At 47.9% G+C, this 71,884-nt stretch overlaps 1 protein-coding gene across 1 annotated transcript; it reads right to left on the bottom strand.

Annotated features, from left to right (window-relative positions):
• Positions 1-15,854: 15,854 nt before the first annotated feature.
• STK35 (serine/threonine kinase 35) lies at positions 15,855-54,107 on the bottom strand. Its single transcript, XM_036244669.1, has 4 exons — positions 53,787-54,107; positions 52,605-53,205; positions 38,807-39,556; positions 15,855-15,921 (listed from the first exon to the last, which is right to left on the bottom strand). Exons 1-3 carry the CDS (start codon positions 54,090-54,092, stop codon positions 38,844-38,846), a joined length of 1,620 nt encoding a protein of 539 aa, XP_036100562.1. The 5' UTR covers positions 54,093-54,107; the 3' UTR covers positions 15,855-15,921; positions 38,807-38,843.
• Between the last annotated feature and the right edge of the window lie 17,777 nt (positions 54,108-71,884).

The following is a 71,884-nucleotide window of genomic DNA, read 5'->3' as shown; positions in this document are numbered from 1 at the left end:
ATCTTGTATCCAGCAACATTGCTAAACTCAATTAATTCTAGTAGCTTTTCATTGTAGATTCCATTGGATTTTCTAGATAGATGATCATGTCACCTGCAAATAAAGAGTTTTACTTCTTTCTAATCTCATGTCTTTAATTTCCTTAATTTTATTTTTGCTTGTTTGAGCAGGCTAGAAACTCAGTACAATGCTGAGTGGTAAGGCTAGACATCCTTTCTTGTTCCTGATGTTAGAGGAAAGTCTTTTACTATTAAGTGTGATGTTAGCTGGACTTTTTAAAAAATTTATCTTTGTTGAATGTATTACAGATGTTCCTTATTTTTATTCTATTGACCCCCTCCTCCCCACTCCCGCCTCCCTCCTGCCTTTCCCCACACTGTTGTCTGTGTCCATTGGTTATGCATATAAGTTCTTTGGTTTATCTCTTCCCACCCCCCATCCCCTTCCCTTTGAGGTTTGTCAGTCTAACAATCAATTTGTACTTCTTAATCCCTTCACCTTTTTCACCCATTCCCCCAACCCCCTTCCCATCTGGCAACCAACAAAATGTTCTCTGTATCTATGAGAATGCTCCTGTTCTGCTGGTTCATTTTGTTTGTAGATTCAATTGTCAATAGATATGTATTCATTGCCATTTTGTTTGTTCATATTTTTTATCTTTTTCTTCAAGAAGACCCTTCAACATTTCATATAATAATGGTTTGGCTGTGATGAACTCCTTTAGCTTTTTCTTGTCTGGGAAACTCTATATATGGCCATTGATTCTAAATGACAGCTTTGCAGGATAGAGTAATCTTGGTTGTAGGTTCTTGCTTTTCATCACTCTGAATATTTCTTGCCACTCCCTTCTTCTGGCCTGCAAAGTTTCTGTTGAGAAATCGGCTGATGGTCTTATGGAAACTCCCTTGTAGGTAACTAACTGCTTTTCTCTTGCTGCTTTTAAGATTCTCTCTGTCTTGAAACTTTTGCATTTTGATGATGATGTGTCTTGGTGTGGGCTTCCTGGGGTTCGCCTTGTTTAGGACTCTGTGCTTCCTGGACATGTATGTCTGTTTCCTTCACCAAGTTAGGGAAGTTTTTTGCCATTATTGTTTCAAATAGGTTTTCGATTTCTTGTTCTCTCTCTTCTTCTCTGGCACCCCTACGATGTGAATGTTGGCACGCTTGCATTTGTCCCAGAGGCTCCTTACACTGTCCTCATTTTTTTGGATTCTTTTTTGCTTTTTTGCTGTTCTAACTGGGTGTTTTTTGCTTCCTTATATTCCAAACCGATGGTTTGCTTCTTGGCTTTACTTACTCTACTATTGAATCTGTAAATTATTCTTTATTTCAGTTAGTGCCTCCTTCATTTCTGACTATGCATCCTTCATTTCTAACTGCTCCTTTTTTATGCTCTTGAGGCCCTAAGTTCATTGAGCATCCTTATAAGCAGTGTTTTGAACTCTGCATCTGTTAGGCTGCTTATCTCCATTTCGCTTAGTTCTTTTCCTGGAGTTTTGTTCTATTCTTTCATTTGGAACCCGTTCCTTTGTCTCCTCATTTTGGCTGCCTCCCTGTGTTTGTTTCTATGTATTACTTAACAAGAGGTATGGGGCTAGCTGAGACCACATGCTACTTTTTTGAAAGAATTTAGGAAAACCTGAGGCAGGATCCATGACCGGCCAAATCTTATGGTGAAGCAACTGGCAACAGCTTGGGTGGGCCTGAAAGTTGGGTGGGGCAGGGCTTCAGGGAATCACCAGGGTGGGACAAACAGTGTGAGCCAGGTTGCTGGAGTCTGAAATATGGCAGCTGTCTGCCGCCCCAGGGAAGGGCTCACCAAAGGAACAAAGGCCTTTGATAGCACGTCTGTCCAGGAGAAAGCCCCCTCTCCAGCCCTCGCTCCAATGCCAAACAACTTAGTTCTCCCCTGTATGTCACTGGTGCCTTTCAAGCTGCCTCCCCCACGCTGAGGCCTGGAGGATGCGAGTTTGAATAAGTCCGAGTAAGTCCCTGCGCAGGCCCTTTAAGAGGAGCTGCCTGGGGCTCCAGCCGCCTCAGCTTCCCTGAGCCTCAGTTCCTGCCAGAAGTGATGGGGATTCTCTTCCTGGCACTGGAACCCTGAGTGGGGTGTCTGGTGTGGGACGGGGACCCCTCAGTCCTCAGGAAGGACCTTCCCAGCCGAGGTGTCCTCCTGATTTTTATCCGCCACACGTGGGTGTGGGACCAGCCCCTCCTCCTCCGTCCCTCCTACCAGTCTCGATGTGGCTGCTGCTTTAATTCTGTAGTTGTAGGACTTCCATTCAGTGTGATTTCAGGCAGTTTTGAATGATGGTGGTTCTGTAGTTTAGTTGTAACTCTGATGTGGTTGTGGGAGGACACGATACCCCGTTGACCTGGGCCGCCAGCTTAACCGGAAGTCCTTAGCTGTACTTTTTTTCATAAATGCCCAAGGAAACAAACTTGGAAGGAATCTAAACCCCTGGGAAAAGGTATAGTTCAGCCACTGGATAGCAGAGAAGTTCGATGGTTCAGCCAGGCTGGAGCCGGTCTGGAGTTTCTGGGCCTGCAACAGGCAGCCTTCTGGAATGTACGTACGTGGGGGCTGCAGGCCTCAGCACACAGTGTCATGGGCAGGGGGAAACGGGGCAGGCGGCCCTCAGACTACCAGGGTCACACACGGGCGTGCAGGGGGAGAAGTGCTGCTGCGTGAGACCCTCCAGGACACAGGCAACCACGCGGCTTTGGTTTCAGGAGAGCCGTAGAAGGTAATCGCTGGACTGGGGCTGCAAGGTTGCAATCCGTGGTGTTCCTGGGGTAGAATACTCTGCAAACCCCTCACCCCGAGCTGGAAACTGCAGGAAGCCTCTTTCTCCTGCAGTGTCCTTCAGAGTCCTTCACTGAGAGCTTAAAAGGGTGCTCACTTGAAAGGAGAAATACTTAAAGGAACTCTGTTGCTTATCATAGAGAACATATTGAAGGAGCTGAGGCAGTAAATTAGTAACGGGGTAGAAATCACCATTTTTTAAAAAATACATGTTTTTATTGATTTTTGAGAGAGAGAGAGAGAGAGAGAGAGAGGAAAGGACAGAGAGATAGAAACATCGATCGGCTGCCTCCCACATAACGTCCACTGGGGATCGAGCCCGCAGCCCAGACCTCAGTCCATGGGCTGATGCTCAGGCCACTGAGCCACACCAGCTGGGCAAACTTACCATTTTTAAGCACTCTCCAAAGCTGGCTGGAGAGGGAGTATGAGGGCCTCAAGAATAGGGAGGGGTGGGGGAGGGGTCGAAGCATCAGTCCTGGGAAGCAAGTGTGGGGCCCCGAGAGCAGAGAACTGGCTGGACTCGGGGCGGAGGGCAACTGGCCCGGCTGCACAGACGTCCATGGCTAACCCTCTTTTGTTTCCAGATTACTGTTCATCTGATGACACAGGAAAATAAAAGACTGTTTTTCTGTGCCAGAATTGGGTGGCCTCCTTTCCCAGGCCCTGTCCCCAGGCCTGGCCTGGCTGCCTATCTAGAATCATGTCGCAGATGCCCACAGGCTGCCTCCCCCCGACAGGGCTGAGACCAGACCCCGTGTTTCTTGGCCCCTTAGCTCCATCGTGCCCGAGCCCAAGTTCTCAGGATATGTCTTTTGTGTGTTCCGGCCCTGACTCCACACCTCTGCCTCATCCCCTTCAGGACTGTCAGCTTGTGACACGGAGCTTGGCACACAGCAGGGCTCAGGGATATCCCTGTGATGAGGGAATCCTGTTCAGATGTATTGCGTCTCTGCATCCCCAGTGCCCAGCGTAGCAGGTGCTCAGCGAACGCTCGGACGGGCAGGAGGAAAGCAAAGGAGGGGTCAGGGATCTCCAAGGGTCCACTGAAGAAGAGATCAGGGCTGCTTTTTTCAGTGTTCAAAACACTTCATTTGTATCAATTCATTGAACCCTCAGAATAATTCGCGATGGTGTTTATCAGCTTTTCATCTTAGGGGTGAAGACAACGAAGCTCAAAAAAGTGAAGTGAATTGCCCGGGAGCACATAGCACGTGGCAGCACTGGGATTCCAACCCAGGCACTTACTTCAGACGCACTCAGTCCCCACTAGGCATCTCCCACCATCTCTCCTGCATCTCCAGCCGCAGAAGAGTGACCCACCGATGGCATTCATTATGTATTTACTGGACAAATGACCTGCAGACAGACAGGAACCCGAGTCTACAATCCTCTCAGCGTCAGGTGGCTCTGCTGGTTGTGCCACATCGGTGGCCATTGTCCCAGCTCTGAACAAGGTGCCCTGGATCCCCTCTGGCTAATCTGCATCTTTCTATTTTTTTAAAACTCAGGCCTGCAGCACTGTTATTAATGGCAATGCCTGTTCCTTACTAGAATGAGTCAGAAGCACACTTGTGGGGGCACAGTGGCTACTTGCCTTACCCAACACCAAGTCTCCCCTCAGCCTCAGTAACAGGACCACTGCCTGCTTGCTTCCCAGTCTCCTTGGCGTCAGGTGTGGCCATGTGCTAAGTTCTAGCCACGGAGACATAACTGGAAGGGTGGTGTGGGACTTCAGGGAAGGTTCCTGAAAGGAGGCGGCGGGCTGACTCTTCCTTCCCTTTTTGTGCTGTTGCCCAGGATGAGAACATGCCTAAAGCTCCAGCGGCCATCTTGGACCAGAAGGTGACCTTGAAGATGGAAGCTTCTTGCTCAAGATGCTGGAGCCGGAAGACGGAAGGAGATGGGATCCCTGATGACCTGGTGTAGCCAGCACAACAGGCCCGGATCGCCCCTCACACTCATCTGAGAGAAAAAGCTACTTCTCTCTCACTTCAACTGCTGTGACTTGGGGTCTTCTGTTTAGGCAGCCATACCGAATTGTCACAGACACAGGTGCAGTTATTACCCCCATTTTACATATAACAAAACTGACTGGCTCCCAGGCAGTCCTGCGGTGGGCCTGCGTGCAGACGCACTAAATACAGGTGCTTCTCAGTGGAATGCTAATTGCTCACTGCACCGGGTAAACACTAGCTGGAGGGCGCTGGGCTCTGCCAACGTGGGGACCAGGAATGCGAGGGTTTTGGCAGTGGCCTTGGTCTGCTGGCGGGGGGAGGTCGCTCTCTGTGTTCTCACCACATTGGAGCTGTCTGGGCCAGGGCCCTACAGCATGTTGGCAGGGGCCCCAGACCGCGGTTATTAAATTCTGCATATTCTGATCTGCCCTCAAGGAACTGGTAGACCAAGCAGAGGCAAGTACTGGAGGCCCTGCAAGGGGAGTGATTCCTGCCCCGAGTGAAACAGGGAAAGAGGATCTGAGAACTGCAGAGATGAACTCATTTAGCATCTCCCAAAGTGGGTTCCGTAGCATTTGCCACAGAGCACCGGTATCAGGAGATGTGAACAGGTGTTCAATGGAGAGGCACCGGTGATCCAAGAAGCTTGAGAAACAGGACTTACTACAGGGCTTCTTGGAGCTCTTCATGCGCTGGGACACTCCTGGAGGGTAGTGAAATATACAGCATTCCTTAACAGTATTTGCATTTCGAGTCCTTTTTTTGAGTAATATCTCAAAGGATGTTTTCTCCTTTTCAATAATATCATCAATAGATTCCCTTGATGAACAATCCACTGCACACTGGGCACTGTGCTATGGATTACATATGCACTATCATTAATTCTCAAGAAAATCTATGACGTGGGTGCTGGTATTGTTTCCATTTTAGAGGTTAGAAAGCTGGGGCTCAGAGAGGAACACGCCGAGGTCACTAGACTGAGTGGTGAAGGAGCCATCCACGCCCTCTGTTGGATCCGAGTACACGGTGCCATGTGGCCAAGAGGAGAGAACTGGCCACATCACTCCAGCGGGCAGGAGGCCACGCTGCATCTGGGTTCAAGTGTCTTGACTCCTGTCACAATTGTTTTTCATACTTCGCCGCTTCTAGGTTCATGAACATGTCAGTGGGTGGGTGACGCCCATCGCCTGACACCGTTTCCCGCCCACACACCCAGAGCTGAGACCAGAGACCAGCTGGAGGGGAAGCAGCTTCTGGGCCCGGCTCTCGCCTCGTCAGCACCCTGCCACAATGACCTCTCATTTACCTCTATGGACCTGACGTGTCACAGGGACACACCCTGAACTCCCATCAGGTATGGGCTGTGATGTCCCCACAGGCCCAACTCACAGAAGCAAGCCCTAGACTGCTCTGGGTGTGTGGTTTTTACACTTTTTAAGTTGTCGAAGGAAAGTCATACTTTTTGACACTTCGGTGAACATTCTATGAAATCCAGATGTCCAGTTTGCTGGCACATAGCCACGCTCATTGGTTTACACACTGTCTGTGGCCGTTTATGTGCTGTCAGGACCTGCAAAGCCTGTCGTATTTATGGGCCGTGACAGAAGAAGTTTGCTGATCCCTGTTCCAGGTGAAAGAATTCAAAGCTCACTAGTGTCTTCATCCACATCTGGTGAGAAGCAGCTAGCTTCATTCCTTCCTTGCAGGGGTTGATCAGAATGAGATGGACTATGACTAAGCCTCAGGAATGAAGAGAAGGGACAGGCCAAGCCACCAGGGTGCACCGGCGCTCAGAGCCCTGGGTGCGTGTCTCAGAGCACCCCCCCCCCCCCGGGCTCCTGAGTAAGTCCCCTCTGCTGGGCCTGTACCTGACTGACATAGGTGCTCTCATCCATCTCCTTAATAAATAGGTACTGAATGCCTACTTGAGCCATGCCAGGCACTGTGCAATGACATAGAGATGATTTAACTACAGACAGGTCCCGATTTATGACGGCGCTCAATTTAGGATTTTTCGACTTGACCATGGTCCAAAAGCAATGCCCATATTGCATTCTGTTCTTCACTTTCAGTACAGTATTCAATAAGTTACGAGATAGTCAATACTTTATTATAAAATAGGCTTTGTGTTAGATGATTTCACCAATTGTAGGCTAATGTAAGTGCTCTGAGCATGTTTCAAGTAGGCTAGGCTAAGCAACGATGTTTGGTAGGATAGGTGTATTAAATGCACTTTTAACTTATGGTGGGTTTACCAGGATGTAACCCCATTGTAGGTCAAGAAGCAGCTGTATACATGTATGTATTATATATACGTATGTAATATATACAACTTTCTGTTAGGGATAAGTGCTGTAAAGAAAAATAAGGAATGTTACACTGGCCAATGATACATCTGATAAGGGGTTACTGTATCCCAAATTTATGAAGAACTCATGCTACTCAACACCAAAAAGCCAAAACCACCCAATTAAAAAATGGGCAGAGGAACGCAATAGACTCTTCTCTAAAGATGACATACAGAAGGCCAACAGACATATACAAAGATGCTCAATGTCACTAATTGTTAGAGAAACACAAAGTAACACCACAATGAAATGTCACCTCACACCTGCAGAATGGCTGTTATCAGTAAATTCACAAATGACAAGCGTTGGTGAGGCTGTGGAGAAAAGAGAACCTTTGTGCACTGTTGGTGGGAATGCAGACTGGTGCAACCACTGTGGAAAACAGTATGAAGCTTCCTCAGAAAACTAAAAATGGACCTGCCTTTTGACCTTCCACTTCTGGGGATTTATCTGAAGAAACTCAAAACACTAATTTGAAAGAATATATGCATCCTATGTTCATTGCAGTGTTATTTACAATTGTCCAGCTATGGAAGTAACCCAAGAGCCATCAGTAGATGAGTGGATAAAGAAAGCTATGGTGCATATATACAATGGAATATTAGTTGGCCATACAAAGAATGAAACCGTATCATTTGCAACAGCATAAATGGACCTAGAGGGTATTATGCTCAGTGAAGTAAGTTACTCAGAGGAAGACAAATACCATATGATTTCATTTATATGTGGAATCTAAAGAACAAAACAAAATGGAAACATTCATAGACCAGAGAGTGAACTGGTGGTTGCCACAGGGGGTTGGGGCACTGGGTGAAGAAGTGAAGGGACGAAGAAGCACGAATTGGTAGATATAAAATAGTCATGAGGATGTAAGTAAAGCATGGGGCACATAGTAACATTGCGATAACTATGTATGAGGCCATTGGGGTACTGGATATAAAGAGGGGAACACTATGTAAAGTATATGATTGTCTATTCACTGAGCTATACACCTGAAACCAAAATAAGATTAACAATTAAAGAAAAAATATGTTAAAGAGAGAGGTATGGTAATGAAGTGTTTATAAGGGGGCTGGGTAAGATCTCTCAGGTGTATGAGCAGAGGCCTGTATGAAACAATGAAGTAACGCATTCCAGGCAGAGGGAACAGCCAGTGCAAAGGCCCTGTGATGGAAATGTCATGTGTGTGCATGAAGGACAGCAATAAGGTCAAGATGGCTAGAGTTTTGTTTTGTTCTTTAGATTCCACATGAAATCATGTGGTATTTGTCTTTCTCTGACTGACTTACTTCACTGAGCATAATACCCTCTAGGTCCATTTATGCTGTTGCAAATGATACGATTTCATTCTTTGTATGGCCACAGAGTAAGCAGGAGGAAGGTGAAGGGGGCCTTACAGGCCAAGGGAGGGTTTGGGTAGTATCATAAGGGCGATGGAAATCTATAGGGGCCTTTGCACCATGACCTGTTCTGGTGATTTAAAAGGAAATCTGTTGTGTGTGAGGTTGAATTGGGGAAAGGGGGTTTCAATGCCAAAGGGTCTTCCTTTGGATCCCGGGCTGGGATATGATGAGGCAAAGACCTCCGGGGAGGCAGGGAGATGCTGCCTCTGCAGGTGGGAAGGCCTGCTCGCAGAGGACGAGAATGCCTTGCCTGCTGCAGTCCGTCAGGGCACTGCAGGCTGAGGGCCGCAGCACGTCCTGGCGGAGGCCAGGGGCCCAGGTCAGGCAGCAGGCTGGACTGAGTGCAGTTCTCAAGCCCACTCCTCCAGCAAGTCTCCGTGACGGCCTTGCTCCACAGCCCGTGGAGATTCCCTTTCAGGCCCAGCAGGCCACAACGTATCTGTCTTCTCTGAATCCTTCCCCTCTGGACCTGGCGCTCCTGCCTGCAGGTTCTGTCTGGTTCACCAGCACTGGGAGTGGCTGGGACAGTGGTTTACCAACGGATGAAGCCAGACACTGGAGTCGGATGGGCAGGTGCCAGCAGGTCAGAAGGGAAAGGTCAACGAGGGAGGGCCTGGATGTCTAACTTCGCCTTCCCCGGGAACGAACACGGGCCTGCTTCAGGCCCACCAGAGCCTTCCCTCCAGGGCCTGGGTGACACCTCTCTCACCTGTCTAGTTGGGCACTCAATAGACGCAGTTACAGTGAGGTGTCCCTAGCTCCTCATCACAGAGCTCCCCAAAGCTCTTCCATTTCTGAACCCTGCCCTGGTAAACTCCATGGGGCCTTGGACACAGAGGGAAATGCTCACTGAAGGCGTGCCCATCATGTATTTCACATGAACATTTTTAGTCTTGCCAACCATCCTATGAAGTGCATATTTACTGCTTTGCAGATGAGAAAATGAAGTCAGAAAGGTGATCTACCTCAAGGTCAAAGGGCCAGTAAGGAACAGAGCTGGGCTATGTTCTCTGAGCTCTGCTAGGCACCCAGTACTTGCTGGACCAGTGGCTGCATCAAGTACCTATAGCACCCATTGTATTTCTCCCCTTATCTGCTATTAATATTACAATGGTGTAGACACCTGTAATACCCATCAGGATGGCTATAATATAAAAGACAGTAGTAAGTGTTAGCAAGGATGTGGAAACCCCCCATTCCTGCTGGGAATATAAAATGGTGCAGACTTCTTGGAAAACAACTGAGCAGTTCCTCAAAACGTTGGTTACCATAAGACCCAGCAATTCTACTGCTGGATAAAGATGTGCCCAAGGATATTAAAAACATAGGTCTAACCTGAAAATAATACAAAATGTTATTAAATGTAAACTGCAATGAAAACAAAATAGATCTATGCAAAATAAACCTTGTATAATAATGTCCATAGCAACATTATTATTAGCTAAAAAAAAAAAAAAAAATGGAGAAAACCCCAGATGTCCATCAACTGAGGAATGGATAAACACGTGGTATTTCCATACGACGGAATACTATTCAGCAATAAAAAGGAAGGAAACACCAGTAAGTGCAATGGGTGAGTCTTGAAAACACTGGGCAGCGGGAGAAGCCAGACACAGAGGCCACACACTGCATGATCCCATTTATATGGAACACCCAGCATTGTCAAATCCATAGACAAAAGGTAGATTAGCAGTTGCTAGGGGCTGGGAGGGGATGAGAAGGGACTGCTAATGGGTCTGATTCTTTTTGAAGTGATAAAAATGTTCTGGAAATTGGGTGGTGATGATTGCACAACTGAATAAACTAAAAACCACTAACATGAACACTCCCAAAGGGTAAACTATCTCAACAAAGTTCTTTAAAAAACCCAAACCTGTGGGCTGTCCTTCTCCAAGCTCCAGGCTAAGCACAGAAGTATCCTTTGCAAGAAGTCCATGCCCAGCAGGCGCTGGACACCCAGGCCCGGGCCTGGAATGCAGCTTGCTCATGCTCAGATTAGGCAGGAAGCCTGTCTTATCTCCTCCTCTGACACACATTCCAAAGTCCTGACTCTGTCCTCCTGCAGCTTTGATTCCTGCGTTTACCAGGTCTCCTGAGAAAAGGCCCGAGTGGTGGGTCCCATGTCAAACATCGACCCTTACTGGATTGATGAGCTTTCCCAAGGCTGCGGGATACAGGAGTCAGGGCTCAGCGCGCAGCAGACTGGGAGAATCCCAAACCTGTCTGGGGAAAGGAAACTACAGAATCATTTGTTGAGAGCCTACTAAGTGCTGGGCCCAGTACCAGGTTCTCATTGAAGCTTCAGCTGCTCTGAAGGCGACCATCACCCCTTTCACACAAGGGCATGTGCATGAGACACCTGCCCTGGGGCAGGTGACGGAAGTCCCCGTCCTCCCAGAGCACCAAGCATTCACTCACCCAGGGGCCTGGACTTCTCTTCGGCAAGGGGGCCCACACACCTGCCACACAGGCCAGGGGAGGTATCAGGATGCCTGGCTTTTACTAAGTGCCAGTCCTTGTTCCCGGGGGAATGTGGCCTGTTGGCCAGAGGGAGATGGGCTAGCTGTTCTTTCTTGCACCCCGAGACCCACTTCTGTGGCCTTGATTAGAGCCCTCTGCTCTCCAGGCCTGGGCCTGAGGGCTACTTCTCAGCCCACAGTTCTTCCGCCCTGGCCCTGCTGCTGTGGTCTGGAGGCCCTTCCGATCTCCACGTTAAGCCTCCTGGAAGGCAGAACTTGCGGAAGCAGTGGGAAGACTGGCCATGTGGGCCGAGGGCCGACAGCGTGGTGCGGATCCCTGCTCCCAGGTGCAGGCCCCCCACATTGGACACCTGTTCCCAGGTGTGGGGTGGGACCAGCTGAAGGACAGCAGGTGGTTTTCTTGAGCAGCGAGTGTCCTTTTCTCCCATGCTGCTCCCTCGCTGGGACCCGGGACTGGGGATGGGGACTGGGAAGCTGTTGGGCTGTCTTCTTCTCCCTCCCCAACAGGTGACGACAAAACCACAAACACAACTTCAAATCACATATGGCTTCTTTGACCCCGTCAAATAACTTTATTCACACAAACGTCCCTTAATTTACAAAGCCTCAGTCATTCATACACATCAGGGGCTCCACAGTGCTCGAGGAACTTAAATATCACGTATCAGACCAACCAAGTAAACCAAGTACAAAAAATACTCATAAAGTTGTTCACACGTAGGTCCTAGATTACCAGCTTCTGTGCAAAAAAAGAAAATAAAGGAAGATAGAGTTATTGACTAGTATCTGAAACAGTGTTGAGCCGGGGTTAAACTTCCCTCACACTGAAATGGCCCACGTGACTGTTCAACCATCGCAACACACTCCCCTGCTGATGGAAAGAGGCCCCCGGGGCGCAAAAGATGCCTTAAATGTCCCTTCCTCCTGTGGCTTCCGTCACCCCCTGCAATCTGGGGGCTCTGGGCAGCCAATGACAGTGGATTATCGCTTGATCATGGCTGCGGGTGCTTAGTCAGCCCGCGTGGCACCACTCCCCACACTCGGGGGCAGATCAGAGATGGCCCGTGTGTCCTGAGGGCTGTGCCTCAGCCACAAGCCCCGACCCTGAAAAACCGAATGGCTCGAGCTTGGCTGTTGTCAGGTCACCAGTTCCTAGGAGACTCCAGCAGCTGTCTGTCCGGGGCCACCAGGCAGACCTAGGAAGGGGTTAGGAGTCATGGGGGCAATAACCGAAGAGCCCCACTTAGAGTCAGAGCCGCCAGCGCCCCCGGGTGTGTGCGGGGCACCGGCAGGATCAGGATGGGAGGAGCGTCTGGAGGGTGGGGCTGGGAGCCCAAGGGGCATGGAGCATGGTGGGGGCAGTCAGGGTCCCCTTCTCAGGGGCGTGAGAGCCTGACTCTTGCTTCTCCAAGCTTCCAAAAGATCCCCCCAAGCTGAAACTCAGACGTCCGTCCGTCTGTCTTCTACGAAGGTAAACAGCCAACAGCATAAAGAGGAGAGTCCCATGTTAGCTCTTTTCCTTTTCTTCGAAAAAGACTCAAGCAAAAAAAAAAAAAAAAAAAATCTTATTGCTCCAATCACTGGTTCTCTAGGAGGCAACTGGTATGTGAGGAGCTGAGAATCTTGGAGGAATGAGGCGGATGTCAGGGCCAGGCGGCTGTGAGGAAGGTGGTCAGTGGTCTCAGCACCGCAGGGTCAGGGAGCAGACGGCTGCAGGGAGCGCCCCGGCCCTGGCATCTCTGCCTCCTTCGCTCTGGGGCCACTGCAGCAGTGCCACAGAGGCCAGGCCCTGTCCCGAGTCACTCTCCACCTAGTGTTGGGCACGATTCTCCTCTGGCTGTAAACAGGGTTTTCTCAAGTAAACATATACACTCCCTCCGAAAGGCAGCCACGCGGGGCAAACCACACGCGGGCAGGAGGAAAGGGTTCCCTCCTGTCCCAGAGCCTCAGGGGTGAGCCGAGGCGGAGGCCCGCAACCTTCGCCCCAGTGCCCAGAAGGGGTCAGATGGCGCAGGCTCCAATGAGCAGACTGAGCATCCTCCCGGCTAGAGGTAAGCGGCAGGGATGTGCTGGGTAGAAGAGCAGAGTGCACCTGTCTATGACGGTTCGCCCGTCCTCGGCTAATGCTGCTGGACGGCGCCTGGCCGGGTGGGCGGATGTGTGCCTGGCTGCGGCCCTCAGGGAGGGGAGGGGAGGGAGTTCCCACCGGGCTGTCTGTGAATGGGAGTGTAAGACAGATGGACACAATGAGGGAGGAGCACACGCTCCTGAGGGCGGGGTCTGGTCAGGGGAAGGCAATGGAATAAGGCACTATGATCTGTCCTGCTGACTCCTCACACTGAGGGAACCATGCTCCTGCCCTCAGGGCTATGGCCCAGACCCTCCCTCCAACAGGCTCTCCTTTTCATAGATTAAAGAAGAGAATGACAGACGCTATCTTAAGGTGTGGAAACTTCTGGAACTGGGACAAGCTTAACAAACTTGGTGATGAGGCAGTGCAGAGCTGCCGCCAGGCCTGAGACCTGGGTGGAGAGGGTGAAAAGGCAGAAGAGGTGAGACAGGTGGCAAGTGGCTGCGAAAGGCGACAGGAGCCACCTGGGCCTCACCCCAGGCTAGTCCACTGACTGGGCAGGGCCAGCATGCACTGAAGATGGACCCCACCTGGCTGCCTGGTGCCTCAGGTGGACAAGGGAGAGAGCGAGGAGGGAGCAGAGGGAGAGACAGGCACTTGGGGCTCAGGAGCTGGCCCTCGGGGCTCCGGAGGAGGTCCTGCCACCAAGCCAGAGCAGGCGGGGAGTCCTACAAGGCAAGGGTGCCTGGACGCTGGCTACCCAGGCTGCCCCCTCCCCCAACAGGCATGGACACCCTGTCACTACGGGGGATAGCAGGAAAAGTCACAAAGGGAGAGCAGTGCGGCGCCAGGACCTTAGACAGAGCTGCGCTGGGAGGGCAGGAGAAAACTATAAGCAGGCTGCGGAACCTGTTAGGCTCGAGCCCCCACTAGGGGCTTCGGCGCTGCAGCCAGGGAGAGCTGGGGTGCCGCGTCTGGGGACTGCTTTCCCCATGTGCTCGCAGAGACAGCTGGCGAGGGAAGGCAGGGTTGTGGGGCAGAGGTGTGCGCACTGCAGCGAGGGACGCCGTGCCCCCAACCGCCCAGCTGCAGCTCAGAGGACACACAGGAGGTCACCAGAGGAGTCAGAAGAGACCAGAGACAGGAGAGTACAAAGGATTTCAGCCAAGGAATGGAAGGGCCTGGTTACCACCTGCAGCCCCTGGGAGCCTGCTAATCACAGCCTACTATCTGCCCTGGAGGAAGCATCGGTGGTATCTGAGGGCTTGAGAAAAGGCTGAAGGAATGTGAGTTTCGGCTGACACTGTGCTGGCCTCCCCCAGCCTCCCAGAGCCGCAGGACCAGGACTGCAGCTGTGGGGAAAGCCCTCCAGCCATCTCCCCTACTGATCCTGTGCTGGTTTAGAGAAAACAAAACCAAAAATAAATACAAAAGAACTCCTTCCCCTTTCCCAACGATCCTTTCCTGCTGCTGTCACAGGGTGAACAGCTTCTGAGACAGCAGAGGAGGGGTTCCATCCTGCGTGGCAGAGAATGCGGTTCAGAAGCCTGTGAAGAGGGAGAGTGAAGATCAGCTACACTGACAGACTCGGCTGGGGAAGCTCGGCTGCCAAACCCACAATCAGGAACCTAAAGGCTGCAGGCGTCTGCCCGGGCACCTCCCTGCTCTCGGCGGTTCCATCCTTTCCCCATCAGACACATTTACACCAAAACAGGGCACCGAACAGCACAGCCCTGGGGTGAGGGAGACGGTGCGACAGTCAGACCCAGCACGTACGGCACACCCTCCACCGCAGTGACAGCCAGGCCAGGGCACCTGTTCTTACGGCACTGTCGCCACTGGATCGCGAGGACCCAGGCAGTCTCTGTGACAGCCTGCGTGTGTGGTGGGCACGTCGGAGGAGGACGATACAGGAGCCAGTCGGTGATGGTGCTGAGCGCATAGGAGTGACGGCAGATGCCTGCTGAAGGCCCCACAGTGTCCGGGCAGAGGTTTGGCACAACAGTTTTTTCCTGGGGATCTTCAGAAAGAAAGATCACTAACAGAAAAGTAGGTCTGTAGTTGGAGTGGACTGACCGCTCACTGCCAGGAAGTGGGAGATGGTCACTTCTGTCCAGTCCCCCTCCCCCCAGGGATCCCAGTTATAAAGGGCAGCGGAGGGAATGGATTCCCACCACTGTAAGTCCTGCTGTGGCCTGGGGCTTCCGACAGCCTGAAGAGCACACACCCACAGTTGAGAGCTTCTTTCTTGAGTTCTGGCCAAACCCTGGTCTTCCTGCAGGTGGTTCTTCATCCAAGGCAAAGGGCTGGCCAGGAGCGCTCAGCAGTCTGGCAGTTCCTGCGTCTGGTGGAAAGATGGCCCAGAGGCCTCCTCCCGTCTCCACGCCCCTGTTCCCGGGGAAATGCCCACATTCTCCATGGAGAGGCGGGTCTTCTCTGGGGGAAGTGAGGGGTTATAAGCAGAACTGAGAAATGAGTAAAAGAAAGACAGGGAAAATAAAAGACAAAATCAAAATAGCTCCCTAACCCCTTGTAAAAATTAAAAATGAAATTTATACATATGCTTTGTCCGTATTAAATTTCTTTAAAGAAATTGGTGCCTGTCCACAGCAGAGCTTCTGCTCTTTTGAAGTCTTAAATTGTTTAAATTAAAAAAGAAATAAAAAGAAAAAAAGTGAAAGACAAAATAATAATAATAATAAAAAAAAATTTAAGCAAAACTAAAGAAGGGGAAAACCCAAACAAAGCTTCACATTGCTGGAGCTCCAGCTGTTGGGACCGCCAGCCGGCCGAGCCACCGCCTGGACCTCTGCTGTCCTGTGAGACTGATGAGACTGTGGGTCCCGAGGATCAACCTGGAAGACAGAAGGCAGGGCACGAGTGGACACTGGTCAGTGGGCTTGGGGTGGCTCCGGCTCCAGACCCCCCGCTAGGCGCCAGCACCCAAGCCGACGAACGCGCGAGCTGAGATGTGCTGGGGGCCGGGAGAGAAGGGTTCTGACTTCATCTGAAGCACATGTAGCTTCACCCTCACTCCCTGCCGCAAACACACATTCTTACTATTCGGGTAAGGAAACCGAGGCCCGAGGTCCCGTGGACTGAGGGGCAGACCTGGGCGGGGCACCCGGGCATACGAATCTGACTGGATCCTGTGTTCTCTCATGGACTCCTGCTGTTTAAATGCCACTGGGCCCTCGCTGTCCGTCCCCACAGGCCTTGGCAGCCTGGTCCCCTCACATTTCCTTCCCCATCCCCTCTAATCATGCTGCCCTGAAACTTCAAAGCAACTCCCTCGAGTTCACGGACCTCATTTTAAGAGACAAGAAGAGGGAGGCACTGGCCTCTGAAACTGGTACTACTAGGTCGCCCAGGCTCTTCCGTCTTAGGGGAGGCCTGGAGCCGGGGCCCTTGCTGGCGTGGTCAGGCTTAAAGTTCTGGAGCCAGAGCCGGGGCGGAGTCAAAAGGTTCTGCCGCTGGGCTGCGGACAAATTTAAGTCCTCTGTCCCCGCTCTATTATTACTAGCTACGGTTTGGGAGTCAATCACCTTGGTGCTGGGCCTCAGGAACAAGACAAGCTGCCTGCCTTCAAGGACCTGTTTTCCTAGGGGCCTGGAATACAAGCACCTACAGGTCATCCCTGGGCCAGCCCTCACCCCAGCCCAGCTCTCCAAGTCTGAGCCTGGCCCGGGCAGAGTACAGCCCCCTATCCTAGGCAGGGCGGCACCCAGCGCAGCAACACCATCTGAGCGGCAGTAAGTCTTTTAGGAGCTTCAAAGTGCGGCTCTCCCCAAACGACTGATCAGACAAGCCTTTCACTCTGTCCTTGAAACCCCGACATGGGCTTGGCTACTTGGTGAGCTCTCTGCAGTGTGAGAGGGGTGCCCTCCCAGCCCAGCGCCTTCCCCAGTACCTGCTGCCTGTGTGGTCTGACAACACTGGCCGTCGTCCTCAGGTCCTGGGGAGATGCCTGGCTAGTCCTCACGAGAGGCAGCGGGGTACAGAGATATCGAACAGTTTACTTCCTGTCAGCCCCCGTTTCCTCCTCTGAGAAATGGGGAGAGCTCTATTTTGAGGTTTGAGGGGAATAACTAAAAAGTACCTGGCCCACAGCAGGAACTGACACACTCGATGAGCCCACCCTCTCCCAGCCATTTGTCCCCCCCAAAAATGATGAACGCATGAGATTTAAACAGGCCACGGTCCTCAGCCATTTGACCGCCGACCCTGCTTGTAGCAGGTGAGGGTACCAGGAAAGGGACAGGCCCGGGAGGAGGGAAGAACCTGGCAGTGTGTTCGGAGCTGCCGACGTGTTCAGACCTGCAGACCCCAGTTCCACTGCTGGAAATGTATCTTAACTGATCGTCCCAAAATGAAAAGGGCTTCATAAATACACATGTTCACTGAAGTATATTTAAACTACCAGGCAACAATCCACAAAATAAGAGGTTTAGGCAAATGACCCGTCCACTCAGTGATACAGAGGAAATGAGAAGGTGCGTGGCCATCTGAACAGCATCATGGCAGAAGCGCTTCCCTGCGGTAAGTGGGGAAAGCAGGCTACAAGCTCTGGCCAGAGTGTGACCATAACTAGGTAAAACTCGGAGCCTCCAAGTACAGGACAATCTGGCAAAAAACACACCACAGTGATGTACTTGTCATGGGTGTGCCTTCTCCCCCCTTTCCCTCTGTATTTTTAGTGCTGAGTACACTCACGCTGCCATGCTCTGTAATGGAAAAACAGTACACTCGAATCAACAAGAAAGGCCATGGAGCAGCGAGCAGTCCAGACACCCAGACCCGGGCCTTTTCTGGACTCTCCCACAGACAGTGGACATGGAGGATTCCCCACCCCTGTCAGGCCTCTGGGAGGTGAGACCGTGATCCCGCCCTCGGCTGCACAGGTGCTGCGACAGCATCTGCGTGTGGGTGAAGCAGGGACAGATGACCAAGGCGCCGGAAAGCTATCTGATCAGGAAAGAAAATACTGGATTTCTCAGGCCCAACCTTTTCCTCTGCTGCTTCTGTTTCCCTGCCCATTGAGTCCTTTCCGCAAAACCTGGTGGTGGGCCTTGCATCTCAGTGTTTGGCTTGCAAAGATAAAACCATCATGCGCATGTCCTTCGATGACGCGGCAGGCACCTCGCATCCGCTTCACGCAGCATGCCTACTGCTTTCGGTAGACAAAGCAGAGCAACCAGGAGCTGGGGGAGGGAGAGCTTGGGGAGGACCTCACCATCCAAGACACTCCAGGTCCTCGTGAAACAGGGTAAGAAAAGCCAGGTAAATTGTGTGGTCATATGTGATCTGCTAATCTCGGGGACCAGTTATGACCCTTCAACACTGCTTTCCTCCCTCCCCTGGTAGGACCCAAGCTAAGACAACCTCCTCAAAAGGATGATCACCAGCAGGATGGTGGGCCATGGAGGCTGAAAGGCAGTGTGGTCAAGGAGGCAGAGATTCAGTAGCCAGAGTCCCTTTTTACATAATAAGACAGTGGAACAGAGTGTGACTGTGGAAGGTCAAACCGACAGCCCGGTACCCTGCAAGAGCTCCTGAGACACCAGCACGCAATGACGCTGAGATCCCCGGGTCCCTTGCCAGGAATCAAGGCTGACATTTCCCACAGGCTCCTCCACCCTCCCTCCACCTTTGGCACTGGCGCTGGCCCTCCTGGTATGGTTGGTCTGTGGGCTTTACCCCATGGGCAGGGACGGGAAAACGAGGGGTACTGTCTTCCATGGAGAGGACCTGGACTCTGAGTCTCTCTCCTGTCTCCCATTAGAGGTACAGCTTTCCAGCAAGCTAATGGCAGAAATCTCACTGCAAGACAGGAGTGGTCCTTCCTACACCAAGAACAGGACTGCCAGGGTTGAAGCCCAGGCCACACAGTCCTGGGCAGAAGCAGCAGCAGACCCTCCCAGGCACTCAGGGGACAGTAAACGACGGAGGCCCCAGCCCTTCATCCTAGAGAGGCCACGCCTCAGCTCCCCGACAGCACAGGCTGGGCTTGCTCTCAGTTACCAGCTTCAATCAGGGCTGGCCTTGTCCCTTTCAGTGGCCCTACCTCTGACCACAGTCCTCCCGAGAGAGCCAAGCCACACCCACTGAGCAAAGTGGTGGTGTGATAACCCTACAGGTGACACCTGTACACACCCCATCTCCACTTTCCCGGTCACTGCACCTTGCGGAGATGGGTCTGCCCATCTGAAGAAGGGAGTAGGCCCAGAGAGACGGAGCAAGCCGGCCCTCATCATAGACTGTGGAGTAGCAGAGCCAGCACTCAATCCAAGAGTGTGCAGCCCCTTTGCTGCCCAGCCTGTCCACGGCGATAGTCACTGGTGCTTTCAAAGCCGCTCAGCTTGTGGTTCTAACAGCCTGCATCTGAGGGGAAGGTGTCGGTGACCCGGGAGGTGTGCTGGCCCATTCTGCCCTTCCTTCTTTCAGCTCTCAGATCAGGTTCCCTCAACACATCCGACCTCCTGATTTCTCTATAATGATCACGACAGCATCACTCGCCATGCACTTCACACATGCCAGGCCTGTTCTATCCAGACAGAGCGCGTCGTGTGCGTCGACAACTCAGTCAGGCAACTGTCAACCCAACGCGCTGCCCCCCACCACTGTGTCCCAAAGTGGACCAAGTGTTTTCCATCTTCCGCCTCACGTCATTCAACGATCTGGAGGTAGGAGCTGTGGCCGCCCCAAGTTGGGACGAGGAAACAGAAGCTCGGAGAGATGTGCTCCTGCTGTTGGCATGCAACATCCCCTCTCTACAGAGATGAGAAGAGGTTAAACACGTTTCAGACTCATTTAAGCCTTTCGTTTATAAACAGATTCACTGAGTCCGGTGTCGCTCAGTGGACTGAGCACTGAGAAGTCCTGGTTCGATTCCCGGTCAGGGCACATGCCAGGGTTTGAGGCTCGATCCTCAGTAGGGAGTGTGCAGGAGGCAGCCGATCAATGTTTCTCACATTGATGTTTCTCTTTCTCCCTTCCTTTATCTCTATTAAAAATAAATAAATAAATAAGAAAAATAAATACTAAACAGATTCACTAAAAAAAAAAAAAAAAAAAAAAAAGCTCATGAAGGCTTGACTTAGGTGCCTCTGACAGGTCTGGGGTCCAGAGCACAAATGGGGATGTGGTGCCGACCAGGCAGCGAGGAGCCTCTGGCAAGTGCCTCCACCAGCCAAGCACCTGTCTGGTCTGTGCAAGGAAAGTGGGGAACAAAACTGTCCCTATAAGGCCACTATGTGGAGACCAGAAGCTGGGGAGAGCTACGGTGGGCGTAAGCAATGATGGGGCTGGGGACCAAATGAGCTCACACACCAAAAAGAAAGCCATCTGGCTGACGTGCTCGTAGACCAAAGCACAGTGTAAACTCTGATTGCGGGACCGCTGCATGGGTGGCCGAACTCACCCTGTCTTAAATTCTCCCTGCAGTTCTGTGTGGTGGTATTTCACTGTAGCTAATGATACATTGGATATGCTAGACACCATGCAAGATTAATATGCAATGCCTCCTTTGTCCAAAGAACCATGTAGCAATTCTCTCCATTTTACAGGTGAGCAAACTGAGGCTCAGGTACTGATTTTCAGCACGTCATGCTGTGCAGACACAGAGGCAAGGTAATCTCCGGGTCCCAGAGGGCAGGCCTCTATTTCTAAGTAATATTGGCTTCACTTGTTTAATACACGAAACAAAGCAGCTGGCTTTCCATACTCAGTTATCAGCATGCCTGCCCTCGGGGGCTCAGTGGCCCCAACGCTCCTGTCGATTCTAACCTGTCAGAAGGACGACCGCCAAGCTTTCTGACGCATCACTCCTCTAAGGCTCGGCTAGCAAGAGCAATGCCCAGAGTAGGGCAAGCACATGGGCACTGTGCCAGGAGCAGCCCCAGCCCAGTATGTGGGGGTCCTTTTGTCAGAATAAAATAAATGGGGGTAGAGACAACAAATGGGGGAACAGTGTTTTCCAATTCCAGGTCTAAAGAAGGGGCATGGTGTTAATAAGCAAAAGCCTAGGGATTATCAGAGCGTACCCACCAGGAGTTTCATGGTCTCTGCGCCCTGAACAGGAGACCAAAACCAGGTAGAAACCCAGAGGCAGGTCCCAAATTGGGGGCGAGGGGGAGCATCTTTCAGAGCGTGTGTTACGGAGCAGTGAAGAGTTGGCACTCTGTCAAGGACAGGAACTCTGGAGTGGAAGACCTAAAGTCCACAGCCCCGCTCTACCAATCACTAGCTTCGACCTTTACCAAGTCAAGTCCCTCCAAGCCTGTTTGCTCAGCTTCAACTATGGAAATGTCCACTGCGCAGGATGTGGAGCCCAGTGACAGTGGGTGGAATAGGGAATACGAGGCACACAGGAGGTACTTAATGGCTGCAATGGCAGCTTTAAATCACACCCCAAAACACCAAAGCCAAACCTCACGATCGTCAGTGGCTCAAGCAAAAATTCCAGACAAGATGACTCAGCCGCAAGTCAGTCTTCTTGAGGTGACAGCCTTTCTGCTCTGGGCTCAGCACTGCCGGACTGGCTGAGCACCCTGCCCGTCCCAGGCCCAAACCTGTCCTTCACTGTCCACTCAGCTAGCACTCACCCTTCAAGAGGCCCTCACACACCTCCTCCCAGGGAGCAGGCCCAGGATGACCACAGACCTCCCCCACTAAGCATGCTGTGGGTGCCGCTCTCACCGCCCCCCAATTACACGCTTGCTGAAGGACAGGGACAGCCTCCTGATTCTCTCACAGCGTTTTGGTTGCTAAGCACAGGAGCTCAAATACTGGGTGATAAATAGAAACTGGGTGCTAGTACATGGCAATAGGAAACTAATTTACGAACTACACAGAATCATTCATTCAGAATGACATGATTGTAATACAAAAATATGGTGATAAAAACTCCCAGTTTTGCTTGCGCTCCCACTGAACAGCCCAACCAGCCAGGGGCAGAGGGCCAGGCGCTTCTGCAGGCTCCAGCAGCCGGCAGGGGAGGAACTGGGACCTCTGCTGCCCCGAGCCACACCCTCCGACACCTTCCGAGCGGGGTGGGAGAAATGAGGCTCAGCGGGCGAAGGGCTTTCCAGCCAGGGCACAGCCCAGCAGCTAGAGAACCAGGATGCTCCTGTCTCCACCCCAGCTCTCTCACTCCAGCAGGAGGCCGCCCTCAAAGGGGAAAGCTGTCTGCTTAATTGGAGGGAGCGTGAAATACTGGTGTGGCTAGGCGCCTGGCTTCAGAGTACATCCCAGGCTAAGTCAGTCAGAGCAAGAGGTTAAGGTTCATGAGAAAGGCAGTTAGGACTGGAAGACATAGGTTTGGCTTCAACACTCTGGACTTGCCCAGATCTTAAAGAACCTCTATGGCGGCCTCCTGCCAGTCCCAACCACCTATAAAATGGTAGAATGCCCAACAATTCTTCTTAGCTGACAAGGGGCTCAAGAGGTGGGGGTGGAGACCTGGCTGGGGTGCTGTCAGGTACGGCAGACTCCCTCCTCCAAGTTCATAATGCATGGACTGTTGAGGACTGCAGCGGGGGCAGGGCAGCCCTAAGAGAGACTGAGCTCCAGCCCTCGGCAGCCAGAGGTCCATGCTTTGCTCAGAAGCCTCCCCTCCCTTCTTCCACACCCTCCTCACTTACTTGGCCATGTCCGGAGGAAGTAGCCCGTGAGTTCTCAGAAAGGCGGCCTGTCGCCTAGGTTGACATAGCACAGATACAAGGGCAGAAGTGTTCTCCCAGGCGGCAACCTACTAGGGGACACTGAAGACAATGCTAAGGACCTTGCCTGGTGGTGCAGCAGGGATGGGAGCCCTGGCTTCCAGTCTCATTTGTGCTCTACGCTCTCTGGAGACATTTCTTCAGGTGCCGATGAGAGGCTTAGGACCAGGGCAGGGCTTCTCAACCTGGGGTCCGTCTAACTCTAAGGATGCACAGGTCTGCAACCTCCCCATCCCGAAGGCACACGAAGGACCAGAGTGTAAGTCACGTGCATTTTTCTGAGAGAATATCCCCAACACTAAGATCCTGAGAAGGGTCCACGACACAAGGAAACTGAGAACTAATAAGGCTCTTTGTGGCTCTTTATCTTTTAAGGCAGAAGCTCCAGCCAGAAGCAGCACGGGAGGGCAGTGTGGGGCTTCCCGTGACAAAGGTGGTGGTATCACCTGTGAGGCCAAGGTCAGGGTGTGAGGGGAGTGCTGTGGGGAGGCCCACGCCCGTCCATGGTACAGAGACCTTCCTAACAGTGGGAGGGTGACAGTCCTCTCCCTGAGACTCCCTGAAAGTAGACGAATGCCACCGAGAGAAGGGCTCCACGCGTGTCTGCTGGGCCTGATCCACTTACAATGAGGACACACACTCCTGTGGAAACAAATGCCAGGCCCAATGGACAGCAGTGACTGCCGCACGAGGGGAGGGGGCGAGCGGGGCTCCTAGCCACGCAACAGAAGTCAGCATTATCTCAAGCGTGCCGGAACGTTCGGTCAGGGCAGGGAATGGTGGCAAGCAGTTACTGTGAAGCTCAGACATGGAGACCTGGTCATATTACGGCAGTGATCATGTTGTCACCATTGCTGACTTGCTTAATATTGTTTTCAACCTTCGACTCCTTGGAGTGTGCTGCCAAAATGCTAGTATTTAAAAGTTTGTTGAATGTACAAAAATAAGAATCACTGGGCAAGACCTAAGACTGCAATCTGGAGGTCTCTCTGCAATCTGACCAGCAGTCAGCAGGAAGGCACCCCCCCCACACCTCTTTAAACCTGGGAAGTCACATATAGAAGCCCTTAGGGCACTGGGGTTGATTTCCCCTAGCACCTAGGCTGGTAAACAGGTCCTGGGTGGAAATCACTAAAAACAAACAAAAGGGGAACTTTACTTTCTGTCTCCAGAAACAGCCCTAGTAATTAGCAGCAGGCTAACTAATTCCTTTCCTCAACTTATTAAGTATGAGGATGAAATGAAAGCTGCCAACTACCTCAACTGTCCCCAAAGAGACCGAGGTTCAGCTGTGGCTGCTGTGATTAGCAAAGAGGGGGCCCCAGGGAGAAAGCCTGGGCCTCTGAGAGCTCTCCTTGGGGGCCCTTTGCCAGGAGGAAAATGTCTCAGGTGCAGTAATAGCTAAAGGGGAGAGGTCACTCTTCCATATGGGGACAGGACAATTTGTGATTATAAAAGGAAAAACTCAAACAAGATCATGCCCAGAGAGGTCTGGGCAAAATGAGACCATATGGACTTCTGGTTACAGCACCCGGCCCAAAGCCCCTGTGCGACAGGAACTCACCGGGGGCACCCACTAAGGGTTTGGAGCTCTCTTAGAGAAACGAAGGGCACAGCAAATTGTTCACGAGAACTGAAGTGAAGATGGATGATTAGCCTATGAGGATTTGGCAAAAACAAACAGGATGAGGGCGACGCACAGAGCACCATGACTGAGCTCTCACTGCATGCTAGGACTGCAGCGGAGCCTCTGTTTCCTGTACATCCGTCTTTACAACAGTGTGCAGCGAGCATCGGCGTTCAATGAGTATCATCTAATGGACAAGGAAACGAGACCCCAGAAGTCAGGTGACCTGGCCAAAGTCACGCAGCTAGTGAGTGGTAGAGCTGTGACTGACACTGAGATTTATCAGTATATCAGGTTCAAACGCAAGTCTCCTTGTCCTGGCACCAAGAATTGTTTATGCCCCATCCCACCCATCCACCCAGCTTTTTGGGATGAAGTTCACCCGCTTTAGGCTGACATTCAAGGCTCTTGGCAACTTTTCGGGCTATTTTGCTCTCCCGCTTTAGCCCCTGTGGGAACCAACCCAAAGATCCGCTCTGTCCGCCTCTGCTCCCGCTGTGTCCCCTGCTTAGACCCTCCTCACCTACCCTCCCTTCTTCAGGGCCATCTAAACCACATGTCCCACATGCTGCCACCACTTACATCTTCAACAAAAAGCCAGTCCTGTGCCACCAGACTTCTATGTGACCTGTCCTCCGGAGCTCATGAGAAGGACCATGGCACCAGAGCGCTCCAGCCATGTCCCCGCGGGGTAGATCACTTCCTGTCTGGAGCGGGAATGGGAAGGACACCATACCCAGGACACACGTGAGACTTTCACAAGACAATAAATGGGAGAGTGTGAAGTCTGGCAAGCGGCACAAGCTCAGTAACTTCTGGTGGGTGAGAGTATCCATCTCTCATCTCTCCCTACCCCACAAGCCTTATGACGGTAAGGACTCCACACTGCACAGGGTTATTCCTACCCTGAAATAAACAGAGTGAATACACTACCGGCAAGCTGCAGAAGCTCTCAGTAAGCACTTGCTAAACCAGTGCAAGGAAGACCTCGACTCTCCTTGGTGCCAGGGATGAGACGTGGTGGACAGGCAGGTGGGGCAGCCTCTGCCCTGTGCCCTACATATGTGAAAGGACAGCTGAAGGGCTGGTTTTGAAGCCCCTACTCCATTAGCTGATGTCAAGTGAAGGCCGTACGGCCAACCCCTGGGACTCGCACTTAGAAATCTGAAGGCAACTGACACGAGGTCTGCTACCCCACCTCCTCCCCCTAATCCAAAATAGAAAGTGCTTCCCCATTTACAAATTAAAGTGGCTCTCAAAATAAATTTTATACTGGCAATTATAGTCCCGATGTTATATAACTATTAAAAAACAAAACCAAACAAAGAGCGAGATGCTGGCGCTAGAAAGCTGCTCTTTGGCAGAACCGCCAGCCTGTCCCCGTGACAGGACTCTGCACAGCCTTTCAGCTCTAAAAAGCAAAAGTAAATACCAAAACAACAAAATGCTATGTTCTTGAGACATAATTATAGCATATGCAAATGAAGACACAGAAGAGCTAGACACATCAGTCACCTAATGAGAAGCTGATTACTAGGGGGAGAACAAAACACAAAGACTCAGCCATCCAATGAAGGCTGTGAATACAGCCGCGGGTCTCAGGAGGTCACTCCGTGCCCGTGAAGCTACCTACCCTCTGTTCAGCCCCAAATTTGGGACTCAACAGCCCTCCAAGAAGACCCAGACAACGACTCACAACTCACCACGTACCCACTGGAGGAGAGTAGATGAGTTTATATCCATATACCCAAGGATACATTTGTGTATTCCTTACCCCCTTCAAGACCCTGTCCTCCTGCAGCGTTCACTATCTCTTAAATGGCTCTGCCCCAGAGACTCAGACAGCGGGGTTACCCCCGAGTCACGTCTTCCTTACCCTCCCTCATCCAGTCCACTTGAGAGCCCTTTAGAGATCGCCCACACACACCCTGACTTCGCCTCACCCTTCTCCATCTGCTGCACCATCTACCCAGCCTGGAAAACGGCAGCTTCCTAACTGGGTTCCATGCTCGCCTCTCTGCAACCTGCTGGCCCCAGAGCTGGGTGGACTTGTAAACATGTACACTGGATGGAGAAATGATTTCCCACGATCTACCAGGCTCGGCGTCGGCGGGCCCTGTCCACCTTGCTCCTGCCCGTCCCAGGCCCCCCTGCTTGGCAGAGGCCTCATCCTTCAGCTCTTAGTTTCAGTGTCACTTCCTCAGAAAGACTTTCTCTGACTGAAAATAGGCAGGTCCCTATTTTCTACTTCCTTTACCCACATACACCTGTAGTTTCCCTGCATGACATGTGAGCAGAGGTACAAATGCCTCAAGAATAGGGACTGTGTCTAGCATTTCACTGATGTACTGCTAGCACCTACCACAGTGCCTACACACAGTCAATCAATAAAGAATTAATAGGCCACTCCAGGGTGTGTGTTTATGAGCGGGGGGCACAGGTGGAGACATGGAAAGCACATGAACCCACACCCATTCTGGGATAGGACTTCTAGCTCTGCTAACAGCGTGGCCAGGAACTGGTATGGAAGGACAGCAGGACACAGCGGCTGTGAGTGCCTACGGCATGCCTCGACTAGGTGTACAACCCGCTCCACTGACTCTTCGTGAAAATCTACTGGTGAGTGCTAGCAACCCATTTGATAAATGAGGACTCCAAGGCTCAGAGAGATGCCTAAGGTTTAAATGGAGTGAGGTCAGGGGTTATCTTTTTTTAAAATCCTCTCCTGAGATACTTTTTTTCCATTTATCTTCAGAAAGGGTGGGAGAGAGAGAGAAACATCAGTGAGAGAGACACATCAACTGGCTGCCTCCTGCACGACCCTGACCAGGACCAGGGACTGAAACGTAACCAAGGTACATGTCCTTGACCGGAATTGAACCTGTGACTCTCTGGTCTGCGGGCTGGCGCTCTGCCACTCAGCCAAAGCAGGCCAGGGCAGGGGTTATCTTCATCTCCTGGCCCCCACATCAGGTGCTCAATACATGCCTGGGGAGCCAACAGGTGAAGTTCTTTAGTCTGGTTCAGAGCCATGACTAAAACGCCATGTGAAGACCTAAGCCCTCCCCCTGTGCATCTGTTGCTTCTCCATTCCCCATGCCTTGCTGCCTCACAAACTTCTCTTTCTCTAAGGGTGATACTGTCCTACCATAAAGACCTCCCAGTGACGCATTACCCCCAATGGTACTTGCCCGAGAGCAACCCAAGATGCTCTCTGTTACTAGGGCTCCAAGCCCACTGCCCCAGGGCCAGGGAAGCCCATGAGAAGTTCAATGGTTTTCCTCCTCCTCCTCCTCCTCTTTTTCAGGAGCTGGCGGCTGCAGGGCCTCATCTTATCCTGAGGGATAAACTAGGCAAGAGTCAGCAGAACCCAGTCCTGGAGCCCCATCCTCTGCAGACCTGTGCCAGGGCTAGGGGAGGAGGGAAGAGGGGCCAAGAGTGGTCCCTTGGGTACTCTGGTCTTCTGGACGAGGAAACCACGGCCTCAAGCAGTGACTTACCCCAAGTTCCAGTGCTAGGTAATCATGGAAGGCAGAGCCAGGGTTAGAACCGGCTGGCCCTCCCAGCGCTCAGGCCTAGGTCCGAGCTTGGCGTGGGCGAAGGGGTAAGAGGCGAGGCAGTCGGCTGTGTGTCTAGTGGATGTAAGGTGGTGGATGGTGTGGTTACCCTCTGCCACTTTCAGACCAGGATGTGCAGCAGCATCACTGGGGGCCTGCTGAGCCCCGCCCCCCAGTTTACAGCTCTGTAGGTCTGAGGTAAGGCCGGAAGTAGGCCTTTCTAACAAGTTCCATGGGGATGCTGCAGTCGGGGGACCACACTCTGAGAATCACTGTCCTCAGATTTGTCACTGGCGCTATGTGTATGTGTGGAGGGGTGCACTAGTGAGGAGGAGCAGGGAAGAGTGTGGCAGTAGCGTGTTCCAGTTCACAGGACAGAATCTCAATCTGTTAAGTAGAACACTCCTTGTGACATCCCCGGTCCCTACCACTGATAAAGGGTAGCAGTCTTCCTAACCATGGTTAAACATGACCCAGGCCATGTAACCAGGCTGCACACCCCGAGGACTGACATCTGGGTCTGCCTATGGCACCACTATGCTGTGCCCAACTCAATAAAATCCTGAGTGGGTGGGAAACAGCAGTTCCAGGGACCGCTGTCCCCCCGCCACAACTCTTCCAACACACTGGGCTGGAGCGACTGCTCTCCAGAGGCTCTCCCGGGCTACACCTGGTTGGTACCATGTCCTGAGATGCTCAGGGCAGGCGAGGGAGGCGGATCTCTGGATAGTGTCAGTGGTGACATCTGGATTTCAGTTTAGGCAATTGGCTTAAACTCCCAAGTAACTTTTTTAAAGGTAAAAGTCATCCTGTTGTTTGTCTGGGGTATAGCATATCCACACCCATTTCTGCTGCCCCATGCAAACCAAAGGTTTCTTCCAAACATTCAACAAACCCAAGCAGGCAATCTGGTTACTAACAACAAATGAGACTTCACTGCAACTCCCAGCTCTCCTATGTCTGGTTCAAGGCTGGGTGGTGCTGGAAAGGCCCAGCTTCTGCCAAGATCTGACACCACCACTTCCAGTCCATGCCTCGGATGGAGCTTTCTGGAAGGACATGCCTTAGACATGTCTAAAAAAGCAGAAAGGAAAAAACAAAAGGGTGTTGTACACGATATTTCAGGGGTTCCTCTTTCCAGAAGGATGGAAGTAAATGCACAATGAGTAAACTGGCTCCCATCATCGGTGACTTTCCCACCAGAACAAACTGTCAATACCACAATCCCACACGATATACCCAAGCCAACCTGCCTTCCACTCCCGCTACAGTACCATGCCTCGGAATTATCAAATATCAAGGTCACCATTCATAAGATCCCCCAGCTCCGCTGTGCAGCCAGGGGAACAGGGGCGTTCTCATCTTCCTCACCGTGCCCTGGGGTGTATCTGGGTGGCTCTAACCCCCCCCTCCCGAGTCCCTAGGCATCACTTCCTTTTACGAAGAAACAGAACACAGAATTCTGACCTGTGTACGATGCAGGCTGAGTTACAGCTTTCCCCTGGCACCTCTAACAGAAAGTGAAATTCCTTTACGTTGGGAAATTCATTGCAGTACTTTGTGGTATTGATTTATTTTAAACTTGGCTGGCAGTTTTAAGGCCTGCCATGCCTCTGAATCCTAGAAATGCTGCAGGTCTCCATTTCCTCTGATTTTGTAATATCACTGAGGACTCACTAGTGGAAATGAAACGAGGGGCTGGGAGCTTACCTACTGCTTCCCTCGTTTATCAAGACAGAACCTAAGGGAGTCTCCCCAGCTTCTGGGCCTGGCATGCCTCTCTGGTTAGATTTTCAACAGTACCTTTTCCCCACCAGCCGAGTCCTGGACCCAACACAGCCTCAGTATGCCAAGGAGAGCCTCTGACAAACCCGGAGACGTGACCTCTTCACTTACCCTCTGGCTGACAAGGTGCCCCTACACCTGCCTTCTAGAACCACCAGCCCAAGGCACCACCTCCTCCAGAAAGCTTCTCCTCCACTCTCTCCAGGGCCACGTCTCCCAAGTCACACCTACCATTGCTAACTGAGCTCCGAGAGGGCAACGCTGGGGTCTACGCTGCCAACACCTCCACTGGCAAGCGCATGCCACAGCCAGGGGGGCTCTTCCTCACCAAGCCTGTCTCGGCCAGGACCTTTCAACACGGGCCTGCAGACAGCAACACCAATGACAGGCACACGTCATGAAATCCCTTGCTTTAGTCAAGATTCAATAAATGAGCTGAGTGTGTCGGGAGAAACCCAGCAACCCTGCCATTCTGCTTTGAGTCCTCATTAACCTCAAATACCCACACCGTTCACTTGGAAAGGACTTCTACTAGGGTACTGGGGATGAGACAAGTGCCTTTGGGTCACATCGGCGCCCTTTCCTTGTATAATGCCATGGGCTGTCCTGTCAGCGCCCCCCCAGGGCTAGTGCTCCTGGCTGTCATCACGTGGGGTGTGCTTTGTCTCCCACTTCCCTTTCTCGGACTAATTTTGATGTCTGCTTGCTTATGTGGCTTCTGCCTGACCCTTGGTTACCTCAGCCATGCCTCACCTGCCCATGTTTGGGGCTGTACCAGTGTGACACAAGAGGAATCCACACACAGGTGACCTCACCTGAAGGTGGCCCTGCTGCACATGCTCAGATGAGCTGTCAGACTCTGAAGGATGCCCATGGGCAGCACTACCCACTAACACCTAAGGGGCCACCTATGTGATGCTATTTGGAGAAGGAAATCACAATCTGCCTCAAAATAAAAACCCATCGAAAGCTGCTTTTAAAGAGGCTGTAAGAGGCAGAATGGAACAGTGGAATTTCCAGTCAGGTACACCTTGTTTCAAATCCTGACTCTCCAAACCTTTGGAAAGTGCTTCTCAGCGTGCCCATCAGCAGGATGATGGCAGATGACCACACACTTCTGCAGAAGCTGTACGACAGTGAAACATGTAAAAGTACTTAACTCGGGGTTGGAGATAACAGGGCAGGGCTTTTGTTCTGCACAAGTCAGGAGACCCCTCCAAGCAGGTTTTTCTAACCAGGAGCTGTTATTGTTGGTGGGAGTTTCTGTGTGTCCCTGGGGTAAGAGGAAATGGGAGTTGGAAGGACCCCAACCGTCAGGCAGCTTTGCTCACAGATGGATGATTACAAGAGCTATTTTGATTTGCCCAGAGGGACACTGTCTGGGCTAGGAGGAGCCAAGGATGCTGGGGAGGAGGAGAATGTGAGCAGCAACATCCCTGGGGCAGGCCTGTCCCCTCACAGATGCTTTGATGTCCTGCTGAGCTTCAAGGGACAGATGATCCCTGGGGGCCACCAGCCACATTACATAAGCAGCAGCTCAGCTTCCTTCTGTTGACTGGGCAGAGCAGACAAGGGATGGCAACAGCAGGGACAGAAGCTGCTCAGGGGAGCTGAGTGACCTTGCACACACCAACCTTCCCCAGCTGGGGGGATGCCCAGAAAACACCAGTAGACAGACCAGGCCCCAGGAGACGCTAGATCCTAGGGACACGAGGTCTCCACAGTGAAGGCTGAGCTTTTAAACCCTCTGGATCTTCGCTCACAGCCCCTCCACTCATGCACAGCTCGGCGAGTCCAGCGAGAAAGCTAAGGCCAGGCTCGACCTCCACTACACACACAGGGGCTACAGGGGCTCAAGAGGCTCCGAGGTTCCAGGTCTGCTTGGATCAAAGAATTTACAATCACTGCTAAATACACCCACTCCCAATGATCTCTCTACTTCAACTAAAACCTAATTGTTTACAGATCTAACCGTCCACTTCGAGGTAAGGGTGGTGTTTCCCTCCTCCTACCCTCCCTTTGTTGAATGCTCCTCCAGAGACTAAGTGGGACGAGCCTCTGGAGTACAAGAATCAAACTTCTAGCTTTGGTCCCTTTGGCAATTTCACCTCTTCCGTGAAACTTTCCTTGCTAACACTTCCCTTTGGGCTACCTACCTAGTTGTTCACCAGCACACTCTGAGCTCTTTGCAGAGAACAGACGCCCTCCCAACTGGAAACCTACTCAGTGCTAGCCACCTCCCACCCACCTTACTCATCTCAGAATGAGCGGGTGCTAGGAGAACAGGAAAGTCAATGTACTTGGTGCTCAGTTGTTTGTTGAAGTCAGGTATTACAAACATTTGAGTTTTAAAGATGATTCAATGAGGTAATATACCATATTGGGTTAAGCAACCCATGGCTTTACTCCTTATTGGTTCTGTGACCTTCAGGAAGTTACTCAAGAAGTTAATGAAATAATGGTCCTAAAGCACTGAGCCCAGGGATAACCAGTAATTGTCATCATCTTTGGTCACCTTCATTCAGCACTGCCGCCTTCCTTCGGAGCCTGATTCCTCAGACCGCCACACTCACCAGGCAAGGTGCAGCTGGGGTCCTGGAGCCCCAGAAGCTATGTTCCACCTGCCACCTCTCCCGGGGGGGGCAGTTCTTGAGGGAAGGGGGACATGTCTTACTTAGGAGCTCCTGGGTTAGCTCATGGCCTTTCTGATGGCTGGGCCAGGAAGTCCCACTCAACAGAGAAGGGACCTGGAGACCTATCTAGCCCTAGGTTCCCAATTTCTCACCTAAAACCCCTCTTTTAGTTTCTTCCCCAGTCATTCTGTTTGGAGGACTTTGCTGTTTAAAAAAAACACATCAGTTGTTATAGAATAGTCCTGGGGATATAAAGCACAGCACAGGGAATACAGTCAACACTATTCTAATTTATGTATGGCGTCAGATGGGTACAAGATTTATCAGGATGATCACTTAGTAAGTTATGTAATGTCTAATCACTGGGTCATATGCCTGAAACTAATAAAATATTGTATGTCAATTATAACTGAAAAATAAAAAATGATTGAAAACACTTTAAAAATAAAACAAACCATTATCAGTTAAGCATTTTCTTTCCATTTTTAGTTTTTAGTGTCACTTCTGATGAACTCGATACCTATAACATGACATTTTGGGGTAGACTTCCAGCCAAAAGGAAGCAAATGATCGGACTGGTTTCTGTAGCTTCAATATGAGCAAACATGCTCTGCCTGTGAGATGAACTGAAAAGTTTCTGAACCAATTAGAGGTTTGGGGACCCCCTGTGTTAAAAACACCCCAACTCTTGTAAGGGCCAACCCAGGTCACCCATCTTGTTAGCCCAGAACCACATCTTTGGGCCTCAGGCCACAGACCACTTACCACTTTAACAAGAAATCAGGCCTGATTTCTTTCTGATGTTAAGCAGCTACCCAACTCACATGGAGCAAAGACTATTTTCTATGACCCCTCAGGTCACGCCAACATCTGATTTCCTTCAGCAAACTTGGGCTGCATGCTCTAGATAAACGTCATTCAAAGGCCCTGGCTTCAAAGGCCCTAGTAACCAAGATTTGTATATTAGACAGCAAACTTGGCCATGAATGCAGATTCCCTCATCCCGTAACACCCTCCCTGGTAATATGTGGGCGGTGGCACCTGGAACATGAGTTTGGCTAGCCTCCACTCTGGGTAAGGCTTGTGGCTGGTTGGTAGGAACCATTAGAAATTATTAAGCATCTTCAAAAAATGACAAATAGAGAAAAATAGATTCCGTCATTGAGCAATCTGTTGCCTTTAGCACAGCTTTGTTTGGGGGGGGGGGGGGGAGCCTTTGGTAATCATCAGAAGCAAGCCACTGCTAAAGGCCACAGCCTTCAGAAAGAAACAGAAGACCATACTCTACACTTCAAGTCAAAGTGTGTATCTAAAATTCTACCATTTAACATTTCACTTAGACAGTTTTTATAGGGCACTTTCATAACCTCTTGTGATTCCCAACAACCTCAATAAGATAAATATGATCCACTCTATTTTATGGACAATAAAACCCAGAGAGGTAAGGTAACTTGCCTGAGGTCACCTCGCCAGTAAAGCACAGGCATGGAGACATGGGACTCAAGCCTAGATAATCCCCTCGGCAATATTCCTTTTAGAGGAATCCCACGTTTCCAGCCCCAAGTGCATCTCCATGCATTGCTGCAGAACACTAAACCCTGCGGCCCAGACTTCAACACTACTCTGAAACCCACAGTCCTCGATTACTGAGGCGTTTCCTCATGGTGCGGACTGGGGTTTAAGTGTTTCCTACATGCAGCTGGGGTCGGAGTCCCCAGAGCAGGTCTAGTAGAAAAGCTGGCGAGGAACCAGGACATACAAGCTCCGTCCCTTCATGGGCCCCCAGCTGCCCCCACTTCTCAGCTCCCTTTCCCAGCAGAATTCCTCAGGGACAGTCCTCTGTCCCAGCACCGGCTCCCCCAGTATGGTGTGGAGTTCGGGAGTCCACAGAGCTAAACCTCTTTATGACACAGGGACATTACTTGTCGTTTTCACTTTCATTCTCTCCTAAGTGTACAGTGGAGTTTTCCAGAAGTTCCATGATGAGGGACACGGTACCAGGTTATAATGCAGAAGCAAATATGAGAATCCAGCTGACTTAAGGCAGATATTGAAGAGATTTGCAAAACTATAAAACAGGGCCATTCTGCTCACTAAATGTTTTTGAAAATAATTTTTCATAAATTAGGATACTTAAAGTTAACATACTATTTTTGTTTTGTTAATCCTAACCCGAGGATATTTTTCCATTGATTTTTTTTAGACAGAGTGAAAGGGAGGAAGGGTGAGGGAGAAAGAGAGAGAGAAACATTGATGTGGGAGAAACCTGTCGATTGGCTGCCTCCCACATGACCCTGACTGGGGCCAGAGAACTGAACCTAAAACCCAGGTATGTGCCCCTGACTGGGAACTGAACCTGTGACCTTTGGTCCGAGGGCCGACACTCCAACTGCTGAGCCAAGCTGGCCAGGGCATCTATTATTATTTATATTCACATGAAAGGAACACTTAAAATATTTTTCAGTTCTAATATTGCAAATATCCATAGGTAAAACATAAAACAAAAGCTCTCTAGAGGCCTTGGTTTCAAGAACAAAAAGTAGGAATCACTGGTCTATTTTCTCACTGTCTTCTTCCATTCCCCCTCAAACCTACTCTAATGGGTTTCCCCATTATGTGCCACCAAAACAGGAGCACTAAGGACTTCCCAGATGTTATATCAAACGGTCCGCCCTCAGTCCTCATCTCACTCAATCGGCTGGCATATGTGCCACGGCCGATTACTTCTTTCCCCTGAGGTCTTTCCTTCACCTGACTTCCGGGAGACCATATCCAGGCCTCCAATCTCTGACTTCTTTTCTTCTCCCCAAACGCAATGTTGGATGGCCCAGAGTCCAGTCGATCTTTGGAACCTTCTCTATACTCACTGCATACCTTGGTCATCTCTACATTTGTATCTCTAGGCCAGATCTCTTCCCTAACTCCAGACTCACCCAACTGCCCACTCTACCTCTGTACCTGGATTCTAAACAGGCATTCCAAACTTTCAGATAACTAAAACCTAACTTTCTCCCATCAAACCTGTTCCTCCTAATGCCTTCTCCATCTCATTTGATGGCAACTTTACCCTTCCAATGGCTTCCAAGGCCAAAACCTTGACGTCATCCTTAACTCCATTCTTACATTCAATCCAGCAGGAAAATCTGTTGGCTGACTTCAAAATTCACCCCAAATCCAATCATGACCTCCCTTGCTCCACTGTTCAAAGCCACGTTACCTCACTTGGGTTATGTAGCTTCCCATCTTACCCCCTTGCTTGCTCCCCGATAGTTTACTTTTAGCACAGAAGTCCTAGTGACTCTTTTAAAAGATTAGGTATCACATAACTGAACACACACCAATGTCTTTCCACCTTACCCAAGCATAAAAGCCCAAACCCTTACAATGGCCTATAAGGCCTATGCTAGTTGACTCCTAGTTACCTCTGTTGGCTTTCTCCCTACACCCTCCTCTCTGCTCACTATACAGCCATCAAGCCTTCATGCTGGCTGTTCCCTCTGTCTGGAAAGCTCTTTTGCCAGAAATCCTCATGACTCACTCTCTCAATTCCTAACCTCTGCTCAAATGTCACTGTCTCAAAGAGACCCACCCTGATTTCTTCTACTTAACACACCTCTTCCCCTGACCTCCCAGCGTTTTGATGTCCCGTATCCCGCTCTACTTGGCCCCCAGCACTTAGCACTTTCTAACACATCACCTATGTTTGTCTGTCTCCCTACTAGAATGTCTCCACAACAGCAAGATTTTTTTTGTCCGTTTTGTTTAATAATGTATTTTCTGTGCCTAAAATTATCTCTGCTGAACAGCTTCCCAATAAATCAATGCATGGAATCAGCTTCTCCATCTATAAAGCTTGGCGGGAGAAAAAGGTGTTTGGACTCAATAGATCTTCCCAATTTTAGCCAGGCAGACAGCTCACTTAGATCAGAACTGCTATGAAACTTCTGACACAAGGCTCAGCTCCTGGTCACACAGACCTGGGCCCCGGCCTATAATTCTAAGTGCCCAACTAGGACAGGGCAGGATAGGCTACAAACAGGCACCCAAACACCAAGTACTGTATTGTCTTTGTGAGCTGTCAAGAGCCTGGGACACACTGTTCTAATTTTTCTCTCCTCTCAAGGTCACCTATTTCTCCTACTTGCAGGAATCACTATTTAACTAAAACTTTTGCCCTGCAAAACAGCACAAATCCCAACTGTGGATGTCCAAATGGAAGCCGTGATCTCAATTAGTTGTGACAGCCCCATAATCCTAACCCAAATTCAGGTCCCTCTTCCAATGACAACCTTCTTCCTACTCCAGGGCAAACTTGAATTCTAAGGGTTTTTTAAAAAGTGGAAAAGATGAGACAGAAATGGGAAGTGACAGCATGAAATACAATTAAAACACTCTCTAGCCAACACTTTTGGGGGCTTTAATGTGGTATTAGCCCAAACCCAGATTTAGGGAGTACCGGGCAGTGGTACTGGCCTGGCATTTGGAAGGTATTCACTCAATAAATGTTTGTGGAATAGAAGAATTAAACCAAGCGACTCATTCTAGAAATAAATTTACTGAGAACACTACAGATGTAATCATCTCAACTCAGTATTAACCAAGTCCAACTAGAAATCTGCGTGTGATGGAAGGAAAGGAGGGGACTAAGAACCCATCCAGACGATGGAAGGCTCTGTGTCTGATGTGCTAAAGCCCCTTCCTTGTGACCAACCATTGGGCTCAGCCCATCCCCTTCACCTCATCTCACGGCTTCAGCAGAACATAAGAGCAGCTTACCACCAGCCTGCCATATTGATATTAAGAAAAAAAGGGGCAAAGGGGGGGAGGTATGAGTAAGATAAACCTGCCTTTAATTTAGTAGGATACTGGGTAAATGACTTAACCCATTATAAGGTTGCAAAGGAGAAAAAATGTGTACATATGAAACTGCCTAGCAAACATGGTGGTCAATGCTCTTTTATTTTCCTTCCCACAGAACAAGGTTGGGGATTTGTGTTAAGGAAAATAACTCAAATCTGACCAGAACAGGCCAGCATTTGTGTGCACTGCCATTAATTTCCCACATCTATTTCTTTCTTTCTTCTACTTCCACATCTGGCCAGTTGTCTTACCAGTCCTCTCCCAGAAGGTCAAGGCACCTCTCAATCCTCAGTGCTACTCATTTCAGGTTCAACAACATCCCTTAGTAGTGTGAATAAAATAACTGATCTAACTTGTCTCCAAGTCTCCAATCTTGTTCAATTCAACATACACATGCTTAAGTCCTCAATGCTGCATTGTTCTACTCTGGTCCACAGATGGCTCCCAAGTCTGCTAAGCCAAGGGCAAAGTCCAGGGTCCCAGGTTTCACCTACTTCTGATCTTGCTCACACTCAGGCTCTGGCACAGTTGAACTTGCTATCATTCCTGGTACACACTGTTGGATTTTCCACCTGATCTCTGTCCACTTTCTCCTGGTAGGCCACTATTGTCCCTGCTTACCACATACCTACACTCTTCACTCACCCAAACTGGTGGAGTCTCTCAAACGTGCGAGGGTCCCTCTGGCTTCAGGTCCTTTGCAGAGGCTAGATCTTCTTCTCCCTGGAATGCCCCTCTTTGCCCCTAATTTCCTACTCTTGCCTCTGGGCACCCTGCCCTGGAAGGTCAGTTCTCCTTTGTTGCAAAGCAACTATGATAAATATTGAGTAATGTTTCTCTCCCCAATTGAGCTTCAGAATGCATGAGAATGGGGCAGGTTTCTGATGTCACTTACTTACCATTGTTACCCCAGAGCCTAGCACAATACTTGGCAAGTGAAAGCCCACAATAAACCTGGGCAATAATATACATAAGCAGAGCCTTCCAGATAAGAATATTCACTCATTCACTGTTTATAGTGTCTAAAGTATGGAGAAATCACCTGATCTAGAGTAGGAGAATGGTTACATTATGATAAACATAATAAAATGTTAATTATGAAACCCACACTTTCAAAGTATGACATGGGAAAATACTCAGATTAGTGTTGCCTGAAGGAGCAGAAAACAGAAATGTACTTAACTACCGCGTGATCTGAACTAGAGAACTGGATGTCCAAGCAGGGGGGATAGATACAATTAGGGATGCTTATCCTCTGGAAAAAAAATTGCCCATACCTGTTTTGCACATTTTCCACAGTAAACATTTATTAATTGATGAGAAAACGTGTTTCTAGGAAACTTAAAAGAGACTCAGCTCAAATGCAACTCCACTCAGAAAACTTCTCTAGTCATTCCAACTCACACTCAAATAATCTCATCAAGACTTGGGGGATCTTTAATAACAAGCACTTAGTTCTCTTCAATCCTACATTTCCCAACTCCATAGGGTCCACCCCAGGGCTCAGTGAAAAAGCCAGTCCAGGAAGACTGCATGCACAACAAAAAGAGTACACTCACCTAGTTTAAAAACACCCAAGATGCTTTGCCCTGAATTTTAAGCAGCACATGTGACCTGGTCCATTCTGGTTTCAAGTTCAAAGGCATCAGGCCGGTCCTGTGGGTTAGCAGCTAACATATCTTTCAGGAGCTGCTTGATCCCCTCAGACATGGAAGTCCTGCGTTTCTGGGGGATGTGCAACTCCATCTTTGGGTTTTCTAGCAGCGCCTCACCAACAGGGACGATCTCAGTCCCTTGTTTGATATAGGTCCCCAGGAGCTCCTTCTTGGTCTCAGAGTCAATGAAAGTGATTCTTTCTATCATTGCCCAGATGATAATGCCCAGGGCAAAGATGTCAGCCTTGGCTGTGTAGTGTCCCTCCCAGACTTCAGGGGCCATGTAGAAGTCTGAGCCGCAGGCTGAGGACAGCCAGTATTTATTCACATTCACATTTTTGTTGTCTTGATTGCCCTCTTTGCCTCGGGGGGCCAGCCCAGCACAGACCTTGCTTAGTCCAAAGTCTGCCACCTTGAGGATGGGGGTGCCAGACCTCTCCGTGATAAGGATGTTGTCTGGCTTTAGGTCCCTGTGCACGATGTGGTTTTTGTGCAGGAAGGCAATGGCGCTTGTGAGCTGTAGCATGAAGCTTTTGTTGGTGGCTGGGTCCGGCCTCCGGGACAGGACGTACTGATTCAGGTCTCCACCTTCACAGAACTCCATGACAAACCAGAGATAACAGGGCTCCTCAGCATAACCCAGGATCCTTTCTCCTAAATCAAAGGAAGACCGGAAAGAGCTTGAGTGAGATGGGCACATTCACACCACCTTTAGGCTACAGGAATGCAGTGGATTCAAGTTAAGTGTGACAGTGGTGATAATCGCTCCAATCCAAGAGGACCAGTACAATCAGCACGAGCCAACTCTACAAGCCAGCCCATCTCTACTCACAGAGGATGAGTCAAGGGACAAGACATGGTACAACACAGGCTGCAGAGACTGGCACCCAGCACCTGGGTTTGGGGTTAAGGGTGCCTGGGTTGTAACTCTGGTTTACTGCTGCCTAGGCGAACAGCCAGGAGGCAACTTAGTTCACCTTTCCAAGTTTCTACTTCTGCTTCTTCACCCATAAAGGGCCACGTGTAACCACTTACAGAGCGCCTGCACTGGCACTTGACATTCAACTTAATATTTACCACTACCTAAGAAGGCAGAAGGAAATAGCCCCATCTTTTAAAATGAAGAACCCAAGGCTCAGAGACTTAATATTTATCACCACCTAAGGAGGCAGGAGGAAAGAGCCCCATCTTTTAAAATGAAGAACCCGAGGCTCAGAGATTTAATATTTATCACCACCTAAGGAGGAAAGAGGAAACAGCCCCATCTTCTAAAATGAAGAACCTGAGGCCCAGAGACTTAAGAGTTAAAAGGCTCAAGTCCATTTGACTGCAAAACCATTGTATTCCATTATACTGTCTCCAGACAGCGTGCTGATGAGACAAGGCAAAGCATGCAAGATTGTCAAATGTCTGCTATTCCATGCCAAGCAAATGGCCCTTACTGACTTGTATACTGATTCTTGTCAATGCATCTAGAACTGCACTACAAGTCTGTTTATTCCAGAGGCACACTCCAATTCATCAGTGTTTTCTGCTAGCCCACCATATGCCTAGCAAAGTATGTACACAACACCCCCGTCTCTAATGAAGCTTGACCTAAAGGAGATATAACCAGTTTCTAAAATAGCGACCATTGTAAGCTGTGTGTCTGCACCAAGGTCATTTTATGAGCAGTGGCAGGGAGGAGGTGGGGGAGGGAGGCTACGAGCTGCCAGATCTGGAGAAATGAGAAGGGATGGGACTTAAGTTGCCCCTAAAGGACAGGCAGTAGATGAGCTGGGAGAAGCAAGAAGGGAATTCTATAGGCTGAGAGATGGAATGGATTAACAGAACCGAGGAACAAATGACTAGAGATGTAAATAGGAAGTCTGGTGGGAACTATAGGATCTGAAGTAGATGTAAAGGTGGAATCAAATTGTGCTGGCTTGAAACTCCAGCTCTATCTTTCCAAGTCTTTCCTTTTAAACTACAGAAGCTCCAGGAAAGCTGGTGACTGGCATTTCCACACAAATTCCAATATTCCTTTATTTTATTTTACTTTTTCCATCACCATTTATCCCCTCTATGCCCTTTTCTGCCTCCACCCACCCCACCCTGCAATCACCACACCCAATATTCCTTATAAAGCAATTCACGGTCCACTGTACCTTTACGTGAAGTTATTTGATGACTGCCAGTGCCCCAGATGTCTTACCGAGCAGATGAGGCTGGGCCTGCCCGAGGTGGTCACATGGATCATCCTCGACTAAGCCAGGGCCTACAGTCAAGTGTGGCGTCTCCATTCTACCAAAAACGAGGGCTGCACCTCTCACATAGCCGCTCCAGAGGGTTCCTGTTACCAGCCATTTACTTACTGTACCTTATTATAAAGAGAAGCAGTGACCCAGGGCCCCCAAATTACCACAGTCTACCAAAGCCAGTGGTTTGGGAGTTCTAGGTTAAGGCAATAAGATGGACAAAGTAAAACCCTTAGGTTTCTGACCACATCTGGCAGGCCTTATTTCCCCTGTAATTACATAATTTGTTTGCTTATATTACTCACAATCAAAGTAATACAGGCAGAACCAGTTTAGGGCAGACCTTTTTTTTTTTTTTTAAATCAGTTGTTTCCCATCTCATCCTCTTTCTAGGTCATTGGCTCTAGGAGGCTGAGGTTCTTCATCTAAAAACACTACAAAATGAAGCGGCGATCTGAATCCCAAATCAATCTAGACTCCAGAATAAAGAGTCATAAACAGGAGAGCAAGAAATGTCTGCTGGTGGTAGAGCCAGAAAGGAAACGATTAAAAAGCCATCAAATCCCTTCTGCAAAGGCCACTTCAGAAAATAGTGCAACCTTTTCACTGAAACAGTGGGGAAATAGAGGGTGGGGAGTGATGATTATTTTATATACAAAGTTGGGAACTATGGCAACTGAAGTAACAAGACAACAAATCTGCAAAACAGACTACAATGTACGTCCCGGTCATGAGAGTCCGGGGACAGAAACGGGGTAAAACGGGCCCTGAGTGAGGGAGCGGGTGGGGCAGATGAGACCCAGGACTGAAAAGCTGGCTCTGGGGAAGTGGCCCAGCTCAGGGGATGGATGCCACGGGAGGGGGCTGTTTATTGAGGGGAAAGCCCCGGAGAGGAAGGGCTCAGACGCAGACACAGCATCCGTGAGCACCCCAGACGGGAACACAGGGGAACACAGCTGCTTGTCCTGGAGAGGGAAGAACTTCGGGGCGGAGCTCATGAGGAGCTGCGGTGCTTCCACCCAGCAGCCCCCTAGGACGGAGGAGGCCTGGCAGAGCTGCAGTCCCTTCCCTCAGGCACCTCGCAGCCACACACAGGGAGGGGTGTGGCACGCACGCTGCTCTCCAGAAGCAGGCCAAGCGCAGTTACAGGAAGAGGACGGACCAGAGGGCCAGGGTCCCGTGGGTCTCCTGAGTGGTTTCTTAGTTCAAAGGAAAACACAGGGAGACTGAGGCATGATGGCTAGAACTCTGGGCAAGTCCTTGAACCTCTCTGAGCCTCAGTCTTATAATCTACCTAATGAGAATGACGGCCACCCCACATTCCTGCGATTACGTCACAGGCGTGGAATACATTTTGCCGAGTGTAAGGTCCTCTGGGCACCACATCCTGACTATCACTAACACTGGTATTCCCACCGGACCTCAGCCTTAGTCCTAGGAGGTCACTGATTTCAACAACCCCAGTGCTGTAGGCCATGTGTGAGGCACAAGATGAAACAGATCGGAAAATGAAAGTGGATGACTGCATGCCACACTTCTCAGGCTGTTACAGCCAAACCAGCATTCTGGCCAGGCCAGGCCACTCTTTCCTTTGAGATGATCTCTATCGAAAAAGCACCGCCCCCTCAAATCTAAATGCGCACCTTAGGAAACCAACCTACTAACACTTGTCTGGTCTCCCAGGTAATTTCCTTCTTCTGAGCAGCCAAGGCCCTAGGTCGTATAATTAACCAAGGCGACTGTGAATTGGAGAAGAGAAAATGGTCAAATGTTTATAGATTACTGCACACTGGTTCTGAAATGACACCAATTCCTGGAGACTCAAAATGTCACTGGGGGTTCGCCAGTCAGAGCAGGGGCTTAGCGGTCAGGTGATCCACGTGTTTTAGCACAGGGCCACCGGACAGTGGGCCCTCTGGGTGCCCGAGCCAGCCTGGGGTGATTTCCCCAGTTTCAGAATGTATAACTGGAACAGACATATGCAGCAACTAGCAGAATGCCCAAATGAAATTTGTAGTTCTTTGAACGGATAGAAAAAAAGAAACTTTAAAGTTTTATAATTCCCTTGTTTGGTATAATCTGACAGTTCTATAAGATTCATGAGAGTTAAAAATGTAGCTTTCCAGAGAGGGAGAAACCATTGAGTGTTATTTGCAGGTGGTAAAGATTCAAGGTAAATTAACCTTTGAGAGCCCACTGGGTTCCAGGCACTATATTAAAGACTCATTATGTGAGCTGTCTCATCTCACTGGACACTGTTTTAGAGGTGGGGAAACTAAGAGAGGGATTAAGCAACTTGCCCAAGACCGCTACCATGAGTGGCACTGTAGGATATGAGCCTCCACTGCCAACCCTTCCACCAGACAGTGCTAATCCAAGCTCACAGGGGGCTAAGAAATGCACTTTGATTACAGAGAGGCAGACCCACCTTTCAAGATGGTTTTATTACCTTTCCCCCAAGTCCAATAGCCAGGAGACCACAAAATTAACTCTGCATTTCAAAACATATCCCATGTCAAACTTCATGGGAAGACAGAAAAATGGGGGTGGGGGGAATCAAGCAGGTGTCTCACAGTAATGAGATCTCATTAATCACAGGAATAAGAAGTGCTGAAGTCTCCCAAAAATGTGGCCTCCTCTATCCAGAATCTTGAGGCCAGCACACTCAGCATTTTTTAAGAGTAAATCAGTATGAGCTGTAGAAAGGCAGGCACATCATGGGAAGGGATACAAAATACCCAGGGTTTTATAAGTCTATTCCCAAGCTTCCTCCAGAAATTAGATTTCCATGTTCTAGTAAATTGAACTGAAACATTTCCTAAGAACACAGTGCTTGTCAGACGCCAGAGATGTGATGAGTTAAGAAGTGGTCTCTGCCTTATGAAGGTGTCTGGCTATTAAAGCAGACTGACTACAGCTTTGAGAACAAGCAACAGGGTGCCATTCTGCCTGAGGAACAGGGAATGATAGGGAGGATGAGAGAAAGGCAGGCTGAAATCATTACAAGCATGCCCCTTGAGCTGTGTCTCCCAGGATGAAGACAGTGAGCACAGAGCACAGTGGGGTGTGAGCCTGCAGCAAAGGACCCAAGTAATCTGGGGCAATCACAGGAGAGCTGCAACAGGAGATAGGCACAAATGAGGCGGAAGATAAAGAAGCTGGGGTCAATGAGAAATTGACAGACAAAAGGATTTGAAGTTCAACTGGAAGAAATAGGAAGTAACTAAAAGTTCTTGATCTATATACTGCTTAATGAATCTAAGAAGTCATTGATTTTAAGACATATCATTTAAATAAGATCTACAGGCTGTTGTCAACACCATGGTATGTCATTGACTAAGCTGCTGAGTTCTGACTTCAGAGATGTTAACCTGTGAAAGAGCATGTGAAACAAGTTCTCTCTGGAAGCATTAAGAAGCTGAAGATGGAAGTCTGACTGATGGCCAAGAGACTCATCAGAGATTTTGAAAGCCAAAGATGTGCAGGTTGGCACGGGAGGGGATGAGGAGATGGGAGAAAGAGGTCTTGGAGGTTTAGAACGCAGTAACTTATCACGTTATGTGAGATGGACAGGAAGAATTCATAGTGCTCTAGCCAATCCTCTCTTCTTACTTCAAACCCCTGTATACTTAGATGATAATTATATCATATCCCCTTTTGCAGGTGAGGAAATTGAGCCTCAAAAGATTAAATAACTTGCCTATGCCCTCGGAGCCAGTCAGCCTGGACTCCCAACTGTGATGCTCCACTGCTGCCTCTTGGTGCCAGAAGCAGAATTTAACACCTAGATGTTTTATTTCCACTTTGACCCAAGTGCCTTGTTAAGCACACTCTTATGTATAGGGTGTCCCCAAGGAGTTTAATGTTCATCCAGTCCCTGATGCTGATGATTCAACCATACTAGACATTCAGGTTCATTTTTCAGTAGAGGACTAATTATGAGTTTAACTTAGATATGCTGAGATGCTAGTTCAGCAACATATATCACACATCTTAATAATTCTCAATCCATGTGACAAAAATCCTACTCAAGCAATTTATTCTAAGTGGAGAATATAAAAAAGACAAAAGAACAAAATTCCCTACCACCAACAGCAACAAGAAAGGCACACCAGGCACCCAAACCAACCAGAACTGGTACCCACACAGCCCGGTAGAAGTGGAGAGTTGAAAACCACTGTCCAAGGGCAGTCGACAGTTAATTTTATGATTACCCATTGGTTGAATGCTTTAAAAGGCCGTGCTACACTTCAACAAAATCTACTTAAATAAAAAACCATGTCACACGCCAAGTTTAATGTGAAGTAAAACAAAGAAAACAAAGAATATAAAATTATAATGTTGAAGAAAAAGGATTAGAAAGGAAAGTTGAAAAATGAAGTTTGAATCTGCTGATGACAAGCCATCCCCGTTTTGGTCACTAGTTAAGAGTTGTATATATTAATATACTTTAAAGAAGTGGCTCAGCAAAGATCAGTCTGAGAAGCTGCCGAAGACAAGGGCTATTTCAGCTTGTCTTTCCAAGGAAAAGGTGAGCACCTAGACCAAGCTCTGGTCTCAGTCTCAATGACCTTGGGCTGTCACTGTAAGAGGCTGGGAGTGGGGGGCACAGTTCAGTGTCAACACAGCAGGGTGTGTTCAAAGTACTTCCTAAGATTAGTCAAATGTCATTGTGCACTAGAGAATGGACCCTTGGGGTGGCTGCCAGGGCATCATAAGAGTGTTCTATAGAAGCCAAAAGACCAATTATGAACCCATAGGCCTAGCAGAAAGGACAAGGAGACAGGTCAACATCATCCCCACTCTTCACCTCCATGGCTATGTGACCCGGGCCAATGTCTTAAGACCCTATGAACCTACTTCATTTTCCATAACTGGGAAGGGACACCTACTCACTGGGCTGCTGTAGGATTAATTGTGACATACGAGCACTCACAGTACCTGAGTGTTCATTATAGCAGCGTGTCTGGGCACCACTGGCAGCGTCTGATACGGTCCTAAGACAGCACGGGAAGAACAGGCAAACTAGAAAGCCCATCTGGGTGTAAATCTAGAACCTGACCCTTCACCAGTGTGGTACTGAACAAGTTACTTGATCTTGATGGATCTTTACTTTCTTATGTATAAGACTAAGTTACAAAAACACCAACTTAGAGTAGAGAGGATAAATATGAAAATACTATGAAAGGCTAGCTATTAATACTTGAACATTCCAGGGATCTTGTCAAAATGTAGCTTCCACCAGCCAGGCAGAATGCGGAGTTACCCATGGCAGTCCGGACTCATTTCTCTCTCCGTTAGCAACGGGCCTTGCCACACACCTAAGCCTTCCTTACCTCTCGCCAGGATCGCTTCTGATTTACCTTCTTACCCTTCACCCTTCCCTCACCTAAACGTAGTCCACACTCCCTGCAGCTGTCCCCCCAGAGCACCTCTCACAGGCTGCAGTGAAGTGACATCTCGTGCCGTGTCCATCGCCTCCAGCAGACTGGGTGGCCCAGAGCGGAATGAAAGCAAGTCTCCGGGCTTCCCACAGTGTACCTCATACACAGCACTCAATAATTTGGTGGAATGAATCAAGATGAGAATTGTGCGATGGAGACTTAAAAAAGAGAAAGAACAGGAAAAGTTCTAGAATAGGGCATGCAGACTATGTAAATTATAGACAGCCAAAATTTGAGAGTCACTATGCAGGGCTCCTGGACATACGGACCCCAAAGGTCAAATGAGAGTTGAAAATAAACTATGTTCTATTAGGAAGCTAAGCTCTCCTTCAGAGTTTATGGACATACGGACCCCAAAGGTCAAATGAGAGTTGAAAATAAACTATGTTCTATTAGGAAGCTAAGCTCTCCTTCAGAGTTTACACATTATAAAAAGCCCTATCCAATGCAATCCCAATTAACCAAAGCTCTCAAGTAAGTAACAGTTATTTCTATCTCCTGGGGCTAGTATATAAAATCCCCAGTGCACACACAAGGAAGGCAGTTGATTGGTAGCAGGAGAGAAGTCTGCGTAGTTGTCCCAAGACATTCAAGAATAGACCAGAAAGGAGGTAAAGGGTCCCTGGCAGCTGAGACATTTAGAGAAGGCACCAACAGAAATCAGCAGGGCCAAAAAAACTGATTAATATATAATTAAAAATTAGTAGTAGCCATTAGTTTCCGTATGAAATGTGATTATGCCCATTTAATGACCCAGAAAAACAGAACCGCTCAGAACTTAAGCCACCTGTCTGAAGAGCACAGCACAGCTGTTAAGGAACTCAAACTGCCCAGCCGGTGTGGCTCAGTGAACTGAGGGTCTTCCCATGGTCTGAGAGGTCCGGGCCAGGTCAGGGCATGTGCCAGGGTTTCAGGCTCGATCCCCACTAGGGGGCATGCAAGAGGCAGCCAATTGATGCTTCTCTCTCACATCCATATTTCTATCTCTTTCTCCCTTCCTCTCTCCAAAAAAATCAATGTAAAACCTCTAAAAAAATAATAAATTAAAAAAAAAAAAGGAATTCAGACTCAATCTAGAATGCCTGGGCTTGGGTCCTGGCTAAATTAGCTTTTTACCCTGGGCAATTTCATTAACCTCAGAGCCTACTGTCCACCTGTAAAATAGGGACAATTATAGTACTGACTCCCAAAGGGGCATCTGAGGACTGAATCAGTTAACAGGTATAAACCCTTTAGAACAGACCTGCACATCATAACCAGTAAGTTTTAACTCTTACTAACAGGGTGAAACTGGGACTAACACCTCTTGACTCCAAGTCAAGACCAGTGTTCTATTGTATCCCATTAATTTCCAAGTCCCCTAATGCCCCCTTTTATCTACGTCACTGCCATGACAGCCAAAGATCACAGTTCAGCTCTCTGCCTTTACCTGAGGGATCTCTAAATTCTGAGGCCCAAGCACAGTAGAGAATTCAAAGCTGCTTTCTAGAGGCCTGGGCAGGGGTGGCCTAGTGCCGAGCCTAAGGTTCCCCTAGGCACTCAACACGCTGAGGGGAGTTTGCAAGCTGACAGCCAATCCACTGCTAAGACTCTCCCCTCACTACTTCCTTCTCAGCTTACTAGATGCCTCTATACTCCCAGAGGGAACCCTATTGTTTTCTAGGATACCCATCACTCGTGACCTTGCACTGTGGTCATTTGGGCATATGTCTTCTGCCCAAATGAGGAAACTTTGTGTAGCCTCTTGTAATACAGTGCCGGGCCCACAGTCTTCACTAGGCATGGGTGCACAGGTGACACTATCCCCCACCAGGGCCAAGATTCCCACCCATGTCAAGCCACCTAAAGGTCTCTTGAGACCAGCAAACATCAAATAATAGGTAAAGCAGAGCTACTGTTTACCAAGTATGGATAAACTAGGTTCCCAGCTTTCTAATTCAGTGTTATGAGCCTTGAGAGTTTGTTCTGTAATTTTTTTTTATCCTTAGGATCAGTGTGCTCTTTAGAGAGAACACCAGAATTTCTGACCTCAGGCCTGCCTGCTGTCTCATTTCTTTCTCTCTCCTTTTTTGTCTGCTATCTTTTAAGTGGCAATAATCTGGAATTTAGTTTTAGCTGCTTTCAAGACAGCGTCTTTTAGCAATGGAAACAAGGAGGTAAACTATTGATGATTTAACTGTTTTGTGATAAGTATTTAAAAGTTAAATAAAGACACCAAGTCATCAACCAAGTAATTTCCAGGATTGCTGACCTGGTGTTTAAAAGCCTGGGAGGCTGGTTTAAATGCTACCACTAACTCCTTTGGGGAAAGTCCTGTGCCTTTTATGGGCTTCAGTTTCCTTCCCTGGGAAACAAGGTCAGATCGACACCTAAGACCGCTATTGACTCTGAAGTGTCTGTTGTCCACATAATGGTCTGGGTGGGACTTGTGTATGTTTAACAGAAGTCTATTAAACGAAGTTGGAGAAGACCAAGAACTGCATTAAGTTTCCCTTTTCTTTTGGATATTGGATTATTTATATGTCAGATAATTTAAGACTACAGAAATGCCTCTGAGTATTCCCTACTGTTGACACTAATGGGGGAAAAACACTCTTCTCTATTTGGCCCAACTGGAAATCAATTATTTCACCTTCTCCACCTGTCCTCATGGTCCTAGGCTCCCTTCTTTCAAGCCCACCTTCTCTGCCAACTTCTGATTCTCATTCTTGTTAATTCTATACAACATTCCGTACAAAGCCCTTGTTAATGAGCCAACCTGCTTTTTCCTCCGGTGACCTTGATTAGCATTTAATTCTACAGGTCCTCAAACTTTTCAAATTAAGTTCCTCTGGTGCAAGTCCAGACCATTCATTAACCATAGTGAAGGAGGAGGCAGTCCGAGAATGAAATAAAGAGCTTGTAAAATAAAGTTAAGATAAATAACACTACAGTGTCAGTAAAGGTACAGGCATATCTCGTTTATTGCGCTTCTTTTTTTAAAAAAAACCTGAAGATCTTCCACCAGCAAAAAGATTATGACCAGCTCTACTGTGGTGGTCTGGAACCATACCTCTTGGAGGAGGTATGCCCGTATGTGGATTTGGTTCAATTGAGACTTAGAGGCAGATTAAGACTTTTTGGTCTGTTTCAAAATTATCCTAAATTACTGAAGACTGGGAAAAGGTAGCTGCAAATTATTTTCTATTTAATGACAGTGCTGAACCAGATTATTTCTAAGATTCCTTCCGGCTCTAATATTTCTAAATGATGTCAGTATGTTGTGAAGTCAGTACCCCAGAGCAGATTGCTAAATCTGCTAAATTAAGACTGCTAAACTTGGAAACTGAAGCCAGAAAAATGGAGTAATTTGGGTCTTTGTTCTCCACTTTAAAATTATTAGCCAAAAAGCCAAACAAACCAAAAACATAAAAAACCTATTAACAAACAAACAAAACCCAAACCTGAACATCTATTTATTGCTTTCTAAATGGACATTTGACATGTAAATTTCAATGGTAGTTTCAAAAGGGGAGGCAATGGCTTTACTCTTCAGCACCATTTCCTAGCCCAGAACATTACCTGACCCACAATAGAGGCTCAAATATTTAACACTCCAAACTACTGAAAGCATGTGACCTAAAGCAACATACTTCATGTCTGTAGGCCCGTTTTAGTTCACAAAGAAAGAAAATACCAGTGTTTCTGTCAACTTGGTTCCTGACAACACAGGAAATAGGATGTTTTCCGTGGTCAAACAAATTTGGGAAACCTGAACAAGAACAATGTGAATCTCATTGGGGGTAATGGCAGAAGATGCAAAATACAGCCTGAACCTAATGAGGCAAAATTGCTCCTTATCTGGGGCACTTACTGGCACTCCTAGGCTGCACAGCAACCCCATGACACAGGTACCCTTATCTTAGGGATAAAGGAATGCTCCCCACAGGTTCGAAACAACTTGTCCCAAGTCTCATGCAGTCAGTTCAGACAAGCCATGACTAAAAGTGAGTCTAACAAAGCCCATGGTATCAACCACCGTTTACTGTGGAGTTGTGACAAATTCTACAGGTGGGGAAAGTTTTAACAGTCTAGTTGACTCCTGAACAAGGGCTTGAACTGTGCAGGTCCACTTATATGCTGATTTTTTTCGATAAATACTGTAAATGTATTTTTTTTCTTCCTTATGATTTTATTAATAACATTTCTTTTTTTCTAGCTTAATTTATTGCAAGCATACAGTATATAATATATATATGTAACATACAAAATACAAATTAATTCACTGTTACTGCTAAGGCTTCCAGTCAATAGCAGGCTATTAGTAGTTGTCTGCGGAAAGTCGAAATTTATACACAGATTTTCGGCTGTGTGTGTGGGGAGGGTGAGGTCAGGGTCCCTAACTCCTGTGTTTTTCAAGGGTCAAATGTATTTTTGGTAGGGAAAGACTTCAAACCCAGGTTGCAATTTCAAGACTGGCATCAATGAACTGAGGGTAAAAGGGGATCTTCTGGCAAAGCAAATCCCCACATCCCAAGGCAGGTGGGTAACGCTGAAGTCCAGATGGTCTGAGACGGAAGTAAAGAGCTTGTAAAATACAGATGAGCTAAAAGAACTCTACTGGAAAGTCTTTCCAAAACAAATCTATTCACACAGGGGGAAGGGTGGGCTTTTCAGGATGGATGGGGCAGGGGTGGGCATATAAAGCGGAAGCCTAGTTTGAAAAGGAACCCCAGGTGATACTCATCATGTCCCTCAACCCACTGTCAAATACTGACTTGAAATGGGACAGGAAGTTCTCTTAGGATGAGTTTGTAGGACCTTAAAGTCAGGCAAAAGCTCCAAACAAAATGCCCTATGCAAACCCACCCAAATCTTACCCATTCTTAAAGGTCAGCTCTAGTTCATCCTGAGGTAAGGAGGGCACCATTACCCATTTGAAAGGATCTAGGTCTTGAATCAAGACAAATCTGGGTTTACATCACTTGAGCTATAAAAAAAAAGTGTAAAGAAACCAGCAGTACAAGTGGCTTCCCCTTACAAGCTGATTAACCTTCATCATTGTTCACATCTAATCCTTAATTTCTCCGCTTTTAGAATTATTACCTAAAGTCACTTCTGGAAGACATCTAGGACCTAGTTGGGACTCAGATTAGTAACCTCTCCTCTGAAGAAGTCTCCTCAGACCCTTCTAGCCCACTGGCCCTCTCCTCTCTGAACCCTTAGCATGAACAAGGTATGTGAGTTCTGAGGACTCAGGATTAACTCATTCCCCAACGCAAAGAAAACTCAGAAACTAGGGTTAGCCTTCCCAAGGATGGCAAAGCCCCCCACCCTCACTGAGCCATATTTCCTATAAATAAAACCACTTCCATGCCAGTCTCAGAGGATTAAGAAAAAGATGAAGAATGTAAAGAGGGCGAGAAAGCTGTTGGATATTGTTATGTGACAGCTCGGGGCCCACCTGCGGGGTGGTTATTCCGCAGGCCCCAGAGGACACAGACAGAAAACCGACAGTTGGCTTGACTGCCCTGGGACAAGCGCTGGTAGTCTCGGAGGAAAAGGAAGACTAGGAAGCAAGTTTGCAGCTGGAGTTGGGGCAGGGGGCTGTGAAGATGTTTAGCACCAGACTAGGAGGGGGTGCTGATAGGTCCAGTCAAGTTTTTTCTTTTTTGTTTTGAGAGGCAAAGAGAAGAGGATCCGGGGGCTTATGCAGTTCTTCCAACTCTGAACCCACCCCCCTCCAATCCCCCACCGATCTTACGTTTCATAATAATGGCTCACACGTATGGAGCACTTATTAAGACAATGGTTAGAACTTAGCGAGCGCTTGTTATGAAAATACCAGCTAATGTTTGCGCCAGGGACTATCCTAGGGACTAAGCTGAGACGTGAGCCCCAAAGCCTGGGCCCAGAGAGGAGGGTGTGTCTGGGCCCTGGGTGACAGGACCAGGCCCTACTGGTCCCGAGGTCCCTCTGGACCGAGCGGTCCCCAGCAGTAGGTCCAGGCCCCGCGCGGCGGGACGGCCCGCAGTGCCCTACCTTTGAGCGAGGTCTCCACCAGGCGCAGGTAAAGCTGCGAGCTCTTGTTGCCGTGGCTCATACGCTGGGCTAGCCCGTTGCGCTGCAGAACACACTCCTCAAACTGCACCACGTTCTGGTGGCGCCGCTTGAGGCTGGTCAGGGCCCAGAATTCCGCCAGCGCCAGCTCCACGTTTTCCGGAGCGTCGCAGCGGATCTTCTTGACCGCCACCCGGGCCCCACTGCGCCCGGCCACTGCCTCGTAAACCACGCCGTAGCTGCCGCGCCCGATCTCCGCCAACAGGCTGTAGCGCGGCCGCGCGGACCCGCCGCCACCTTCCGGCCGCCGCCGCGCCAGGTAGGCCTCGCCGGGGGCCTCAGCCGCCACCGGATCCATGGCCTGGGCCGCAGCCGCCGGCCTCAGCTTCGCGCTGGGCGCCCGCGGCACTGGGCTTCGCCTTTTCCGCTCGGGGCTTTGTGTACCTCTGCGGGCGCCGTCCTCCTTCCCCGTTTCCATGGCTGCGGGCGGCGGGGGGAGCAGCAACGGCGCTGCCCGGGGCCCCCCTGCCTCATCCCTCCGTCCGGCCCCGGGACGCGGAGGAGCGGGAGCCTGGATTGTGACCTGCTGGGGACAGGATCGGTTAAACGACCAGGCCGAGTCGGGGGGGCAGGGAACGCAGGCCAGAGCGTCCAGCTCCTCCTCCTCCGGCCGCCGCGGCCCCTTTAAGACGGAAGCCACCGTAGAATCACGGAGGGGAGGGGAAAGCGGGAAAGACGAAACCACAGGCAGTGGCTCAGAGGGGAACCGGGAAGAAGAGCACCCCCTCCCCACTTTCTCAGTTAACTTCTCAGGTAGGAGTTGGAAAAACAAGTCCTAAAAGACTTCACGATTTATTAAAATCGCCTTACAAAGCAATTAGGACTGTGGAAATCTCTTTTCCTACCTGCCCCGCTGGGGGAGTCCCCCTCCCTGTGTCCCACCTTGTGTTCTCCAGCATGTAAACCGTTCATTGAATTAAGCCCGAGCGGAGCCGAGCGGACCGACCCAAGTCTCCGAGAGCAGCGGGTGGAGAGGGTTGGTTTAAAAGTTCGGTGTCCCTGAGCGCGCCAAATCCGGGCCCATTTGCTCTTCCCAAGGGCCCAAGGCGGTGGGGGTAGCTCTAGCTTCTACAATTACTTTTACCCCGCAGACCGCGTCCTTACCTGGCCTGAGCCCCTCCACTTCCGGGCGGCAGGTTTCCCCCCTGGAGCCTCGGGCTGGGGATGGTCAGATCCCGGCCAGGGCCGCCTTCGGTACCGAGCAGCGCGAGAGGCAATGGCCCGCGCCGGGCGTGCGCCGGAACCCGGTGCAGCCCTGGATGTAGCAACGGCGTGCGCATGGGAGAAGCCGGCGTCCAGGCTCCCGCGGCTCTTCACGTGTTGGCGCCAGCTGACCCCTTTACATAACCTCTTTACATAAGCCGCACCTCCCGCGGGCACGCCCGCCAGCGGGGGCTCTTGGTGGCCCATTCCCCGGCGGCCGGTCGAGTACCGTGCGGCCCGCGTTCTGCCAAGGTGGACGGAGCAGCCGCAGACGGGGCCCAATCACAGGCGAGAATACCCAACCTACAAAAGTAGGCGCCAAATTCCGGTGAAACGCTTGGGCCTCCGGGTCTCCGCAGCGGCCCGCGCACCGCCACCTCTCTCCTTGCCAGTGCTGCGTGTGGATAACCTACAGTCAGTAGGCGCTTAATAAATACTGATTGCTTGACAGGATTGGTCGGTTTGATTGATTTATAATAGCTCCTTCCTGGGAACCGCCCGGACTAGGTGGGAATCGACATCCTGCCTCCAATTAGCCCCTTGATCTTGGGTAAATACGAGCCTTATTTTTCTCTTCTGCAAAATCCCAGGGTTGCATGGATTTTTTAAATATTTTATTCACTGCTTTGTACCCCAGTGCCTACTAAGTGCGAATATTTGTTAACCGAATCTATAGATAATTAGTAAATTCCTCTTATGTGCTTGGCACCCTTCTAAGTTGCTGGGGAAAGAGCAGCGAACAACAGTTACTACTTTAGGTGAGGTTTTGTGCCATGGGAGACAAATCATGTAGGTCACCTTGGGCAAGTTAATCAACTTTCTTGTGTCTCCATTCCTCATCTGTAAGATGGGAGAAACAGTAGTTGTAGGATTCACTGGGATTATACAATTAAAGCACTTAAAACAGGACAGGGCGTTGCACACAATAAATCGGTATTATTAAAGACACAGAATAACTTTTGGCAATAAGTGTGATGGAGGAAAAGAATGAGCTAAAGAGTACCTGAGGGATGGGGACAGGCCACTTCTGATAGTTACTTAAAGACAGTAACTTTTTTTATATGTAAAATTTCAAAAGTATGTATAAATTGCAAAAATAGTAAAGCGTTCTCATATAACAACCAGAATGACGAGTTATATTTTGCTGTATTTTCATTATCATGTTCTCTCATGTATGTGTGTATATAATAGGAATTTTGTTTTTTCCTAAATCATTTTAGAGTAAGTTTCAGACATCATGTCCCTTTATCACCATATACTCTGTGTGTATTTCCTGGGAACAAGGACATTCTAGTGCATAATCTCAGAACAGTTATCAAAATCAGATTTTAATAATGATAGGATTCTTTTATGTAATATACTTCCCATGTTTAAATTTTGCTAAGTGTCCCAATAATATTCTTTAAGGTATGTGTATTCCCAAGGGTCCAATTCAAGATCACTTGTAGCATTTGTTGGCATATCTCTTTAATCTCCTTTAACCTGGAAAGGCAGTTAGTTACTTAACCCTCTTTTGTTTTTCATGACTTTGAGATTTTTGAAGAGTACTGGAAAGTTATTTTGTAGATGCCCCTAAATTTGGATTTGTCTGATACTTTCTCATGATTAGATTTGGGTTATGCATTTTGTCAGGAATACTACCAAAAGTTGTGTTCTCAATATATCACAATGGGAGGCGCATGACATTGGTTTGTCCCAATATTTGGTGATATTAACTTGAATCATTTGATTAAGGTGGTGTCCACCAAGGTACTCCACAGAAAAGTTAACTATTTTTCCCTTTGTAACTATTAAGCATCTTATAGAAAGAAATTTTGGGACTATCCTATTCTTTTTTTTTTTTATCCTCACCCGAGGATATTTTTCCATTTTTTGTACAGATAGAGTGGGAGGGAGAGAGAGGAAGGGAGAGAGGGAGAGAAACATCGACGTGAAGGGACACATCGAGTGGCTGCCACCCGCACGACCAACCAGGGCCAGGGACAAACTGCAACGGAAGTACGTGCCCTTAGCGGGAACCGAACCCGGGTCTCTCCGGACCGCAGGCCGACGCTCTAACTGCTGAGCCAAACTGGCCTGGGCGGGACTATCCTATTCTTTACCAAACTCTTACCATTGGTTTTAGCATTCATTGATGATTCTTACCTGAATCTATTATTATTATTAATTTTGTTGTTGTTGTTGTTGCAAAATGGTGATTGAAAGGCCCCTGTATTAGTTTGTTGGACTGCCCATAACAAAATACCACAGACTGGTAGTTTAACAGAAATTTGTTTTCTCACAGGTCTTGGGGCTGGAAGTTCAAGATGAAAGTATTGGTAGGTTTGGTTTCTCCTGAGACCTTTCTCCTTGGTTTACAGATGGCCTGCCTTCTGACTGTGTCCTCACAGAACCTTTCCTAGGATCTTTTCCTCTCGAAGGACACAGTCATATTGGATTAGGGTCCCACCCTAATAGGCTCATTTTAACTTAATCTCCTCTTTAATGATCTTATCTCCGAATATGTTACATTTTGAAGTACTGGGGGCTCTGTGAATTCAACCTGCAAATTTAGGTAGGAATGAGGTTGTAGGGGAGACACAATTCAATCTGTAACAGTCTCTGGAATCTGACATTCGAGCTGAGACCTGAAACCAGCCATGCTAAAACTAGTGGAAAGGCATTTAAGGAAGAGGGAACAAGTACAGAAGCCAGGAGCCAGGAGCAAGACTGATGTTAAACTTCAGCCAGTTGGTGAGAGTGTAAAATTGTACAACCACTTGGGGGAAAAGAGTGGCACTTTTTTATACATCTACCCTGTGGCCCAGCAATTCCATGAGAAATGAAAACAAATGTTCACAAATATATTTGCATAAGAATGTTTATAGTGGCTTTTCCCCTAAGAGTCCCAAACTGGAAGCACTCCAGTGTTTATCAAGAAATGAGTGGATAACCAGGTTGTGGTATATTATACCATGGAATGCTGCTTAAGGGGCAAAAGGAATGAAGTATTGACACAACAACAGGAATGCATCAAAATAATTATGCTGAGTGAAAGAAGCCAGGTATAAAAGCGAACGTACTGGATGACTCTCTAAACAATTCTTGAAAATGCAAACTAGCTTGTAGTGATATAAAGCACATCAGTAGTTAGGGTGGGAAGGGAGGGATGGAATACAAGGGTACAGGAGGAAACTTCAGGGTAATGGATATGTTCATTATCTTGAAACTATCTTGTGCTAATAGCTTCAGGGGGGCATATGCTAAAACACTTCAAATTGTATACTTTAGGTGAAGTTTATGCACATTAATTTTACTGCTTCATTTCACTAAAGCTGTCAAAAAAAAATGGAGGAAAAAGAGTACATATGATTCCATTACAAAGTCAAGCAACACTGATCCATGTGGCAAAAATCATACCAGTGGTTATCTTTGGGGTGAGAATTGACCACTAAGGGACACAAGGAAATTTTCTGGGTGATGGCATTTCATTGTATGGAATTTATACTGCAGTGAAGTTGATTGAAAAGGTGAAAAAACAAAACCCTGCCGCCAGGGACACCCGTATCTTTACTTCGAGTTTGGAGGACCGAAGGCTGCGTGTGCACGGGCAGGGCTGGCCCATTCCTGCAGTCACTGGCCCTATAGGTTGAGCAAGGCCAGCGGAGTCTCTTCTGCTTTGTTTCCTGACCTGCATTTTAAGAGCGATTGGGTCTGAAGTTCTAGGAGAACCATAAGACATGTAAATCCTTTTGTATGCTGTGAGAAGGACCAGCTTCTTGCAAAATTGTTCATGGCTTGACCAATTTTTTCCTTTATTTTGCTTTCTCTTAAGTTCCAGCAGTAACCTGTTCTTATGGCTAATCGCTAACTTTTACCGAGGTGTTCTACGTCAGGCACAGAAATGAACAAGGAACTCTCATGCCAGTCCTGCAGGTAGTTACATTAATTCCATGTTACCGATGAAGAGACCGAGGCAGGAGGTCACAGCCGGGATTTGAACTGAGACCCCAGGCTTTTCACATCACCTGACCTTGCTCAGCCCTCCCCAAGGTAAGCATTTTCAACAAACATGTCTCCCTCCATATCGCTGAAGCCTCAGACATGCGGGGCACATGGCTGGAGCAGAACATTTCGTGACTGAAGAAATGGAGGAAAACGGAGGGCAGCAGAGAGGTTTTAGGCCCTTTCAGTAGGCCCCTGCCTTTGAGGGCCTGACAGAGAACATGAGACATAGTGGAATAATGTCGTTCCAAATCACATCCGTTCTACAAAGGCCAATAAAGCAGGTCAAGGAGAGCAAGGGGCAGGGTAGGTGCTATTTTAGAATGGATGGTTGGGAAACCTCTCTAAGGAGGTGACCTTTGAGCAGAGAGACCTGACGGAAGTGAGGGATGCAGACTTTCTGGAGGAGCATCAGAGCCGGGCCCTGAGCTGTAGCTGCGAGGTGGCCGGTGCAGCTGCAGCGCAGGGAATGGGGAGGAGTGATGGAAAATGAGGGAGAGAGACGGGCTGTCAGGAGGCAGGGACTTGTGGGCCATGGTGAGGACTTTGGATTTGTCAGATATTTGCAATATTTTCAAGCACCATGGTCAGCGGTGTAGTTGGAGAGAGTTGACCCTCAGGTAGGATGTTATCCTAAGGACTGTTGCGGAGTGAGAAGGCAGAATGGTGACGCTCCCTTCCCATCCGCATACTTCTGGCGGTGAGGACCTGCCTTGGGGGTGGTTCCATGGGAAAGCAGGCCTGGGAGGGAAAGGTCGGGTGGCAGGGAGGACTGTGGAAGGATGGAAACTGGGAGGGGCTGAGAGTACCTCAGTGGGCAGAATGAAAGGTTAGTGGGAAATGAGGCAGGGCTGGGGGCTGGAGGTAGCCTGGGGCTATGGCAGGGAATCCTGTGAAATAGAGGTGGTAGTGGAAGGAGCTGAGGTTGGGAAGGGGTTAGGAGAAGAGAAGCTGACACAGGGGTAATAGGAGGGGGACTTCAGAAGGCCGTGGAGGTGCTGAATGACAGAAGCTTAAAGTGGGTGCCTTGGAACCATCTCCAAGAAAAACTGGAGCTTATCATGCTGCCTAGCACCGCGCGGCTCACAACTATGTGGGAGAGACGGTTTGTCCCATTTAATGAACAGCAAGACTGGGCAAACTGTTACATCACAAACTAGTGGAATGACTGGGATTTGAACCCTAGCAGCCTTAGGTTTTTGTATCCAAGCTCTTAACCATTATACAGATGTTCTCCAGCTTGAACGCACATCAGCATCCCCTGGAGGGCTGGTTAAAGACCACATTGCTTGGCCCCACCCCCGGAGAGGCTAATCAGTAAATCTAGGGTAGGCCTTGGTAATTCACATTTCTAACCAGGTCCCAGGTGATGTTGACGTTGATATTGCTGGCCTGGGGACCATACTTCGACAATATTACATTACACTACTTTGCCCCTAGAGAGAGCACAAAGCTGGGGCGACTGTGGAAGATTGGAGTTTTCGCAGAGAATTTAGGGAGCAAGTGGAGCTATTACATAGGAAACTAAGCAAACAAGACACGAGGTGATTATGAACGGCAAGACAACAAAAATAATGTATAAGAAAAACATTGTATGGTCACAGACAAAAGTGTGTGAAAGCGGGGGTGGGAGGAGGGAAACAATGGGGGGAGGAGGGGGAAATCAGTAATACAACACTTAGGGTAATAAAGAAAGAAAAACATTATAATAATCATAAACTACAATGCTCAGCTGGAAATAATATTACATTGTCATTATAATGCAAAAACAACACATTGAGTTAACCAAAAATTATGATATAATTATTTGGGAAAATTGGAGAGGGTATGTGCGCACGCGCGCGCGTGTGTGTAGAGAATAAAGAGAGGAAAACAAATTATTTTATTCCATAGCTGTAAGTGAATAGAAAAGGTCTAAAATTAGAATATCTTGAGATGACACCGTAATCAGGATTGAAGAGGTAACTACAGAATTAGGTATTGCTTCGTGGGATGGGACTTGGGAGTGGGACAGGATTTTTGTTATAAACCTTGGAGTAGTATTTAGCTTGAAGTAGTAACTAATCTTACATATTATGTATATTTGTTACTAGGGTTAAAATTACAGTTAAAAATTAAAGTGGGCGTAGGCTTTAGCCACCACTGATGCCGCCTGTCAGCTTGGTGGCGCTGTTCAGCTTCTGGCCATGCCGTTCACCTGTTGTCCTGTATTACCTACAAGCAGATATCTGGAGGGTTACAAGTAGTCAGTGCCCAAATCACAACCTGGGGACACTGCACGAGAGACATTGCCCCCAGTGAGACTCCACAGAGGGCCTCTTGGCTATTAAAGGAGGGTCTGCGTCACTGAAATCAAAGATGGAAGCAAATACAGCCCCCTATTTCAGATTCCAAAGGCAGTGCCTGTCAGCCACTGAGAAAGCTCAGAAATGCCAGCATTTCTTTCTCTCTCATCTGGAAATTGCATAAAAATTCTTTATCAGGCTATATTTGTGGCAGAAAATTGGTTGCTAAGTTCTTAGAGATTGTTTATGATCTTTGGAAAGATACAGGAATACAAGGCAGAAACAGCGGGGCAGAGTCTTTAATTCTGTAACTACCAGAACATTCAGAATAAATGACTGGGGAGTCTGGTGGAAATGTACACAACCGTAAGGCAACAAAGTACACTCATTGATCAAAGTGTAAAGCAATAACAGCCTTTTAGGGAGGCAATTTGATCATTCATTGTTTATTAATATATTTGAAAGGGAATTAATACACTTCAGTCCAGCAATTTCGTTCCTAGGATTTATTCTACGGAATACTTACCCAAGTGTGGAACAACATATGTGCAACAAGGATCTTGGTGGCCATTTGTAATAGTAAAATATTAGAAATACGAGCCACAGGCAGGGGATTAGTTACATACCACCACACATTGGACTATAACGTAAGAAAGAAGGAATTAACTCCGTATGTCCTACCACAGAACCAATATTCACTATATATTTGTACATAAAAAAGCAAATGTAAACTAGGATCTATAGTGCAACCTCATTTTGTTTAAATATGTGTACATGATTGCTAACCGTGCTTGAGTTGTTTCTCTGTATTTGGAGCTGTCCTAAGTGCTCTCTGTAGACTAAATTCATTATGCCAGTAAGCCTATAGGGCAGGTTTTATGATTATCTCTATTTTCCATAGACATTGAGGCACAGACAGGTTATGTGACTTTCTTAAGGCCATGCCACAGAGAAGGTGGGGCTTGGTTTCAAACCCAGGCATATCCAAAGCTTGTGAGTTTATTATTTCATTTATTTATTTATTTATTTATTTATTTATTTATTTATTTATATTTTTAAATATGTTTCATTAATTTTTTTTTCTTAGAGAGAGAGAGGAAGGGAGAGGGAGAGGTAGAAATATTGATGAGAGAGAAACATCAATTGGCTGCCTGCCGCACACCCCCTTCTGGGGATCAAGCTCGAAACTTGGGGATGTGCCCTGACCAGGAATCAAAAGAGTGACCTCTTGGTCCATGGGTCCACACTCAAGCACTGAGCCACACCAGCTGGGCCCAAAGCTTGTGAGTTTAAACCATCATGTAATACAGCCTCTTACGTACTTATGTGTACACATAAAGGAGACATTTGGAAAAATAATACCCTAGATGGCAAGAAAAATTCTCTTTAGGTGATTCACTTTCAACGTTTTTGTGTGATTTGAACTTTTTATGTATGTCTTTTTGGTGTTTATTTTAACTACATTTTTGCACATATGAAAAAACAATAAAATTCAGTTAAGAAAATAACATGCAGTAATGCAGACAGCATCCCCTTGCTCATTTGTTCAGCGAGTACTGATTAAGCTCCTGCTGTTGGCCAGCTTGGGACTGAGATGAGTAAACCCCCCACGTGCCATGGAGGAATTGGATGGTCTGGTGAGGACACAAAGAAAGAAATATCCAGTCCACAGTCTTTTTCAGCTCTATTGCACTGTGATTTTACATTAGATTTTGGTCAGCCAGTGAAAAATGAGGCTGCACCATAGATATCAAGTTTTGCCTCTCTCAACTAATGGGGACCAGGTGCTGTGCGGGGCTCTGAACATTATACACTGCCTTTCTTTCTCTATAAAACTTATTGCTTCAACCAACATTTACTGGGCATCAGGCCCTGTGCGTGAGTTGGGGATTCTGGAATGACTACTTTCCCTGCTGGCAAAATCTGGTATTGTGAGGAAAACTGCCATGTTTATAAATAGTTACGTTTCCCTGTTGGTGAAAAAAATATTAACTAACATTTAAAAGCACTGACCGGGTACTGGTTCATACACTTCTTACATATCCTGATTGATCAAATTCTTAACCTTGTGATATACTATTATTCTCTGTCTTTTATAGATGAGGAAACTGGGGCACAGAGAGGTTAGGCAACTTGCCCAAGACCACACAGCTAGAAAGTAGAAGCTCAGGAAATTTCAACTCAGATAAGTGCTTAGAAGAGCACGACTGAAGACACCAGCTTGTGGTAGAATAATCATTAAAAAAATAGTATTAGCAACCATAATAGTGCCTGTCACAATCACACAGAGCTTCATGAGTTTTAAGTGCTTGCACAGACTTGTCTCAATATTAGGTGGTCCCAAATATAAAGCAACCCTCCCCCCTGTTCACAATGAGAAGATCGCCAAAAAAGAAAATTTTGGGGGAGCCAACTTGAATATATCATTCTTCTCTTTTTTAAAATCCTCACCTGAGGACATTTTTGCATTTATCTTCAGACAAAGCAGGAGGGGTGGGGAGGGAGAGAGAGAGAAACATCGATGTGAGAGGGACACATTGACTGGTTGCCACCCACACGACCCCAACCAGGGCTGGGGACAAACTGCAGCCGAGGTACATACCCTTAGTGGGAACCGAACCTGGGACTCTCTGGTCCGTTGGCCGATGCTCTAACCACTGAGCCAAACCAGCCAGGGCAAATATGTCATTCTTAAGGCCATAGATGAAATAATCAAATGCCCATGTAGAATATTTAATTCATTATTTTGGGTATGTACATACTTTCAAGATGATTAATATATCATTTAAATAATATACTTAAAATATATTATGTATTTTTGAGGAAACTCCATACTGTTTCCCACAGTGGCTGCACCAGTCTGCATTCCCACCAACAGTGCACAAAAGGCTCCCCTTTCTCCACATCCTCCCAGCACTTGTTTGTTGATTTATTGATAGTAGCCATTCTGACAAGTGTGAGGTGATAGCTCATTGTAGTTTTTATTTGCATCTCTCTGATTATTAGTGACCTTGAGCATTTTTTCATATGTCTATTGGTCATCTGTATGTCCTCCTTAGATAAGAGTCTATTCAGGTCCTTTGCCCATTTTTATTTAAAAATTTTTTTAATCCTCACTCGAGGATATTTTTCTATTTATCTTCAGATAGAGTCAGAGGGGGAGAGAGACAAAGATTGACGTGAGAGGAACACATCGATTGGTTGCCTCCTGCACGACCCCAACCAGGGCACATGCCCTTGACCCAAATCGAACCTGCTACTCATTGGTCTGTGTGCTGATGCTCTACCGCTGAGCCAAACTGACCAGGGCCCTTGGCCCATTTTTAAATTGGATTGCTTGTCTTCCTGGTGTTGAGTAATATAAGTTCTTAATATATTTTGGAGATTAACCCCTTATCGGATGTATCATTGGTGAATATGTTCTCCCATACAATGAATTCTCCTGGGGATATATCCTAAGAATCCCCAAACACCAATCAGGAAGACTATATGCATCTCTATGTTTATAGCAGCACTATTTGCAATAACCAAGGTCTGGAAACAGCCCAAGTGCCCATTAGCAGATGAGAGGATAAAAAAGCTGTGGTACATTTACACAATGGAATACTATGCTGCTGTAAAAAAGAAGGAACTTTTACCCTTTTTGACAACATGGATGGACCTGGAGAGTATTATGCTAAGTGAAATAAGCCAGTCAGAGAAAGACAAATGCCATATGATTTCACTAGTATGTGCAATCTAATGAACAAAATAAACTGATGAACAAAATGGAACTGAAGCATGGATACATGGAACAGACAGGCCAGTGCCCGAGAGGAGGGGGCAGGGGTGACTGGATAAAGAAGGTGAAGGGATATGCATACCTTTGGACATGGACAATAGTTTGGTGAAACCAAGGGAGGGGTAGATGAAGATGGGAAAAGGGGGGACACCTGCAATAATGTCAACATTAAAATTTTTAATAAGATATATTATGTATTAATGCATATATTATGTACTATAAATACCCGGGTTTCCCCCATGCTTGCATTTTAGAAAACAATTTTATTCTGTCTCTTCTTGTGTACCTTTGATCTCGGTGTTTTTTATTGTCACTGGGGATGGTTTCTGAATCACCCAGCTCACCTTCCAGATCACATAAATTTCACTTCTCTCTAACTTGTTCGTGATCCATCACTTTTTGAGCCTTTATACGATGCTGTCACTGAAATATTTTATCCTCAAAGTCCCAGTTCACTCAGTCTTGGGACAGTATTGTTTTTCTTTTTGTCCTATTGATTTATATTTATGATCCCAACATCTTAACATTGTAATGTATTGCTGTTAAAAGTCCTCTATATAAGAGGTATGAGGTCAACCGCCAGTATGATGAGTAAATCTGTGTCAATAATTATCTACTTCGTTTTTTTAAACAATTTTCTTCAAGTGATTTCTATTCATTGGTCTTTCACAAACAATACTTTGTTGTTTAAAATAAAATAATTGAGAGAGTCTAGGGAATGTGAAAGATTCTGTGAGCTTTTCTTAGGACTTAAAAATATGGCAATTCTCTTTACTTCTCAAGGATACTTTTTGGGGGAAAAACCCCCTCCCTTATATCCAGATATAGACCACATGTTAACCAACGTCATCTCTTAAACATGGCAGACATGCCTGTACAAATCTGTGGGGGGCACTATCCTCACTTAACACGAGTAGTTGAGACTCGGAAGGAGAGGTGACCTGCTCGAGGGGTCTGACAAGTGGCAGATCTGGAATGCAACTTGAATCCAAGTCTGTCTGATCCTCCCCTCACCCAGGTCCATTAAAGCACTAGGGAAGGTTCTAAACCACCCTCCTAATTTAGATGGCTGGTCCTAGTAAGAACACAGGGCTAGGTTGACAGAATGCTAACACTAATTTATTATTCTTTTGTTGCCTTATACGTGTATAGCCGTGTGCAGTATTTCATAAAGAGCATGGCAAAGCAATTTGCAAATATAAAACCCAGATGCCTAATTTTAATTTCTGAGTTTTTGTTTTTATTCCATTGCAAAGGAGGGCCTGTTGTGTACACCATAAATAAACACCTGCTATCTATCTATAAAGATGCCCGGAAGCTACTCTTAGGTCCTTAAGTGGTGTATCTGCTTACATTTGTTTTATTCCTGGAAAGCACCCCTTTCAAGTATGAAGTGGAATGAGTCAGGTACCTTCCTTGGGAGTGCAAGGTCCTTCCAAGGCTGTGCAGCTCTGTTTCCCTAGGCTCATGAGAGCTCGTTGTGTGCATCTCTTCCAGGCCGTGGTCAGTGACATCACCATCACAGCCTAAAACCAGCCATGGTGGCAGTATTAGAACATTAGAAATTGGCAAACCCTACAAATCAAGGCTTCTTCTATTCCCCTCTGCCCTTCCCCCAAATGATTTTGCCTCCCTGTTTTTGGGAACAGTCACAGTACTGCCCCTCTTGGTTATTCTGAGGATTCAATGAGATAAAGCATGTGAAGGACATGCCACTACTTCCATGTGTATTTGTTGAAATAAGTAATGCGTATGCGGGGTTGAAAAAAATCAATCAAACAAAAAAGATTATGTTGAAACATAAGTTTCCTTCTCATCCTGGACCTCCTTCCCAGTTCATATCCTGAAAGGCATCCTGTTCTTCTGAACCCTTCCAGAGATGTGTTCAGAATAGATCACACATGTACATGTATACACATGTGTATATATTAATAGCAGCATATCACAACAGTGTCCACCCTTGTCATATATATATGAGAAAGATATCTATCTATCTATCTATCTATCCATCCATCCATCCATCCATCCATCCATCATTATTCTAAACTGGCTCATATAGATCTAACTTGTTATTTTTAAGGACTGCCCATTATTCCATTTCTAGGATGCAACCAGCCCTCTGTGGATGATATTTAGGTTGTTTCTCATCTCTTGCCAGTACAAACAATGGGCATTGAATAACCTGTCTGTTGCACAGAAACATGAATGTATCTGTAGGCTCAATTGCTGGATATGGAGCCATTGGGTAAAACGGTATGGGCATTTTCATTTCTGGTTTGATTGTCCAATTGCCTTCCAGGGGTTGTGCCAATTTTCTCTCCAGCCCATGGTGTAGGTGAGTCATGAATCCCCAAGGCCTTGGGACATTGTCCAACTTTTTGATCTGTGCCATCTGAAAGTCCTCGGCTCCCAGATAGTCAAATGGCCCCGGTATTGTATTAATGGAGAAACTCAGGCACAGGGAGGAAGGGGACTCGCCCACCACCACCCTGTCCAGGCTTCTGCATACAAAGCAAAGAGCTGGTAGGTCCAGGCTGAGACTGACGCCATCCGCCCTGCTAAGAATCGGGGAGTGACTCTTGGGCACCGGAGTCCCGTGAGCTCTGCCATTACCATCTCATTTTTTTTTTTTTTTTTATCCTCACCCGAGGACATTTTTCCATTTTTTTTTTTTGTTCAGACAGAGCGGGAGGGAGAGAGAGGAAGAGAGAGAGAGAGAAACATCGATGTGAAGGGACACATCGCGTGGCTGCCACCCGCACAACCAACCAGGGCCGGGTACAAACTGCAACCGAGGTACGTGCCCTTAGCGGGAACCGAACGCGGGTCTCTCGGGACCGCAGGCCGATGCTCCAACCACTGAGCCAAACCAGCCAGGGCTCATTTTTTTTTTTTTTTACTGAAAATTTTCAGGAATATTAAAGGTCAAGAAGGTGAGAAGCTCCAGTGCACTGGGAAGCTTCTGGACAACTTGTTCCCTCTCGCTGGACAGGGTCAGCTTTCTGAATCACAGGCCTTGTCATCTCACTCGTTCTTTAAAACTTTCTTTGGCTCCACATTTCGGAAAGATCCTAGACCAGCAGCACCGGGGTCACCGGGGAAGTGGTTGGAATGCACATTTTAGGGCCCCTCTGCAGACCCACGGAGTCAGATGCTTTGGAGGTGGGGCTCAGTAACGGGCTCGACAAACCCTCAGAGGATGCCGGGAGTGCCCGGGTCTGAGAACCACTGACTTACAGAATGAAGTGTCCCTTTCACCCTGGGGCCCCAGCCCCCCTTTCCGAATCTATTTCCTCCCCGGTCACAACTTCTAGACACACCTAGCTACTGACTTCTCAAACCTTCCTCTACCGTCTCACCTCTGTGCTCGGGTCTGAAACTTAGGTTTGTCTCCCAATTTCTTATAGACCAATAGAAACGCAAATATTTAAATTGCATTTCCCAGCCTCCTTTGCAACAACGTTCTGGCCAGTGGGATGTGAGCAGGAGTGAGATGTGCAGCTTCTGAGCTGAGCCCTTTGAAGGAAGGGGCAGGCCTGCTCTGCTCGCCCACTCCCCCGGCAGACGACGGATTTGGACCATGTGCACAGAGAGGGCGGGGCCACAGGGGTGCTGGAGCAGAGGAGGGAAGGCGTCTGGGTCCCTGCCACTGTGGAGTCGCCGTGGGAGCCTTAGACCACTTAAGCTTAGACTGTGACAATAAAAAGAAAGAAACTTCCATTTAATTTAGCCCCAGTTACTTCTTGCTATGTGAACACAATTGACTCTCTCTTTTCTAATACAGGACCTTCCGGCCAGCTGTTCCTCCACCCGCCTGGCATTGGCCTTCTCCTTCTTCCAAGGACTGAGTCAAATGAACCTCCCTCTCGGATCCAAGGGGAGGTGATTTCTGTCATCGGTGCCCATTTCACTTCAGAGTCCTTGTTGCGGCCAGCATGGAATCATTTCCCCACTAGCGTGGGGGCTCCTTGAGGCAGGGACTAAGCCTTGTCGCCTCAGGATGTCCCCCAGGTCTGGCTCAGTGTCTGACAGAGTCAATACTAACATTTTTCAGTGGCGATTTTAAGTGAGCCTGTGCATTTTTCTGTGCTCTCTGCTAAATTGTACTTTGATGAATACCTCAGATGAGACCTGAGAACCAATTTGTAATCTGGAATGGTGGCTAGAACTGGTTTTCCTCTTCCCAGAGCTGCTGTAGACCCACTGGGCTGAGACTGGCCATGAATGGGTGCTTTGGGGATGACCTACGGAGCTAGGGATAGAAGGATAATAAATCAGGAGAGAGAATTTATTATGTCACTGCACAACCCACTAAGCCCCTCTCTCTCCATGGTTGGTCTGGATGGTGTGAAGAGGCCTCAAGGTGAAAACTTGTGAGAAATTGTGACACAGCAAGACCTTTCTCAAAAGGCCACTCCATCATCGCGGATACGTGTTTCCTGCCCCAGGAGCCTCTGGTTACTCAGAACAATGTTTGTTCCACAGGACCAAGCTATACCAGAACAGGCTGACCTTTATTCTGACTCAGAACTGAAGGTCTAAAGCAATATACTGTCAACTAGATTGGCAGTCCCCTCCCCCCACCCCTCTCAGCTAACAAGTAGTTAATATTCCCTTGGTTCATCAAACATTTATTGGGTATCAGCTTTATGCCAAGCACTGTACATGCTGCTTGGAACACAGAGACGAGAAAGCTGTTGTCCCCGTCACTTGCTAAGTGCAGGAGCAGGAGTGTGGACGGGTGATCACAATAAGGCAGGAGCTTCCAAAGGGTGGTCCGGGATGCCTGGGGGCCTCTGGGAATTATTTTCATAACAATACTAAGACATTACTGGCCTCATTCACTCTCACTTTTCACATGTGCACAGTGGGATTTTCCAGAGGCAGCATGACGTGTGATAGCACAACATTCTACAACGTAGAAACAGATCTGAGAATCCAGTTGTCTATGAAGCCAGACACGAAAGAGATTTGTGCATTTGTCAAATGTTGTCACTCTTCTCACTGTTTATTTTTTTGAAAATGTACTTATTTTTCATAAAACGTTTTGTTTATATTAACATATTATGGGTTGATTATAATTTTAAAAATAAGTTAATAAACACTTATAAAATGTCTCCTTTTTCATTTCTAATATAGCAAATACTGATTGATATTAAACACAAACAAAATCCCTTTGCAGTCTTCAATACTTTGCTTGGACTTTTCATTTTGAGATCATTGCAGGTTCACATGCAGTTTTAAGAAATAATACAGAGAAATCCTGTATACCCTTCACCCAGTTTTCCCCAGTGGTAACATCTTGCATAACTGTAGTACAACATCACAACCAGGAAACTGGCAGTGATACAACTCAGGCGTGTGTGTGTGTGTGTGTGTGATTCTGTGAAACTTGATCACTTGTGTAGATTTGTGTGCCTACCACTAAGGTCAAGGTACAGAACAGAACAAGGATTCTTGTGCTACCCTTTGGTAGCCACCGCCACCTCCTTCCCTCTCCCCTCCCTAACCCCTCCATAATCTTGTCATTTCAAGAATGTGATATAAATGGAATAGTGCATTATGTAACCTTTTGAGATTGGCTTTTTTCACTCAGCATAATACCCTTGAGATCCATCCAAGTTGGTGCATGTAGCAATAATGCATTCCTTGCTGTGGCTGAGTAGTGTTTCATGGTGTAGACGAAGCCCATTTTGCTTAATCGTTCTCCCGTGGAAGGACATTTGGATTGTTTCTGATTTCTGGCTATTATGAATACGGTCACTATGAACATTTATGTGAAGGTTTCTGTGTGGACATATGTTTTCACTAATCTGGGTCAACTACTCGAAAGTACACTTGCTGGGTAGTATGGTAAGCACGTTTTTAATTTTGTAAGAAGTTGCCGTACCTATTCCCTGAGTGGCTGTATCATTTTATTTCCTACTAGCAATTTATGAGTGGTCTGATGTCTCTGCAACCTCACCAGCATTTGGTGTTATCACTACGTTTTAAAAAATTTTTAGACATTCTAATAATTGTAGTGATATCTCATTGTGATTTTGATTTGCATTTTCTGATGGCTAATGATGTTGAAAATATTTTCATATGCTTATTCGCCAACTGTATATCCTTTTCAGTGCAATGTCTGTGAGTGTCTTTTGTCCATTTTCTGATTGGATTGTTTGTTTTCACAGTTGAGTTCTGAGGGTTCTTTAATGTATTCTAGATACCAGTCCTTTGTTAGCTAGGTGGTTTGCAAATATATTCTCCCAGTGTTTTTGTCCTCTTCACAGGGTCTTTTTCAGAGCAAAAGCCTTTCATTTTGAACAATTCAGCTTAGCATTTTTTTCTTTTATGAATTATGCTTTTGATGTCAAGTCTAAGTCTCTTCATCCAGCTCCGGGACCTGAAGATGTTCTCATGTTATTTTCCCCTAAAAGTTTTATAGTGTTACATTTTTACGTCTAATCCTTAATCCACTTTGAGTTAATTTTTTTGAATAATTTGTGAAGTGCAGGTTGAGGTTTATTTGCCTATGAGAGGCAATACTTTCTAAAGGATCCTGGGACCAGAGATTTGAAATTTCTACAATGAGGTGTACGAGGTGCTCCAAGACAGCTGTGTGCAAATGCCTTGGGAAGGTTAACTTTGAGCAAGGCAGTTCTAGAAGACTTCCCAGAGAAGGTGACATTTCAGTTCTGCTTTGGAGAATGAGTAGGATTTTACCAAGCAGAGGAGAAACCTTGTTTTCTTTTCTCAGTCTTCCATAGCTAATGATATCCTCAGTGATGCGGCTAATTTTAAAAGAGGGAAGTATGGAAAATAAAGAGAAAGACCTAGGAGTCAGGCAGACCTCGGCTGAAATTCTTTTTAAATACCTAAGATAGTTACCTTTTCTAAGCCTCAGCTTTCTTATCTGTAAAATGGGGAAATTATTTTTTCAAGGAAACAGCATTAAATGAGAAATGTAAACTGGCAAGCATGGTACCTGCCACATGGTAGGTACTCAATGAATGAACTACCTTCTCTCCCTCTTTCATGGTTTCCTTGATCTTTTCTCCACATTACTAAGTTAGACCTGCCCTTTGCTGTTCAGCCTGTATTTTATTTCATTCTTTCCCCCCATATTGCTCTAGGTGAGCGGTTCTCAAACTTTATGCATCAACTATCACAAAGCATATACTCAACATTCAGTTGTGAAGGGCTTCTTCAAACACAGATCGCTGAACTTTTGATTTAGTGGGTATAGGGTAAGACCCAAGCATTTGTGTTTTCTAACAAGTTTCCAGGTGATGCTGATGCTACCAGTCTGCAGACCACGCTGTGAGAACCACTGCTCTAGATACTTCCAATAACTCTCTCAACACATTGTGTAGAAGTCAAAATATTCACTTTCCACGTGTAATCGATTTTCAAGGAAATGGCTTGTTGTGTTTGTTTTTCAAAATTCACAGGCAACTCAGTGGGGAGACTTCTGGTTTTAAGTTGGCTGAGTTTTGTTTTGTTTTTAATTGCAACCACTTTTCACTGTACGGTTCAGTAGCGGTAAGTACTCTCGAGGATGGCCAAGCTTTGTTTCTATCCTGTTCTCTTCTCGTCAGATCCACTCCAGACAAGAAGGAGAACATGCAGCACCCTCTCTCTCCATCTTTGATGAAACCACAGATATCTGTACCTTGAAGCAGTGCATGAAGACAGGAACTGGGTTGGGGAATGACACACGATTTGGCAGAGTGGAGGAAGGCCAACTACCCTGCCTCAGGAGGGGCATATATGGAGGGACAGCCAATTCACCCCAGAATCCCGGAAGGTGCAGGAATGGGCAGAACCGGGTATTTCAGGAGGTGGAGGCAAAACAGGTGCCAAAATAAGAGGACTGACCGAGGTCTTTGTCATGGGGAATTTCCACTTCATAGTCAGGAGCTTCTCCCCTCAGAGGACGCCAAGGGGTTAATCTCTAGGGAATT

The sequence above is a fragment of the Molossus molossus genome, unplaced genomic scaffold (genome assembly GCF_014108415.1).
Source record: "Molossus molossus isolate mMolMol1 unplaced genomic scaffold, mMolMol1.p scaffold_m16_p_6, whole genome shotgun sequence".
In the NCBI taxonomy this organism is placed as follows: domain Eukaryota; kingdom Metazoa; phylum Chordata; class Mammalia; order Chiroptera; family Molossidae; genus Molossus; species Molossus molossus.
The sequence above is the reverse complement of the archived record's forward strand: the minus strand, read 5'-3'. Positions and strand labels throughout refer to the sequence as shown.

Coding starts and splice junctions, on each gene's coding strand:
- STK35 (XM_036244669.1), bottom strand. CDS start 54,092: ATGGGCCACCAAGAGCCCCCGCTGGCGGGCGTGCCCGCGGGAGGTGCG. Junction 53,206..53,786: donor AGTGGAGGGGCTCAGGCCAG/GTAAGGACGCGG, acceptor TGTCCCCAGCAG/GTCACAATCCAGGCTCCCGC. Junction 39,557..52,604: donor GGTGGAGACCTCGCTCAAAG/GTAGGGCACTGC, acceptor CCTTTGATTTAG/GAGAAAGGATCCTGGGTTAT.